Source organism: Salvia splendens, chromosome 19, assembly GCF_004379255.2.
Source record: "Salvia splendens isolate huo1 chromosome 19, SspV2, whole genome shotgun sequence".
Taxonomy (NCBI): domain Eukaryota; kingdom Viridiplantae; phylum Streptophyta; class Magnoliopsida; order Lamiales; family Lamiaceae; genus Salvia; species Salvia splendens.
This window is the reverse complement of record NC_056050.1, coordinates 53,824-125,007: the sequence shown is the minus strand read 5'-3', so window position 1 is coordinate 125,007 and position 71,184 is coordinate 53,824. Positions and strand designations below refer to the sequence as shown.

Here is a 71,184-nt window from a genome sequence, read left to right as displayed (position 1 = left end):
AGCCGTTTGGGAGGTGGTAAGGAAGCGGCAGCGACATTCACGGCGGCCGTCGGCATTTTTCTTCCAGCTGAAAACTAGGAGTACTATAATTTTTATTTATTTTTAATTTTTACAAACCCTTTACTTAATAACTTGAATTCGAAATTACACTCAACTACTATCTAAAGTTCTTATGTTTTGCAAAACAACCTGATACAAATTTTGAAATAATTGAATTTTAGTCCCAAATCCTTCTTCCCGCCAAAGTGCGTATATATAGTTTCATTTTGGTCGCTGATTGCGTCTTCTCTGCTTCGTCGAATGCCAATCTGCCGCAATCATGAATCCTGAGACAGATTACAGAGAATCAACACCTTCGCAACTATCAAATAAAGGTGATTTGCTTTCTATTTACCGTATCGTTTTTGATAATCTGATTCCTGCATAATTTATGTTTTATTTGATTTTGTTCCGTTTTGGATTTTTTTTAATTCTCGCATAGATATTCTTCCAGTGCTAGAAATGCTGGTTTTGTCTTTGGATCTGACGCTTATACACACAATCAGCTTGGATTTCCAAATGTTGCTGCTGTCTGCTGAATTTTCGAAAATGCAGTAGAATTTATTATCAGCGATTGTGAGGAATTTCAAGTTGTTTTGGGTTTAATGGTTAGGTTATGCCTATTTTATGCTCCTTCCAAATATAACTGGATGTAAAATCAAACATTTTTTAACAAAAAAAAATATGAGTACATAGATCTTATAATTATGAATCCAGCGTTTTGAGTTTGTCTTCTGATTGACGGTGATTAGATTTCAATCCGGTGAAGGTTGCAATGGAGTTTGTATCATGAGCACAACATGGAAAGATGAGCAGCATCCATCCTTTATCAGCTTCATATCTTCGTTCCTCACTGAGAATTCTTTTAGACTGAATTTTGTGTCGATTGCTCCAGTACTCTCTTTTTCTCTAGCTCATGGATACCTCCGTATGCACCATGCTTAGGTTTAATGTTGCTTCATTTTCAGGATTTCATCTTCAACTGTGGAGGCGTGTCCGTTGCCTTTATATTTGTGGCCAGCTGGGATTCTGGCTGCACTGAATCCATCTTCAGCAGGTGAATAATGTTCACCTTCCTAATAATCAAGAAAAGAAGATGCAATCTTCTAAATTTGTTATAAAATTAATTCTTATAAGGCTTCGTCTGCTGCTTGATGCAGAATTCAGAAGTTAAAGGAACAGTTTGCCCATTTCTATGTGGTTGTTACCCTCCCAACCAAGGACCAGAATGACTATTTCATACGCTCATATTTCAAGTTAGTTAATTCTCGGCTCATTCCAAACTATTTCAAGCTTTGTTAAGTACGTTCTTGGCTGAGAAATCTGCATTTTGTTTTTCAGACATGGCATGGAGTTTGGTAGGCCGACTTTCATCCCCGTGCAGGATTTGGAGATGGGTTTCGAGAAGATTGTAAAGATAGCACATGCTCGTGGAGGTGAGATCGTTAATTAAGCATCGTTATTCAGGATCTTGAATTGTACATTTATCTAAGGCATGTTCTTGCAGTTTGTAAGAAACATGATGCTATAGCAAAACTGAAAACTGAGGTTCGTTGATCAATCCTTTTTCTTGTTACTGTTAACCGTTAAGAAGTCATGTCATCTGTATTGCATGCTTAAAAAATTGTTCATGTGAATTTAGAGGGAGAAGTCAGTTCAATCCATGGATGTCTACGTCAAAGTGGTTACATCTATCCCTGGGATTGATAGCCATGATGCCATTGCGGTAATAATACAATTTGCTGATGATTTTCCCCTTTTCCATCCTTTGTTTGTTGTGGTATAAAACTGAGTTCTGATCTGCAGCTGAATCAAGCAATTGGTTCCATTGAAGCAATAGCAAAGGCATCAAAGGAGCACATTGTGGAGAACACCGATCTTTCAACTGAAAAGGCTGAAACTATTACCAGGTTTTTCAGAGACCCGAAATATTACCTTGGTATCAAATTAAAATGAAGTGATCATGCTTTAGTTTGTATATCTACCAGCTGAATTGAGGTTTCATGACTGCAATTTCTGCAGCAATACCGTTTTCATTGCGCATAATATCATGTTGTACATGCAAATTCATATTGCTGTCAAGAAAATAATGAACTTTTGCATGGAGAGAATTAGCCAGACATACAACCCCATTCCTCTAGGATACCTCATACTATCTTAGTCATCGTTGAATACACAGTTACTAAGTACTTGCTCTTAAAAGCATCAAACATCACTTCGAAGACTTACTCAACATGATCTGCTTACGAAGTTACAGTAGTTATGCCACTCATTGAGGCCACGAAATCTCATGGGAATAGAGACACAGAAACATGTCCAGGTATCAGAGGCTCGGGCTTGGACAGGGAAGAGATACAAAAAGGCAGGCATAAACTGGTTTAATTATAACCCTTCGTCCATTTCAAGCTCAGCTGTCATTGAACTTACGATGGCGCACCAAGATATGATGCAAGGCGCAATATGTCGCTGAATACTCCACCAGCTGTCACCTCAGCCCCAGCACCAGGGCCACGGACAATCAGCGGCTGCTTCTCGTACCTCTGAGTTGAGAATGCTATTATGTTATCAGATCCAGAAAGTTGGGCAAACGGATGCTCCTTCTTATATCTGCGTAGCTCCACTGTTCCTTTCTGGTTGACAACATCTACTACTCCAACGTATCTCAAGACCTTCAAATATTTCAAGATCATCATGAGTGCATGAACTGGGAGGTGTGGCAGCAGAAGGAGATATATAGTTTCTTATTTCTTTCTTATATCCACCATATCGCTGCAGGGTCACTCATCACCCATAAACATTGGTACCCCTAACTAGGTGTTATTTTATGATTCAAAGTTTTGCATGCTTTCTGAAAATAAAGCTTAAAAGTTCTTACTTCTCCAGTAGCTTCAGCCTCCTGCCTTTGCTTTGCCAAGTCTTGATCATACTTATGGAGCTGCTCCATAAACTCCTCAGCTGAAGCTATATCCTGGCACAAGCCATAAGAAATCGAATCAGAGATATGTACTAGTGATTGAGGAGCCTCATTAATTGAGTTTGTTCATGCCTTCAGTGGGTCCGGTACTAGACTCTGAATGGGAATGTCTGATAATTCCAGCTTCAACCCAGATTCTCGGGCAAGGATTATCACCTGTGCCATTCAAACATTTGACAAGTGCAAAATTATCTCACTGGAGTTGCACTTAGGAAAATGAAACTAGTAGAGGTAAAGAAGGTAGCCCTATGAGGAGAATTTGTTGTCTGAGGTTCTACTATTAGTTTCCAGAAGCTAGGCAAAATTCAATATGCGTTATGATGTAGCAGATATACCTTTCGAGCAACATCTGTCCCAGATAAATCATCTCTTGGATCAGGTTCGGTATAACCTGCATCTTTTGCCTCCTTCACCACTTCACTAAATGCCCTTGCACCCTTGAAGTTGTTAAATATGTAACTTAAAGTCCCACTGCATGACCACATATAAAGTAAAATAAGTCTTTACGATAAGCAGAAGCTTCTCTTGCTAACAAACTGAGAGATGAATGATGCTAAACTGCCTCAAAATAAAGCTACAGAAGGAATGCGTCGAACACTAACCTAAATATGCCTTCAATTCGTAATATTTTATCCCCAGTTTCAAGGAGTCCTTGCAAAGTGCTAATGATTGGTAAACCAGCTCCAACAGTTCCTTCATAAAAGTAATGCGTGTAGGACTGTCGCTGAAGAGTTCTCAGTTTCAAATACTACAAGAGGAATTCAAAAAAAAAAAGACAAAAAGTTGTCATTACAATTAACAATTGTGTATAAAAAATATCATGTGCATACATAGATTAGAAAGATGTTCAGAACAACTTCAGCTACCACAGATGCAGTATTGATCATTAATCCGTACCTGCTCAAGTGGTCCGGAATTGGCTTTCTTATTTGGGGTGACGACATGGATCCCTCGACGCAACCAATCATGGTAATGGCTTGCAATAGATGAGTCTGCAGTGCAATCTACTATGACAGTATTTGGGATAAAATGATTGTTGTGCACATGTCGAACAAACTTCTCCATGTCCGCCTTTTCCCCTTTCTCCTCTAGTTGATCTCTCCATGTCGACAAGTCAACTCCCCTGTAATAATCAAGTGCAAGGTTGTCAAATCCAAAGGCATGTGTACTGGTTATTGTAGTTAAATTCAAAAACTTACATATCACTCAAGAGCATAGTCTTTGATCCGGTTAAACCCAACACACGAAGATCAATGTTAGAATTTTCCTTGAGGACTGCTGCCTACATGGTTAGATGAAATACATAAGTGTATGAAGGAGGCATATCTTCATTGATTTGAAAAGCACAGAGATCAGAAATAAGCCAATAAATCATGCAGATGACAAAACATAGATGGTAAAAGAAACGAATCAGAAAAGAAAAGACTATTGTTACGGATATTGATTGCCAAAAGATTTAAGGGCGATCGTTTGCCAAGTGTACCTGTTCCTTGAGCTGATCGAGCAATGTGCCTCCAATCAATCCTGGTCCAATGATACCCATTGCTATTGTAGTTCTGGATAGATAAAATCTGGAGTGCACAGCTCGTAATGCCTTTACACAATCTTCCCGTTTCACAACTACGGTGACATTATACTCCGAGCAGCCTTGGGCTATAGCACGTATATTGATATTAGCCTGTAGAAGGAAGGACATAATTAAGATTTTACATCTGATTCTCGCCCCCCCCCCCCCCCTAAAAAGAGACGATTTTGCATTTATCTTTATAATTCTTTTCTAGTGATAAGTTACTGTGTTACTCTACCGAAACAGTATTTATAGATAATCCATGGAGAGGTAGGTACATTAAATGTGTACAAGGAAGGTATCATAAACCTTAAGTACTACTCCATAAAATATGATAGTTTTCATACCTTGGCAAGTGCACTGAAAAGTGTGGCACTAACTCCTGGGGTACTTGCCATTTTCTGGCCGACTGCAGCCAAAATGCTACAATTGGGAATTACCGCGATCTGTAAGATGTCCAACATAATCAAGAAATTAAACTTACAAATATTTTGAGAACAAGTATTATAGATAGTTATTGTAGAAGATATATAATGCTTCATATATGCAGCAATTATTAACTACACAACAATAGTGCATGCTTGCTTAAAGGTAAAATAATATTGACGATTCTCAAAATCAAATGTATTACTGATTACGTCAATGTGTATTCGGATCACACAAGTAGCTGTTTGTAACATGAAACATAGAGGCAAGACACGAATGAAGTAGCACTTATAATATTAAATGTGAACTTCTCTACCCACATCCAGTGTAATTCTTTTATTAAAGAGTATAAAATAAAGAATGAACAGATGTAGTAGTTCAATACGCTTATATGTTGGAAGTAGATTCTGACAGATGTAGTTCAATACTCCCTCCATACCACAATAGGAGTCCTATTTGGTTCGGGCACGGGTTTAAAGAAATGCAAAGAAAAGTGGGTTGAATAAGTTAGTGGAATGTGGGTCCCACTTATATATATTAGTTTAATAATAAAATGTGAGTGAGTGAAATAAGTTGGTGGAATGTGATACCTACTTACCATTTATGGTAAAAGTGAAATAGGACTTATTGTGGGACGGACAGATATGGCAAAGTAGGACCCTTATTGCGGGACGGAGGAAGTATCATTTTTCAGATGAGAGGGGACCAGTAATGTGCTTACATCAAACATACTAATTAGTATTTCAATTAATGAGGAAAATCTCCCACCATTGTACAACATCAATGAATGAACTCGATGACCACGAGATTATCTGAAACGATTATGTAATCACGCTACAAAATACTTACATCTTTCTTAAAGCAGACATAACATGGTAGACTTTTCAGGTGGTGAAACTTTTCATATAAGTACCTGAGAAAGACGACCAGCACTCAAGGCCTGGCGAAATCTAGACTCTAATGCTGCAGCTACAGCCTTGACTTCTTTTTCAGGCACAGCAAAACACACGGAATGCTCACTACTGGCCTGTGTCGAAGGATTCATCAGATTCTCAATGAAAGGTTAACATTATGCATGGGGGAAACACGTGAGTAAAACTACCTGGGATATCATAATCACATTTGCTCCTACATCTTTCACAGCACCAAAAATAGCACTAGAAGTACCTGGAACCCCAGCCATTCCAGTTCTGCAGAATATATTTGTGACTAAGAGCTATGTAACAGAGACGGAAGAACGAGCTGAGCATTGACTTGATAGTCCACAATTATCACAATTCTATGAATTGAAAGCTCACCCTTCAACATTTACAAGGGCCAAATTGTCTATTGTTGCAAACCCTTTCACTGCAAACTCCCACCCATCTTCATTTTCAAAATCAGCAGGCCGGCAGATTGATGTACCAGGTGCAGAGAGGTTGAAAATATTTCTTATTACAATTGGAATGTCATATTTCATGACAGGAATAATTGTTCGAGGATGTAAGACATTTGCCCCAAAGTATGACTGCATAGATAAAACTGGTTAATGGCTGATACATTGTTGAAACCTAGGACTCATTACTAGAAAAGTCTTACCATTTCCCATGCCTCCTGATAAGACAATTTGTTCAAAACCACAGCCTCACTAACTGCCACAGACGAAGAGAAAGAGGATATTACTGAAATGACTTCAAAGGCTAGACTTTAACAAATTAAGTATGCAGACAACTGGAACAAACCTTTTCTGGGATCTGCACTGTACACACCATCCACGTCTGTCCAAATCGTGACTTGACGTGCTTGGAACAGGGCACCCATGATAGCAGCAGAAAAGTCACTTCCGTCTCGCTTCAAAGTTGTGGGAATATTCTCAGGTGTACTGGCAATAAACCCAGTCGCAACAATTATGTCAGATGAATTTTGGGAGTACCACTTCTCAAGTCTTCGGCCTGACTCCACGTAATCTGGGTCAACTTGATCAGAACTTGTAGGATTTACTACGAGGACATCTCTAGTGTCCATGCAAGCACATTTTAACCCACTCTACAAAAACCAAGCAAATTTTTTAAAGAAAATTATATTGGTAAGTACAGAAAACTCATAATTAAATGCCTAGAATATATGAATCACCTTTCTGATAACAGAAGACAGTAGTTCTGCTGACCATAACTCGCCATGTCCAGCCACAAAGTCGGAAAAGGATTCAGTTGCGTGACCAGCTGCAGTACATCAAGAATTCTTGTCAATACTCAAATGCAACTCAAACATCAAGGAAAGGTCATGTCAGTAAGTGAAAGCAAACAAATAAGTATGTATGATTGAACTTTAAATTTGTACCACGCATAGATTGACACTGCCACAAAATCAAATCGCTATTTAATTCCTTTTTCTATAGGCAAGAGAATAATTCAGTAACGTTGAATAACTAAAACTGTGGAGTAGTGCATTTTTTTGCATAGGTAGGACAGAGTAATTTTCTTATCAAACCTCATATATCTAAGTGTTGGCCGTTATCTACAAACACACATACCGATATATATTGCACGCAGCATAGCCTTCAGGTTGTTTATGTCCTTATGTAACCGTGCCAAGAATTTGTTCAGATCATCTCCCTTGAGTAGATCAATTGCTGTCGACTTGTGCTTCTCCAGAACAGTATCCAGTGCAGTTACATAGGAATCATCCCGAGCCTGCGCCTTGTGTATAAGATCATACATCATATCCGTCACCTTTGACATTGCAGAAACGACAACCAATTTTCTCTCCGACTCATCCTTAACAACAATGTTAGCAACATTTTGTATTCTTTCAGAAGTTCCAACACAGGTGCCACCAAATTTATGAATGGACCAAGTGTCGCCTTTTGGAAGTTTAACTTGCTCGACAGCTTCGTCCAGTAGAACATCTAGGGATTTAGACACCTTATTAGTACAAGATACATGCTCATGAGTTCTAGTGAACGAAAAATTCTAGGTGAACCTGCACTAGTGACTGAAGCAAACAGGTTAAAATTCGACGAGTCCCTTCCTTGCAACTGAGAATTGCAGCACACTCTGTGACGAAGAGACCCAAATCAGTCTTCAGAAGTTAGTTTAGATAAATTATAACTAAACAAAATCCAGAAAAACAATCACCACAAAACTCCAACCTGGAAACTCAAGAAATAAGTTTCAAGATCATAAAGAATGCAAGTTTCCAGCTTTGAAGTTGAAAATATTGCTAAAAGTATGAAATCTTAGCTTAAGTAAGAAAAGTGACTGCAATTTTGTAGTCATGACAAAACACAGAACCTAAAACTGAAAACCATAAATTTATCAATACCATACATTCATCACCCTGTCAAGGTTATAGCTCCAAAATGCAGATGTGACGCCATTTACAGCAAACCCACATAGAATTGAATCAAGAATTTATTAAAGCTAAAAATTGAATTGTGGGCTCTCAAAAAAAAAGCCAAACATAGCTGCATGCATTGGCATACACATATCACTGCAAAATCAATACATGATGAAACTCAAGAACTGAATCTTTAGTACTTAACTATCAAAAAAAAAATCTTCAATCTTTAGACGCTAAAATCCAAAAAGAAAAGAGCCCCATTGGTTGAGAATCTTATACCTGAAAATGGGGGGTCGATGTAGGAGAGAGGAAGGGTAGATCTTGTTGAGTGTTGTGATGGAATTCTTGGGCATGGAAGAGAGATTTGGTAAGGAATATGATGGAGTGAGGGAAGATGCGAACGCCATTGTTGGTGATTGATTTGCAGAGCTAACTGAGTGTGTGTGTCTGGCGGCTGATTGTTACTGATAAATGTGGTGAGGTGAAAAAGGAAACTCAGCTTAATTTATTCTAATAGTGTTTCTCTCTCCTCTCCTCTCCTCTCCCCTCCCTTTAATTGAAGAAAAAATTATTTTTACTTAGTAAAAAATTATTTTTTACTTAGTAAAAAATAAAATTTACATTTAGCACTTCCTTTATTAGGGCACCCACAACAGTGCTCTTGCTAACAAGCACGATTGTAGGCCCGACACCACTATTCCTGCCTGCTCTTAGACAAGAGCACAACATCCACAGCTGTGCTCTTCTGCAAAGACGAGCACAATTCATTTTAAATAAAAACATTTCCATAACATTAAAAAAATTGAAATAATATTACAAATTACAAATAAAATAAAAAAGACATAATTAAAATCCTAAAAAATAAAAATTACATAATTAAAATCCTAAAAATTAAAAATTACATAATAAAAATACTAAAAATTAAAAATTACATAATTAAAGCTAAAAATATCCCCGTGGAAGACTACTCATCTGGCGGCACTACCCCCAATTATTTTTGGAGGCCCAATATCATGGCCTCGTGCGATCGAAGTTGTGAGGGGGTCATAGTTGACCTATCAGCCATATTGAGTTGGGCCAAAAGGGTCCACAACGAGTTGGTAGGGGGTGGAGGTGGCGCATAGGGAACGGGAAAGGGAGCGGGGTTCGGAGCATCGCCGGATGGAGTCGCGGCGCGACAGGGGTTGGCCGCCGCCTTCTTCCTTCCTTGCGGTCGGAGTTGGGAACCGCTCGGGCCGGCGTCGGGGCTACCCAAGTTAGCTCCGGCGAGTTGGCTAACCACGTCTTCGGAGCCAGAGTCGGATAGGAATATCGACCTTGACCGTTTGGAGAAGCCGCTAGAGGAGGATGTTACGTCTCCCTTGTACTTCGGATGCGACGGCGTCTCCTGCCAAATGTTGAGGTACTTGAACGCCTTGTAGTTCATGGATTGGTAGGTCGACATGGCGGAACTGATGATGTCGACCTCACTCTGGCCGCTTCCCGCCGACTGCTCTTCCTGGAGGTAATACCCTTGGAACTTGTTAATTTCTTCGTTGGCTCGGTAGATGGCGTTGCGCACCATACTCTCGTTGCGCTCGATTGTTCCCTCCGGCCGGTTTTCATTGTACCAGCGACAGATGGGCCACCAAAAGTGATCGCCGGATTGATTCGTGCCAACCTCCGGATCTTCGGAGATTGACAAATACCCCTTGAACAATTGCTCCATCTCCGCCGGCGAGTACGGTGTGTGGACACCGCGAGTAGGAGGAGTCGGAGTTTGGGAAGGGACGGTCGACCTCGCTCTAGGCTCGGGTGTCCAAATGTATCGCCCTTCGGGGGCATCTTGGTCGTCGATTGGGTATGGCCGGTAGCCACCCGGAACGCCCGAACTTTGGGTTTGAGGAGGGGCCGAATATTCCGTTTCCGGACTAGGAAACGGTTGTGAACCGAACCAATCGGAGTTCCAACCGTAGGAGCCCGGAGGGTGATCGCCTTGGCCGGACATTGTTATGTTGTATGTGTGGAAGAAATGAAGATGAGAGAATGTAGATGAGAATGGAAATGATAGAATGTAGATGAGAATGGAAATGAGAGAATTTGGTGTGAATTTTTGGGTGTGAAAGTGGGGTATTTATAGATAAAAATGTGTATTTTTGGGAGGGAAAAAATAAAAAAAATAAAAAGTGGTAGAAAACAGTAAAAACGGATATATTTTTTTTGGGATGTGGAAATTGTTTTTAATCGGGTTTTTTAATTAAAAACCGATTTAAAAAAATATAAATTTCAAAGGCAACGTCATAGCACGCCACGTCACCTACTCGCTAGCACGGACGTGCTCGATGCATCGAGCAGCGCCGTGCCAACGACGCGAGCGCAGCGGCGGACGAGCTCTTCCGTGCCGCTGGCACGGACGGACGGACGTCGTCCGTCCTCCGTTGCAGATGCTCTTATGATTTATAGTCAAGTTTTATTTGGCATATATTTTTAAAATATAAAAGAATATCGATAGAAAAAGTCAAATTAAAAACTATTTTTTATATATATTAAAGACATAATATAATATGAGTAAAATGAATTAATAAATAGAAAGTCCATTTATCATAAAAAAAAAGACATTTAATACTACTATACATTCCAAAATGATATTAGCACTCAAAACGGTATTGAGGTCTAATTATTACCAAAAGATGTGTATATTTTCAATGGAGTAAAATTCTCGAAGATTGTTAGTTTGAGTACTGTGAATTACTGCATACTTAGGAAGCCAGTTGCATTCCTAAGTGTCTCATGTTTACAATGATTTCAATTTACTTTCCTTTTCAAATTATGTCGTTATTTCTTGAGCATCCCCCTGTGGTGTCTAATGGCCACTTAGTGTTGCCTGTAGGAAATGTCTATACTAGCAAAAAAATGTCATATTACTGTGTGCACAAATATAAGAAAACGACAGCACAAATAGTAGTACCACGTAGATAGGCACGTGATTAAATATGTTTTCATTTCATTGAATATTATTTAGACAATACTCCCTCCGTTTCGCCATAGTTGAGTCATTTTACCATTTCGGGAAGTTTCTTTATAGTTGAGTCGTTTCCAAAAAAGGAAATAAATAGCTCATTTAATGGTGATTTATGCATATTTATTAACAACCTTAATTACACTTAGTTAGGGTAATTAAAGCAAGAAAATCAAACGCCCTTTTTTCCTTCTCATTATCCGCATTTGTCATCTCTCTCTACACAGGCTCTCCCTTCTCTCTCCCTAATATGAAACCCTAGATCCAAAATCCGCCGCCCTCATCGTCTCTCATTTCGCCGGCCCCAAAAATGGACCGCTCACACTACCCCGATGGCGATGGCTGGATTAACCTTCGCCTCATCCGTGTTCCAGCCGGCTCGCGCGATAGAGGGCGTATTTCGTCCGCTTCCCGGAGAAGAGGTCGTATTTCGACGAGTTCCCGGGGGAGGTCGTATTTTGAGCAATTCCTGCCGTAGATCTCGATAATCAGCCCGAGATGATGAAGAGTTAATCCACCATTTATTCTCGTTCATCTGTCGTTCCCACATCGGCGAACCCGCCGGAAGCGTAGGTGCCTCTCCCCTGACCGGAGGCCTTGCTGGTGGTGTCGACGGCTCCTCCCCGGCCGGTTACGTAATTGGCGGTGAAGGCAGAGCCTCCCCGACTGGAGGCGTAACTGGCGGTGAAGGCCGTGCCTCCCCGACCGGAGATCTTGCTAGTGGTGAAGGCGACGCCATCTTTGAGGTGACTGACAGCCCAGTAATGTCGGATGAAGAGTTCGTAAGGAGATATGTCATCACCGATTCTAACAAGGAAGCATGGGAGAGAAACAAGGCCGAGGCAGAAAGGGAGGTGAAGGCACTCTTCGGTGAAAATTGCTTGGATCTGTAATATGGGTGAGATCTTTCTGTATGCTTACTTTAGGGTTATGAATTGTCATTTGTGTTTTGATATGTGATCGTTGGTTACATTTGTGTGATCCGTGATATGTACTCTAAGTGAATGGGCTGTCTTTGGTTTATATATCTGTGATGGTGTTGGTGATGTTGTGAATTTGGTTGGTGATGGTGCTGGCGATGCTGTGAATTTGGTTGGTGATGTGCTGTTGATGTTGTGATGTGGTGAATTTGGTTGGTGATGGTGCTGTTGATGTTGTGATGTGGTGAATTTGGTTGGTGATGGTGCTGTTGATGTTGTGATGTGGTGAATTTGGTGTTGTGATGCTGTTGGTGATGAATTGCTTGCACAATTATAGTCTTTTAAAACCACATAATGCATCATTTTTGCACAGTTACAACCTTGTAAAAACACAAAATGCATAATTTTTACCTATTAACTGCCTATTCAAAACACAAAACACTAGCATGATATGTGCATTCATGTATATTCACTAAATGCATCATTCATGCACATAGTCAGCCTATCCAAAAAATATAAAATGCTTCATTTTTGTCCTGAAAACTGTCTATTCAAAGCACAAAACACTAGCATGATATGTGTATTCATGTGTATTCACTAAATGCATCATTCATGCACATATGCATCCTATCCATAAAACACAAAAGCTTCTTCTATACCTTCATAATCCTAAGGACTAATCAATCATCTCCAATCTCTGGTTGCTCCCCTGGTCCCGCAGATAAGCAATTGCTTGCATAGCCAGCTCCACTGGAACTTCTAGATCCATTGGAAGTTGATTTGTCCTCCTTAAATGTGCTTTCCCTATGTGGGGCAGCTTGTAGCTATTATGACCCTGGACTTTCATGATTTCCATAAAACAACCTTGAAGACTTAGGAAGACTTAGGAAAACATTGTCCAATGTTTGTGGCTGTAATTCATTGAATGATAGCACCACTGCATTGACTATAACATCCACATTTTTGCATGCAGTCTGAGTTTGCAGTGACTATATTGCTCTGAACCAACCTAAATCATTGACATTAGTGTCAGGTAAGTTAGGTGGTTGTTGCACAAGTGATATTGAGAAACCACTTTGTTGTGCAGCTTCTTTGAAAGCTGGATCATTGTCTTTGATGTGTGGTCTTGCGTTGTCTTGTTGTATCTTGAGAACTTTAGTTGCCCCATCTGGCCACTTGGCTATGATGGGAGGCAATATCTGTTCCCAACAAGGTGCCTTGCATTAAATCATCATTTGCACAACATTACAAAGCTTCATTACCAGTGTATCATGAGTAGGCAGGTACACTGGTATGTAATGGTTAATGTGCATAAATAAATTGCATTAAAGAGATGCAAACATTACCTTATTGATCAAGCAATCCCTGGTCACATCTTTTGTGATACTCTCTATGGGTTTTGTCTCCAAAGTGTCTGCCTTTCTATTTTTACTTGACCTTTTGGCTGGAACTTGTTTGGTAAATGGAAAAATTCCAATTTTTCCATCAAGCAAGACTTCACCATTAACACCAAACAATGGCCTACAAACTGCACACATGAACATTATCTTTGATATGAACTACTTATTTTTACATGTTCTATGAGGTTCTTCCTCTCCTGGAGCAAGATAGAATCTTTGAGCTCATTTCGTCATGTAAAACCACTTTTCATCAATATGTATGGTGTTGTACAAGTTCCTGAACTTGATCTTGTTCAAGATCCTGTTTAGTTCTAAAGATTCAACTGTGAATCTCAGTCGCAACAGCGTGTTCGCAGCTGTTAGGTTGGGCTTAATGGCTGATGTGTGTGGCCTAATTAGGCCAGCCTTAGCCCACCTCCAAACAGTTGCTTTTGAGCAACCTAAATTGGCTGCCACACTTAAGAGGTTGCATCTTTTTGAAAAAATGCATACTCTTGAGTACCTCAACATCCAGATGCAACCTTTTGGGGTAAGACCTCACTTTTTTTAGGCTTACCAATTGCATTGATTCTCCTCTTCGTTGTTGTTTCTTTGCAGCATTCCACCACCGTGTACAGGTTTGCCGGGAGTTTTTGAATTTGACCTGCGCCGCCTTAAGTGTGCCACGAGGAGGAACACTTCCCATGCACCTTCCAATGATGAATTGAACCACTTGGTTCTTGAATTCTGATGAGTACTTTTGATGCCCAAGGCCTTTCAGAATGGTAGAGAGAGCATTTACTCCATTTGGTGGTTGAGCTCTTTAATGTGTAATGGCAGTGGTTGATAAATTTGTTGGTAGCAGTGGAGTATTAATAGGGGGAGTGGAAAGTGGCGCCAGCTTTAATTAGATCAAATGTGTAGTGGCGCCAGAATTTTGGGAATTGTTTTGTAAAGTTTCTGTACTGAATTTTGAATCGTGACAGCAGCCAATTTGAGTTAATAAAAGAACACATTTCATTCTACTCTACTGTTTGAACACTCGGATCTATCTCTCTATTTTTGCACAGAATTTAAATGTTGAATTTGGATAATTAACAAATGACTAAATAATTTATAAAAAGAAATTTTATTTTCAAGTTCAAATAATAATTCAAATCAAAATTAAAATTCAAATTTAGAAAGTCCACCTACTTCATCTACTTTATTATCTATCCACTTAATTCACTAAACATCTCTTTCTTAGACTCCGTGCTTAAAAGTTCCGCCTGAACTATAGCAAAACGGTGGGAGTATCATTTTTAAATTTATGTTGTCCTATGATTCCTATTGTAATTTCTATCAATATTACAAGTCAATTAGGAGCTACTTGGTCTAGTGGAATGAAATGACATTCTTATTTCCATTCCATTTCTTTATTTGTTATTTTTTAGAAATCATTGTTCTATTCCCTATGAGAATAGTCATTCATTCCATTACATCATACTAAGAAGCCACTTATATGTTATTTATAACTTTATGTAAAGAGAAAGAGGGGATTAATAAAATGGGATTTAAACAATTGGGTATTGGCTCCATATGATTTTGTATTCATGAAAATCTAAGAGCATGAGCAATGGTGCTTTTGCTCAAGACCTTGTTCAACATTATTCATGAGCTTTATTCCATTTATATTAACTAAGGCACCAAACTTACAACAATTCATTTATTCCATCACTATTCATAGTTCTCACTATTTTATACTATCTCCGTCTTTGATAAATAGAAACTTTTGAAACGACACGGGTTTTAATACACAATTGATCAAAATAAGAACGAAGAATTGGTAAAGTAAGTGAGAGGGGTGGAGAAAAATTAGTAAAGTAAGAGAGATGAAGAGAAAAGGTAGTGGAGATAGAGTTAGTGGATTGTGGGATCCACTTCCTAAAATAGAAAGTTTATATTTTTAAGGGACGACCCAATGTGAAAATACTTCATCTCTCCCTTAAATTTTGTCACATTTTGACTGGGCACGGGTTTTCAGAAATGTGATGGAAAGTTAATTGAAAAAATTAGTGGAATATGGATCCTACTTTTATATACTAATTTTATAATATAATAATGTGAGTGAGAATAAATTAGTGGAATATGAGATCCACTGCAAAAAATGATCATAAGTAAAATTGCATAAAATTATCTCATGCTGAATAGGAAATGCTCCATTTTGGGTGAGACAAAGGGAGTACTATAATATAGGAGAGAGAATAAAGTAAAAGAGATAATAGAGAGTTAAGAACGAGAGAAAATATAAGTAAGTGAGATTAGATTACTTATTTTTAGCAAAAAAAAATTTAAGTAACGTGGAACAATCCAAAATGGATTATGACTCAAGTAACTTGGAATATAAAAGATTAGATAACACAGATAAAATAAATAGATCATACCAAAAGCATCTTTATTTGTATGATTTAAAGCGGTGAATAGAACTTAGTGAAAATTGTCATGGCTATTGTAACAAGTGGTGTTGTTGAGCCCCAAACCATTGTCTCACGTTGGCTGCCGAAACCGACCCCTTCGTCAAGAAAGAGTATGCGTTTCTCATAAAAAGATGAAGCGCAATATGAGGTTGCCAACCGATGGGGATATGGAGGGTGCTGGGGATGATGTCGACGAGTGAGTCGAGTGGCATGTAGAAGGGTGTAGAAGGTTTTTTTTTTAATTTTAATGAAGTACTCTCTATGTCCTAAGTTACTTGAGTCATATTCCATTTAGGGTTGTCCTAAGTTACTTGAGTCATATTCCATTTAGGGTTGTCCTAAGTTACTTGAATCATAACAAAACACCTAATTACACATACTTTATATTTTCTTTTACTTTAGTCTCTCTTCGTTTTGTTACTTTATTCTCTCCTATATTTTATATTTATTTTATTTAACTAACTAAACACAACTTTCTTAAATCTTTGTTTGAAAAGAAACGCCTCAAGTAATGTGGGATGGATGAAGTATGTTTTAGTGTTTTCTAGTATGTTTTTATTCCAATTGATTTTATTTTTATTGTTTTAATAGTATTTGATAAGCATCAATAATAAAAATGAATTAAATTGGAGGATTGTTGAGAGAGCTATTGGAAGGTAGGCCGATGAGATAAGATGATGATGTGAGAAATTTTTAGGAGCAATTTTTGGGAGGGTTCTCCTTCTCCCTATCGTGAATGCTCAAAAACCAGCAATCCGAACTACCCCACAAAATTCCGACGTGGCATTGGATTCTATTTGTCATTTTGTTTTCGACGCCAAGTAGAATAGAAAAATCAAGTCTTCTTCTTCCTCCCTCAACAGCCATAGTGATACGAGCATCATATTTAGTGTTGAAGTTAGTGATTAGTAGCATTGTCATTTTTTCCTTTTCTCTCTCTCTGAAATCGGCCAGGAACCTTGTTGCTACTTATACCTCGGTATCCATCTTTCAATGCTTGCTTCCAATTATATAGCCTGTGATGTAAACATGTCCTATGTACAGGTTTGCGAAGTATATGCTTTTCATCAATGATGTATTTGTCAAAAAGAAGAGAAAAACGGCTAGTACCAAGTACCCATGACTTGGTAATTGTTATTACAATAAATGAGTGAACTTTCCTAGATACATTTAATTAGTGATAGTTCCTAGAGTGATGGAGGTATTTCCTAGAGTTGTAATTCCCCTATAAAAGGGAGTATGTGTAACCTATTGAAATACAACAGAAAATACAATTTAAGCTATTCTTCTATCTTTGCCACCATGTTCTACCTTCAATACAATGCCTCTCTCGATTACCATCGTTAAGATGGTATCAGAGCAGGTTGCAACAGTGTGGGACTCAGAAAATTCTCATCATCGTCCCGGATATACCTTTCCCGGCCCCAACCTGCAAAATCAGAAAAATAGCCATGTCAGAATCTGACTCAGAAGCTACAAACACCAACCAATCACTGATGAATTTCTCAGGGGAGTTCGCTGCTCAATTGGCCGAATTCCTTAGGCAAATCAATATACCACCAAAAGCTAAAAAACAACCCCTTCCACCCTCAAATCAACCAGAATCATTGGGGGAGATACATCTTCAAACCAAATTGAATGGCGACAATTATTCCCTCTGGACAACCCTGATGGAACACGCAATTGGAGGGAAGGGTCTGTCGTCTCACGTCGATGGAGTTACAGATCCTCCTCCAACTAGTGATCCCGGTTTTTCGAAATGGAAGCAGAGAGATCATTGTTGCTTCAACTAGATTATAAACAACATCGAAGCCAATCTTGTCAATGAAGTATCACAATACGCAACGGCCCGAGACCTATGGGAGGGTCTGGCCATTACATACGGAAGTGAACCGATCCGTTCCAAGTTTCGGATCTGCACAGGCAAGCATACAACATGAAGCAGCGGAATATGAGCCTTGAAAATTTATGGAATAAGTTCCAGAAGCTCTGGATTTCCATCGACGAAATGGATCCAAACCCGATGGATACTCCGTCAACTATTCAGAAATACAACAGCAACACTCAAAGGCATAGAGTATATCAGTTTCTATGGGCTTTGGATGAAAGATACGATACATTAAAGAGAGAGATCTTAAACAAAGATCCACTGCCCACTGTACAGAGTGCTTACGGATTGGTGAGACGCGAATCGGCTAATGAGCGGGTCTACAAACCCTCTGGAGATTCACAGGGAGCCGGAATAGGTGCCGGATTAGCAGCAATCAACCGGAGCCCCGACCACCACCGCCACCAAAATTCTCTGCAACTCCGACTGACAAGAGCAAAATGACGTGCAACCACTGTGGTGGGAAGAAGCACACGGCGGGTACATGCTTCCACCTCCACGGATTTCCCGATTGGTGGGAAGACATGAAGAAAAATACACAGAACCGGAATCGGAGCAGAGGAGGCAGAGCAACGGCGGCGGTGACCGTTGGGGACCGATCTACCAACACCGAGAACTCGGCGGGCAACGTCGATCAGTCCAGCATGGCGGGGAACGGCGGCGGGCAGCTCCCCGGTCCCGGTCGCCATGGTTTTGTCACGGCAGAGAACGACGATGAGAAGAAGAAAGCCGTCGCATCGGTCTCGGTCGCCAGGGTCTGGTCGGAAGGTAACTCGGCGTCAACGGTCACCGGCACCGACGAAACGTTGGCAGAGAGGGAGGCAGAATTGAGGGTTGGAGAGGAGAAAGGGGTGGAGGCGGTGAGGAGAATTAGGGTTAATTTCATATCCCCAATTTTCCTAAATTCAAAATCCCCCCCCCAGATTTTTCCTAAATTCGAAATCCCCCCAGAACTCTTCTAAACCCCCAGGGCCCGCGTTTTTAATCCTACCCGAAATCACCCCAATACTTCCACAACATCCCAATTTAACCCCAATACCACCACAACATCCCAAATTCACCCCAACACTTCCAAAAATCCTAATAATGCCCAAAGAATTCCAAAAATTTCCCCGACAAATCAGAAGGTCTGTTCTTTCAACCTAATATCCCGTGTCACAACTCTTTTAAAGCCTTAGCCTTTACCTCATCCACCATAGTCGAACAAAAAGAGAACAAATGGATTTTTGACTGTGGGGCTACTGACACGATCTCCTTCGATCCAAATGACTTCTCCACCATATCTAAACCGACTAAAACCTATGTCCAAACTACCGGGGGGGGAGGATTTAGCTCGAGTCGAGGGGGCCGACACTATCAATATTTCTCCCACTCTTCGGCTCTCTAACTGCCTCTTTGTCCCAACTTTCTCACACAAATTATTATCCGTCAGTCATGTGACAAATGAGTTAAACTGTAAATTACTAATGCAACCTCGTTTTTGCGTGTTACAGGATACCAAGACGGGGACGATAGTTGGGCGTGGCATTGAACGAAGCGGACTGTACTATGTGGATGAGATAGCTCAATAAAGTGCGGCGTTACTAACCCGTGAAACAGCTACAACAAAGGCTTGGCTTTTACATCGTCGGTTAAGGCACCCTTCTATAGGATATCTAAAATTAATGTTCCCTACGATGCTCTCTAGTGTGCACTCTCTTGATTGTGAAACTTGTCATTTGGCCAAGAGCCATCGTCATTCTTTTAAACTGAATAATACTCGAGTGTCTACCCCGTTTTCTTTGATTCACTCTGACGTTTGGGGTCCTGCACCAATCAATGGGGGTCAGGGTCTCCGTTATTTTCTCCTGTTTATCGATGACTTTTCTCGTATGACCTGGGTCTACTTCTTAAAAAAGAAGACTGAGGTTTTTAAAAAATTCACCCAATTCTACAGCATGGTCCAAACCCAGTATAAACAAAATATCCAAGTCTTACGATCCGATAATGGGGGGGGGAATATATAAATGCCAACATGAAAACCTTCTTTCTTGACAAATGGCTTATCCACCAAACTTCTTGTGCATACACACCTGAACAGAATGGGGTAGCAGAACGGAAAAATAGGTATATCCTAGAGATCACCAGGGCTCTCCTCATCGAGTCAAAAATCCCCACATCTTTTTGGCCAGAAGCTCTAGCCACCTCTGTGTACCTTATGAACCGTCTTCCAGCAGGTATCCTCAACTTCGAAACTCCCATCGATACATTTATCAACCATGAAGCCATACAGAAACCAACCTATCTCACCCTTGATCCGAAAGTCTTTGGTTGTACAGTCTTTGTCCACATCCCAAAACATGACCGTACCAAATTCTCTCCTTGTGCCGTTAAATGTGTTTTTCTCGGGTATGGGGTCAATCAGAAAGGTTGCCGGTGCTATGACCCTATAAATAAGCACATGTATACTACCATGAACTGTGATTTTGTTGAGGGTGAGCACTACTACAGCCAATCTAGAGGTCAGGGGGAGAGTTAACCACATAGGCCAATTAGCGACCCACTAAATTGGTTATACATCCCAAAGGACACAATCCATCAGCCGGAACCTATACCAGGGGAAACCGAGCAAGGGTGAGATGAGTCAAGGCAAGGGGGAGATGAGTCAAGGGAAGATAGACCCATCCTTGGCACAGAAATTGATCCAATCAAGGAAACAAGCCATGAGCTGTCAAAATCCACTAGTCAGGCCGCAGAGTTTGGAGACATCACCCAACCATCAACTCCGTCTTCGCATCCTGAGGTAAACGATTTTTCTGAACTCAACACAGTTCCTTTAGAAATCACTAACACTGACAGTGGAGGCCAAGAAGAGGACAATGAGAAGCAGTATGAACAACCACACAGAAGTACTAGGGGAATCCCTCCCAAAAGATACTCTTCAGATTGGAAAGGAAGGAAAATAAAATATTCAATAGCAAACATAGCTCGAAGACACCTCACAGAGATGGCCCGAGCATTTGAGGCTGCCCTGTATGAAGAAGAAGAAGAAGAAGAAGAAGAAGAAGAAGAAGAAGAAATTCATCAATCTTTCCAAGAAGCTGTTAAGCACAAACATTGGAGAGAAGCCATGAAGAAGGGAATTGATGCCCTGATCAAGAATGGAACGTGGAAAAAATGTAATCTACCAGAAGGGAAGAAACTAGTCGGATGTATGTGGGTGTTCACCATCAAAAGGCATGCAGATGGATCAATTGAGAGATATAAGGCGTGATTGGTGGCCAAAGGATATACTCAAGTGTGTGGAATTGATTACGACGAGACTTTCTCCCCAGTTGCTAAACTTGACACGATCCGGGAATTATTGTCAGTTGCAGCATGTAAGGATTGGTCGCTACATCAATTTGATGTGACTAATGCATTCATCCATGGAGAATTAGGTGAAGACAAGGAGGTCTATATGGCAGTTCCACCTGGATTTGAGACCGAATTTGGTTTCGGGCAAGTGTGCAGATTGAAGAAAACTCTATACGGCTTGAAGCTGTCCCCAAGAATCTGGTTTGGAAGATTTTTCCAAGCAATGGTCAAACATGAGTTCAAACAGAGTCTTTCTGATCATACACTTTTCACAAAAATGAGAGGAGATAAGATAACTTGTCTTATCATCTATGTCGATGATATGATCATCACAGGGAATGACACAGAAGAAATCAACAACCTCAAGACCAATCTGTTTAAAAAATTTGACATGAAAGATCTCGGCCCTCTAAAATACTTCTTAGGAATAGAAGTGCTCAGATCGAATCATGGAATATTCTTAAGACAGAGAATATATGTCCTCGACCTGTTGGCAGAAACTGGCCTCTTAGACTGCAAGCCTGCTGACACACCAATGATACCGAATCATGGGCTAAAAATTGTTGAGGGAGCTGAACCTGCAGATCGAGAGAAATATCAAAGGTTAGTTGGGAAATTACTCTAACTGTCACACACCAGGCCAGACATTGCATACGCAGTAGGAATTGTCAGCCAGTTCATGCACCAACCGCAAGAAGAACACATGAACGCAATGATATTTTTTTAAGTATTGATAATAATATTGGACATAATAGTTTATGTCCAATATTATTTATGTATTTATAAACTATTATGTCCAATAATATTCTATAATAAATTTATGTATTTATGATCAAAGCAAATTATTCTATTTCTTTAGTTATTTATGTATATATTTATAAAATATCAATACTTAATATTGGACATAATAGTTTATGTAATAATAACAAATATTATTACATAAACTATTATTCATTAGTTATTTATCATTAATGATTTGCTTATGTTTATAAATTTAGGTATATGTTAACTAATAAATAATATTATACACATTAAAAAAATAATTTTTATACAAATTGTATAAACCTAACCATAATTATTATACAAATAAATATTTTCTATATACAAATCATATTTCTCAATAATTCATTATTTTTATCAATCAAGAAAAATAGAAGACAAAAGAAAGTTTTGTATCCCACATTGGAAAAAGATGAATGAATGTTCTAAACATGTAGTTATAAAAGAAAATACTTCAACATATTTTGTCCTACATCAAAAGAGAAACATAAAACATTCAAGGAAGTCTCTATAAAAGAGAAACATCCAAGAATGATTTTGTACCACATCGAAAGTGGAACATAAAACATTCAAGGATGTCTCTATAAAAAAGAAACAACCAAGAATGATTTTGTCCCATATCGAAAGTGGAACATAAAACATTCAATGATGTTTCTATAAAAGAGAAACAACCAAGAATGAGTTTGTCCCACATCGAAAGTGGAACATAAAACATTCAAGGATGTCTCTATAAAAGTGAAACAACCAAGAATGAGTTTGTCCCACATCGAAAGTGGAACATAAAACATTCAAGGATGTCTCTATAAAAGAGAAACAACCAAGAATGAGTTTGTCCCACATCGAAAGTGGAACATAAAACATTCAAGGATGTCTCTATAAAAGAGAAACAACCAAGAATGGTTTCTTAAATTCGCAAGCCCATCAAATATATATGGGCTATTACGAATTTATTGTATTCATTTGTTTGTAAAAATTGATTTTAAATATAAAAATCAATTTTTATAAATAAAAAATATTTTTTTTTAAATTTCGGTTGAACCGCCGGTTCATGAATCGGAACCGGCGGTTCAGTCAAAAAACCGGCGGTTTTGAACCGCCTGGTGAACCGGCGATTTTTTGAACCGGAACCGGAACCGCCAGGAGGTAGGCGGGCCGGTTCAGGTTCAAGCGTTTCTTGAACCGTGAACCGCCGGTTCATGAACCGGAACCGGCGGTTCGTGACCCTTGTGCATGCCTACTATACAACTTAGTAGGAGTATTACTTGTAGCAATTGACTCGACCGGCATCATTAAAATAGTCGAAAATGGTGTCAACTACTTGGATTATAGCTATGTTTCTCTTGTTAGAAGCTCAATTTAGCCTAGGCCGCATGGTTCCTTCAAATCTTGGTTTTCTTGTACAAGGATCGCCGTTTCTCTTCAATGGTTTCAACTCTTACTGGATGATGAAGGTCGCCTCCGACCCCGACAACCACCACAAGGTCACCGATGCCTTCCGGGAAGCCTCCACTGCTGGGCTCACTGTCTGCCGGACTTGGGCTTTCGGAGATGGAGGCGATCCCGCCCTCCAAATATCGCCCGGGGTTTACGACGAACGTGTCTTTCAGGTACAATTACATCTCATATTTCACTATTCACACATAGTTAACATATATATCCGGATAGGGGAGTGATCAATTGATAACTCTTCATTTAATTGCTAACTACAACTAATTTAAGACCATAGGATTTTAGAAATCTTGTGGTCTAAAATTTGACATGTGTAATTTTTGTTTTTATTAATTAAATCGAAAAAAATAAAAAAAAACTATCAAATTAGGGTTTTGGATGAAAATGTCAATATAGTGTTTCGAAAATATCAATGCAATGCTTTGAGAATGTCAACACAATGCTATGAGAATGTTAACACATTGCTTATATTGACATTCTACATGTATTATATTGACATATTTTATATACTATGTTGACATTTGTTGCAGGAAGAAAAAATTGAAAATTTTCAAAAAAAATTTAAATTTTGACATTGGAACATATGCAAGTGAGATCTCGTTAGAATCCTTATGAAATTATCTTTAATTTGATATATGTTGTGCGAAAACATAATTTAAATCGAGAAAGTTATATGCGTTTTAATGTTATTGGATATTTTTCAAAAGTTAGTTATAACTAATTTGTTGTAAATTGACCTTAATACCCTTATTGACGTTTTTTGTTGATCGTATTGACATTCTGAGAGTGATGATCTAGGCCTTTGATTTGAATATCTAATGACTATTATTTAATTATAGTTAACAATTAAGTATTGAGTTAACAATATAACACTCCCCTATGCGGATATGACATAAAGGAAGAGGTCAAAGGACTTAATTTTCTACCAATATTTTTTATTTTTATTTTTTAATTTTGAATCTCCAAATTTATTCAAATTCTATGCAAAAACCTTCATCCATTCTCTCAATCATTTAAAAAGTGGAGTATATATATTTTCGTATGTAATTTAGAAAACACACTCTAGTTTGCACCAATGTTTTTTATCTAAGTGTGAGACTTACGAGTACTTTTTTATGTGCGTGTAGGGATTAGATTTTGTGATTTTTGAAGCTAGGAAGTATGGAGTACGTCTCATTTTGAGTTTTGTGAATAATTTTGATGATTTTGGAGGTAAAGCACAGTATGTTGTGTTGGAATTTTGATTTAAGATGTCCGGTCAATGAAGTTTGACCAATAATAAATATGACGAGACATTTAATTTTGGAGAATTAAATGATATAGCGTCAATCTACGTTCCGCGTGGATGACCGTAGTATATTCACTTTCTCAAATTCGATTCTCGGTGAGTGAGAAATAGTGGATTAAAGTTGGTCACATTGTAGCTTTTGATAAAGCTAGGAGTTGAAAGTGTAGGGAGTAATTAACTAGTGTTAATTATCTTACATAGGAGATGAGACACATCTTTAAATGTGTATTTATTAAGTGACTAATTACACTTAGTAATTATCGTGGACTAAGATGGGTGAAAGAGCCCACACGCGCGCCGAGCCCGCGCCCGTGCCCGTGCCCTTGGTCTTGGACTTGGACTTGGACTTGGACTTGAACTTTGATTTTGGCAATTGGTCTTTGGGTGGTCTTTGGGCTTGGTTCTTGGGCTTGTCCCTGGATCCAGACTTAATGTTTTGGACCACCTAAGTTTTGGGCAGCAGCCTGATCAACTTGACATGCTGCGCCTTGATCAGCAGTTTGATCAACCCGGCCTGCTGCGCCTTGAGCGATGGCTTCAGTAGCCAGATCAACTCGACTTATTGCGCCTTGAGCAATGGCTTGATCAGTATCTTGATCAAGTCGAAGTCCACATGTGACGGTTGAACTAGGGCGTGTACAACGTCTAGATTCAACGTCGACCACTCCAGCTTTCAAACTCGTAACGGCCGGCGGTTACAGCCCCGCCATAATGAGCCATGATGACAACCATCAATGCTGAGTTGACCCCCGCAGTGGACCAAGCCTATAAATAGGCTAGTCATTCCTTGCATTAGACATAGAGCACATATAGAACAACATACTCACAAGCATCATACTATCTGCATAGTCTTTCTTTCCGAAAGCTCTGCCCTCTCTTCCATCCAGTTCGCCGGAGCTCTATTGATTGCGGTGCTGCTTCACCAGAGACGTAGCCGTTTTATCTTTGGGGACGACACGCCAAATTGAGAGCACTACCGGGGCGTATCTCGTCTTGCGGAAAGAGGACTCCTCGACTCGGCTAAGTTTTATTTCCAGTTTACAGTTTCGATTTCATTGTAATTTTCAGTTTTTAGTTCTTCCTTCTTGGGTTGTATTACGCCCGGTTTTGTGTATCTCTTGTAGTTCCAGTCACCGGAAAGCATCATCCCCAACATGTTGAATGGGCAAAAAAGGCAGGAGCAAACGTTAGCGGAGATGATGATTTTTACACAAATCCACTCATCAAAGATTACCACAAGAACCATGTAAAGGTAATACTATATGTAGGTTTGTTTAATTAAATTATAGTAGCATTGATATTTGATAGTACTACATATTTGCAGAGAGTGGTGACGAGATTGAACGTTTTTACTGGAGTTTCTTACAGAGACGAGGCAATGATCATGGCATGGGAACTCATGAACGAGCCTCGTTGCCAAACTGACTACTCTGGAGCAACACTCAACGTGAGTTCTCCTACACCAAATGAGATACTCAACTCAATATTTTAAAAACCAGATCGCTAAGGCTAAGCAAACCAACAAAACTATTTGATTCATAATTCAACCCGTTTAACCATTGGTTGAGCTGAATTGCTAGAGCAAATATATATAATTATATAAAGTTTAGTGAATGATAAATTATGATTAAATAGTAATACTATATATAATAAACACATTAATTTAGCTAATGATACAATACATAGAAATATTTAAATTAGTCAATTACTTTATACACAAATCAGTTAGTCACATGATTTATTTTATTAATTTTGAATTTTTGATTTAATTACTATCTTTAATAATTAATTTATGCATATAAATTTATAATACACAAGAGATAAAAAAAATATTAAATGATGAAATAGGTAAAAAAATAGATAAAAAATATGTGTCTAGTGAAAGTTACGAGAAACGGTTTCTTAATATCAAACACAAAATTAATAGCTAATGTAGATAATAAATTTCAATGTTTTATAATAAGAATAATTAAAGCTCTGCCTCTGAATATGTTACGAGAGGTTGTTGGTGAACGGATAAAATCCTAACTAAAACCATTTTCGAGACACCGGTTGGTTCACGATCAAACTCTCGATTTTTCGGTTCAAGATGACTCAACTATTCAGAGGTTTTATCGTGGTCGAATTGATAGAACCAGTATATAGGCCGGATCCTGTTTTTTAAACACTATCCATTGTGGAGCAGCCGACAAAACCCTAGCTAATAAATTTGTTAATGTTGAATTGGGATGGGTTCAAGAAATGGCAAGTTTTGTGAAATCTATTGACAAGAATCACTTGTTGGAGCTAGGAATGGAAGGTTTCTATGGAGATAGCATCCCACAAAGAAAACAAGTCAATCCTGGCTACGAATTCGGGACCGATTTCATTAGTAACAATCTTGTCAAGGAGATCGACTTCGCCACCATCCATGCATATCCTGATGTCTGGTTCGTCATGAAATATTATGCTATATGCTCGTTGTTAATTAAGTAGGGTTAATTTCTGACGACATACAATTTTGGTGTAGGTTGCCTGGAAAAAGTGAGGATGAACAGAAGGAATTCATGGAGAGATGGATGTGGAATCATTGGGAAGATGCAAGGTACATATTAAAGAAGCCATTAGTGATTGCTGAATTTGGAAGGAGGAGCAAAGATGGTTTGGTTGAGAGAGACTTGTACATAGGGAGTATCTATAGAGATGTATTTAGATATGCAACAAGTGGAGGTACAATGAGTGTGGTGGGACGTAAGCGAGCGCGGATTTCGGATCAAGCTATATGGAAGATAACTGAACCGGATGGATCAGTTAGCAAATGTCGTTGCCACTTGATCAAGTCGTTCACGCTCTCGCTAGCCAACCAATGTAATTTATATAACTCCCAATTTTGCACTACTTTAACAGTAAAGCGGCAAGTTCGGGGTCGATCCCACATAGAAGCGAGTGTATCGAGTGTGTGCGTAGTGAATAGGGTTCGGCTGCTGCCACACTTTAATTTTGGGAGTTTTAACTGCTGAGTTTACACTAGGCACAAAGTAAACTATCTACTGGATCAAGTAAACGACCGGCTGAAAATAAGAACTCAACTAACTAAGCATGCTACGGAAAACATGAAACACCTTGCTATTCAACATGATTAAAAACTGGATCGAAGAGTAAAAAGCTAAACTGAACTGGAAAACAGTAAACGCGAGAACGAAAACAAAACAACTCGATTTTATACTAAGAACTCAGACAGCGAACATGCAGAATTAAATTAAGCTAACACTTCGGAGAATACGAAAGCATGTAAAACCGAGAGGTCCTCGGCGGGAAACTTGAGATAACGCCGATAGATATCGAGAATTCTGTAGCGCTTCCTTTGGTCGCTCTTTCTAACTAAAAACTTCTCTATCTAAGCTATCTCTGGAACTGAGCTAAACTAAAACTAAACTAAAGAAAAGAACTATAAAAAAAGCTCTTCTAGCTATGGTGGCACATCCTCTATTTATAGGCACTTCACGCAATCTCCAGTTGGATAACGATCTTGGCAGAGGATATTCGCTCACGTTGTGAGCGAGCGACTCATCGATTGCTACGTGCTTTCCTTCTAGAATGACGACGTTTTTTAGTAACCGATTGATGACCCAGCTCCATCCTTGCGTCTCATGTATCAGCACGTGTCCTCTTCTAGAACGTCGTCCTTGATAACAGAATGATGCTCACCATCCAGCTCATTATCCTCACGTGTCCTTCTTCTGGAAGCCAGTGGTCCCCTCCTTAACTGCTTGATTACTCCCCTTGATCAACTCCCCCGATTTTTGGCCTTTTTCGCCTGTTGTACTTGCTTGATCAGTTTGACCTTGTTGCCTTGGTCAAACGGCATTCCTGCACAATTAACACTTGCTTTTGCGCGATAAACCGATCAAGTAGTGTACTTTTCACCCCTAAACCGATGCATGAAATAGGCCTTATCAGAGTGGAAGCTTGATATGGCAAGTGATGGCACAAGGATGGATGATTATCATGATGGGTATGAGATCATCTTATCACAGAGCCCATCAACGTCTGGGATCATTTCTAGACAATCTCATGCCATGAACGCATTAATGTCTCAATTCTTCACCAGGGATAATATTATCAGATTAGCATGAAGGTTATATATTTGAAATCTTATTTTGTAGTAGTAACTTTAAAGTTTGAGATAGAGGTTCATTAATTTAGAGTAATGTTATATAATTTGTAGGTTAGGTTATATAGTAATTGGAATTTGTGGTCAAACGTCAACTTCCCAATATTATAGATTCAATTAATCGAAGCCAACAATAACAAATGTGAAATGAGATCGAACAAGAAATATACAAGATTTGCGTGGTTAAGCAATGAGCCTACGTCCAGAAGTGAGTTAGGGATATCTTAATAATGAACAACCAAGATTACAAACACTAATTAGTACACCAAGAACACACTTTAACTCTCGTGCCGCCTTGAGACTTAACTAATTGCAACGTTCGATAGCAACTCCAACAGACAACTAGCGTGAGCTTCATATACACACGGCTCGGCTTACTTCTTGCATATAGCAACATGCATAACACTCAAATGACTTACATTTTGTACTAGTCACTTAATACTACACACAACACAATTGTATGGAGTAGTAGTATATAACTTTTTTAAAAAAAAATTTATACCCCCAAAATTTATTTGGGTTATCGAAATTACAAATTACATAAAAATCAAAGCTTAATTAATCAAATGTTCATTCTTTTTTGCTTTTATTTCATAAGGATCAAAACAATTACTCTAGCTTTAATTTATGTGGTGAACAAGGCAACAATTTATTATCAAGTATGGAGTAAAATGAAGTGGTATAAAAAGTTATAGTGTACTAAATGTTCGGGTATGGTGCTCACAAGAATTGGTATTCATACCCATATCATTCTATCCAAAGGAGACGAAGCATATAACCTTACAAATTGCAATAAAATTGAAATATTATTCAAATTGAAAATATTAAGTAGTGATCCAAAAGAAAACACGTGACTAACCCTATCCGGCATATATTTTCAGAGTTGAGCAAAGAAAATTAGTTTCATTTTGGAGTAGAAAATCAAGTGCATCAAGATTTACGTTACTTCTTGCTTTAACCAAAATATAGTTGATTATCCAAAGATATGAAGAGCCCCTACGCAAACATATTGTATACTTTATAGATAATGTTTGTTTACATTTTGAAATAATAGTTGTGGTGTCCTTATATATATATGTATGAATAAATTAAGTTTTAATTAAACATGTTCATTAATCATTATTATTGGTATGATACCCAAATGGCCAATTGCATTGCATGAAAAGATGCAAAGATGTGTTTCTAGAAAAAAATGGATGTAATAAAATACATTTTTTTGCTTTAATCTGCAGTTAAGTATCCATGATATATATTAATCTAATATTATCATCGTTATTGTTATAAACACACACAAACACACATGTATCTGAAAATATTGCAACATTTAATTAAGCTGCTTGCTTAATTTCTAATACATCTGCAACTAATATTGATCTAATACTAATTACTTTTCAAATAATCAAGTAATCCTTAAAAAGCCTACATTGTTGCGATTACTTGGACTATATCTATTTTTATGTATATATTTCCTCCTCAAAATGTTGCTTGATATATAGTCCATGTGTCTAATCCATCACTGATTTAATTACATGGGGAATTAGGACCATAATGCCTAATTATTTCATGGGATCCACGACTTTAATATAATCAATAATTATTGTTGCTCTTTTACTGTAAAAGATTTGTTCGATCACTTGAAAATTTATGTAGGAACAATAATTTATGAAAATGATCGATGATAAGAGCATTTTTTAATTCACTCTTAAAATCCAAGTTGGTTTATTTTTATTTTTATAATTAACAAGAATATTGATCTAAATTCTGTTAGAAGATACCGAAGATTTGGGCAGAAGATTGGGAGAATAATTTGCTATGATTTGATTGTAATTTGTTACCTAAGGTAGATGGGATCCCTATAATCAAGGATTACCATATAGGAATATATTCTATGCCTACAAATATTGTATCAAACGTTGTAATTATCATTCAGTAAATAAACCAAAAATCTTCTCCCTGTTATTTCTTCATGGCATCAGAGCAGAGTAAAATCTGGCTCAGAAAAGCTTCATCATAGCCAAAAACATACCAATCTCGGCCAAAAAGGCTGAATTCGATCCATAGCCAACCAAAAGCAATACCAATCCATAGCAATTCCCTACACACAAAAATGTCAGATTCAGACTCAGAGGGAGACAACAAACCCAAAGTCAAGACATCACAGATGAAAACAAGCAAACATGTTACTGTTGCATTCAAATTGAATGGAAAGAACTATCCTTTGTGGGCTCGACTAATGAAAGTCGCGATAGGAAGCCGAGGAGGATATTCTCATATCAGAGATCTCCCCCCAGGACCGGAGGATCCCGGAGTGGGAGGAAACGGATCTTGTCGTGTTCTCGTGGATCATCGACAACGTCGAAACCGACATAATAGCCGACTTCGCTCACCACCAAACAGCGAAGGCGATATGGGACAATCTCGCCGTGACGTTCGAAGGCAAGAAAGACTCGTATCTCATATACGATCTGGAGGACAAAGCTATTGCGCTCCGCCAAGGAAATCTGGATCTCGAGACCTACTACCGACGAATCCACGGATTGTGGATCAATGTGGATCGATGTCGAAAACAGCCGGTCGATTGCTGCGACAAGGGGGTCAAGCAATTCCGGGAATTCTCGAACACCACCAGATTATTCAAATTCCTCACCGGGCTCAATCCGGAATATGACACGATTCGCAGGGACATCCTAAAAGAGGAGCCCTATCCCTCAGTCGAAGAGGCCTACGGGAGAGTCCAGAGGGAGGCGGCTCGATTGAAAATCATGCCACCGGCGTCCTCCAAAGCCTCCGAAGACCACGGCGTTGGTAGCGCCGATGCATCATCGGGAGAAATCGGGTGTGGGTTCGGAGCACAGAAAGACCGTCCAACCAACCGAGGCCCACCGAGACCGCCACCTACCGGTTCCAGTCACCAAGCCGGAGGAAGGATCGACAAATCCAAACTTTGGTGTTCTCATTGCGGGAAGAACAAGCACACAAGGGATACGTGCTTTCTCAGGGTGGGATTCCCGGAGTGGTGGGACGAGAAGCAGAAAGCCCGAGCCCAGATGAAGCTCGCTGCCTTCGGAGTTAGTGAGATGGGGCTGAGACAGGGGAACCCGCAAAATCAGCCCAGAGAAGGACCGACAGAAGGCCCAAATCAAGGAACCCAGGGAGAATACGCCGGCGACAATGGCGGTGGCGGCGGAAACGGTGGGGTTCGGGTCGGAAACTTTGTAGAGAGGACGGGAGCACAAAAATGGAATGGGGGCGCCGCTTCAGGAGGTATCGGGTTTGGTCTTAGACCAAACCCTAGATTTTCTGATTTATTGCAATTGAGTTCCCCAGAAATAGATAACATGCAATTAAGTCCTACCCATATTCATAATCCCAAATGCGAACCCCCAGATTTAGAGAATTGCAGAATAACCCCCAGAAGTCTTAAAAAATCCGAATTTTACTCCTCTAGCATGCATATTCCCACGCATAATAAGTTTTCACCATTAATACATATTTCCGCTGCTCTCTCTGTACGAAATGCCAATAATGTTGATAGGAAGGGATGGATTTTTGATTGTGGTGCCACAGACACTATGACTCCAGAGAGATCTGATTTTAGCAATTTTGAGGAGGTTACTAAAACCTACATTAGGACAGCCAATGGGGAATTAATTACAGTAGCGGGGGCGGGAACCATAAAAATTTCCCCTACTCTTCGATTGTCAAATTGTTTATTTGTTCCTAGCCTGTCTCAATGACTCATGTCAGTAAGCCATGTAACAAGGGAACTGAATTGTACCTTACTAATGCATCCAAATTTCTGCATTCTACAGGATATTCGGACGAGGAGGATCATTGGGCGTGGCACTGAGAATCAAGGACTCTACTACGTGGATGGGGTAGCTCAACATGGCAGTACGATGCTGGCTCACGGATCCACGAGAAAGGAGGCTTGGCTATGGCACAGAAGACTAGGACATCCGTCTCATGGTTACTTTAAACTTTTGTTCCCAAATTTTTCTTTACCTAAGGATTTTTCTTGTGAAACTTGCGTTTTGGCCAAGAGCCACAGACAGTCTTTTAAACCTACAGATACTCGTATGAAATTTATGTTTGATTTAGTGCATACTGATGTGTGGGGACCTGCACCTGTGATTGGGGGTAGTGGATTTAGGTATTTTGTGACTTTCATTGATGACTGCACGAAAATGACCTGGATCTATTTTTTAAAACATAAATCCGAAGTGGTTGACAAATTCATCCTATTTTTACATATGATACACACCCAATTCCACACAACCATTAAAATCCTTCGTTCAGATAATGGGAGGGAGTTCGTTAATAACAATATGTCTGAATTCTTAACAAAAAGGGGTCTCCTTCACCAAACCTCCTGTGCCTATACACCCGAACAAAATGGGGTCGCTGAAAGAAAAAGCCGAACCATCCTTGAAATGACCCGTGCCCTTATGATCGAATCCCATATCCTAAAAAATCTTTGGCCCGAAGCTGTTGCAACCTCCGTCTACCTATTGAACAGACTACCCACTAAGATCCTAAACACCAAAACACCCCTCGATGTCCTTTCCCAACAAGCCCAAATACCAGAATCTCTCAGCATGCCACCTAAGGTGTTTGGATGTACTGTTTACGTTCACATTCCCAAACATAAGAGAACGAAATTTTCCCCATGCGCAACTAAATGTGTCTTCGTGGGGTACGGGGTTAATCAAAAAGGGTACCGATGCTATGATCCAAACACTAGGAAGATCATCACTACCATCAATTGTGACTTCCTAGAAACCGAATTCTTTTACGCACACCACCTTAGCAGTCAGGGGGAGAGAACTGACAGTGACCCTAAAAGTACTCATGAGGACTGTCTAAGATGGTCTGTACCACTTCCAAGCCTCTCAATTGAGGATCCACCCGAGACAGTTGTCACTTCCGCCGAGCAGGCCTCTCCAGAGTCTCCTCAACCGCGCTCATCCGATCTTCCTCAACCGATATCCGAGGTATGTCCGGAACCAATCTCAGAGGAAAATACTGCAGTTGATACTAACAATGCAGACACAGAGGAGAATGCCATAGACGGTGATACGGGTAGATATATTCTTCCTCCACGGAGTAATCGAGGTGTTCCTCCAAAGAGATACTCTCCGGAGAAGATCGGCAAGAAAAGCATATATGGAGTGGCAAACTTTGTTCAAGGCAACTTAAGTAAGATGGCCCGAGCATTTGAGGCAGCTTTGTATGAAGACGAAGAGATCCCACAAAGTGCCGAAGAAGCAATGAAAAGCAAACATTGGAGAGAAGCTATGCACACTGAAATGAGAGCATTGATGAGAAATGAGACTTGGGTGAAAGGAAAGCTACCCGAAGGAGTAAAGGCTGTGGGGTGTAGATGGGTGTTCACGATCAAACGAAGGCCAGATGGATCGATTGATCGATATAAGGCTCGACTAGTGGCTAAGGGATATACCCAAACCTATGGAGTCTATTATGCCGAGACTTTCTCCCCAGTGGCAAAAATTAATACCGTACGAGTGCTATTCTCAATTGCGGCCAACAGAGACTGGCCCCTCCACCAGTTTGATGTCACAAATGCTTTCCTACACGGTGAGCTGCCAAAACCAGTGTTTATGGTCCCTCCTCCAGGGTTCACTGAAGAGTTTCGAAATGGAGAAGTATGCCAGTTGAAAAGAACGTTGTATGGACTAAAGCAGTCCCCGAGGGCGTGGTTCGGCAGATTTACAGAGGTGATGAAAAAATATGGGTACAAGCAGAGCAACTCGGATCATACACTGTTTCTCAAGAAGAAGGATGGAAGAATTACGTGTCTCATCAAGTACATCTTGGGCATTGAAGTCCTAAGGTCGAACCGGGGAATCTTCATAAACCAAAAAAAGTACGTGCTCGATTTACTTGCGGAAGTTGGAATGATAGACTGCAAGCCAGTCGACACCCCAATGGTGCAGAATCATGGATTGCAAATCCGTGAGGGAGGGAAACTCACCGACAGGGGGAGATATCAACGTTTGGTAGGTAAACTGATCTATCTTTCACACACTCGTCCAGACATAGCATATGCTGTGGGTGTGGTCAGCCAGTTTATGCACTCACCGCAGGAGGATCATTGGGAAGCAGCCATAAGAATTGTCAGGTACTTGAAAGGAACGACAGACCATGTAGTGCTATTTGAGAAGCACGGTCACTTGGAGGTACATGGGTTTACTGATGCAGATTGGGCAGGGAACCCGAATGATAGAAAATCAACTGTCGGGTACTTCACCTTTGTATGGGGGAATCTTGTCACTTGGCGAAGCAAGAAACAGAAGGTGGTCGCTTTATCAAGTGCAGAAGCGGAGTTTCGTGGCATAAAAAGTGGCCTCACAGAAGTATTGTGGTTAAAGAGACTCATGACAGAACTTGGTCTCTACTCATCACAGCCTTGCAGGTTGTTTTGTGACAACAAAGCTGCAATCAGTATTTCAGAAAACCCAATCCAGCATGATAGAACTAAGCATGTGGAAGTAGACCGACACTTTATAAAAGATAACATCGAAGCCAAAATTGTCGAACTGCCATTTGTCAAGTCCGAGGACCAGTTGGCTGACATATTGACAAAGGCCGTGAATGTAAAGATATTCAGAGAAGTATTAGGCAAGTTAAGTGTTGGAAATCCCCTCACTTAACTTGAGGGGGAGTGTTAGAAGATACCGAAGATTTGGGCAGAAGATTGGGAGAATAATTTGCTATGATTTGATTGTAATTTGTTACCTAAGGTAGATGGGATCCCTATAATCAAGGATTACCATATAGGAATATATTCTATGCCTACAAATATTGTATCAAACGTTGTAATTAGACACGAACCTTAAACATGTCTATTGCTGCAATCTGCACTGAAGACTTATCTATTGTTTTTTATTCTATTTTTTCAAAATAGACGTTCCCCCTAAACTATTTACTACCATACATCATTTCTACTTTTTCCTCTTTTTTGTCGATTAGAGAGTAATTAAAGAGTTCAGAACTTGTGTTCGTGAAGTAAGATATTTAAATTAAGGGCCTAGATCATTAGTTTTTTACCATCAATACGATAAAAAAATGTTAATAAGGGTATTAAGGTCAATTTACAATAAATTAGTTGTAAATAACTTTTGAAAAATATCTCATAACTTTAAAACGCATATAACTTTCTCGATTTAAATTATTTTTTCGCACAACATATATCAAATTAAAGATAATTTCATAAGGATTCTAACGAGATCTCACTTGCATATTTTCCGATGTCAAAATTTGAAAAAAAAATCATAAATTTCGTTAATAGCTTTATATCAATACACGTCACATAATATGTCAATACAATACTTGTACAATGTCAATATGAAATTTTATTGACATTATCATGTCTTTGTGTTGATGTATTTCATACACTGTATTGGCATTGTGTTTCTAAACCCTAAATTTGATAGTTGTTATTATTTTTTTAATATTAAAAAATGAAAAACGAAATTAATGTAGACCACAAGATTTATAAAATCCTATGATCTTAAATTAGTTATAGTTAGCGATTAAATAATGAGTTAGCAATTGATCAATCCCCAACACCTATATATATATTAAAAATGAATTAATATTTTATACTACAACTTTATAATAGAAGAATAGGGGCGATGTTTTCAACAAAGGCAAATCAAAGTCTTAGTCTCAAAGATGGCTGAAAATATGATTTTATTTCATTATCCCAAGAAGTCTTTATTGCTAGCATCATTTGTAAAGTGTGTTTATACATGTATATATAGTGAGTGTAATTAAGGCATCCTACCCAACACGTCTTGGTCTCTTGGACTCACACTGATTGGTTGAAATATTAAATACTACTATAAACTTTGAAAATATAAGATTTTGGTTTGGGTGCTTAAACTCCCCCTAAATTTAAAATTCTGCTATTTGCTAATCCAAATATTCTTTTTTTGTAACTTAATTATTATACTACACTTTGCAAGGGCGTTATTTAGGCGGTTTTCCAGTTAAGTGTTTCATTCTTTTTAATGAGTAATTTTATTTTTTGTCTGGTGTGCCCCAATCAAACCGGCCCACCACCATAATTAGTAGTAGGAGTACTATTCTTTTTTATTTCTTTCTTCAACAAAGTGATTTAATACAAAAAAACAAAGGAATTACACTCGAACAATAATACCCATTAGCGAAAAAATTACCCAATAAAGTTTAAAATGAGTCCCATCATTTGTCTATCATCATTATTAAATCCTTTCCGTAAGTAGATGGGACTCATCCTATAATTACTTCAAATCTTGCTCTTTAATCTCTTGATAGTTTAGTGATTACAAAAAAAAAGAGATTGTGATGAGTTAATTTGGTCAAAAAAAGCAATGATTTTCGTAGAATGAAAGAATTGCGCAAGAATTAGGTGATTGAGTTGATTCAACCCAAGCAGCAGTTAGAGCGGATGAAAAAGCCTTAATTTGCGTTGTTAATTCCGGCGCCAATCCAAATGTGACGCCAACAAAAAGGGTTATATTTAATGGTGCAAATCAATACATTCCCCCCATATGTACATAGTAGTATAAACAAAATGTCTATATAAAGCCATGCATGTCCCCAATCAAATTAAGCCATATAGGTAGAGCCTTTGTACTAGGAGAATTATCTTCAAGTACAATGGCAATGGCTCTTTCCCAATTCCTACTTTTTGTCATCTTGTTCAACATCTGTCTCCTGTGCGTCCAATGCAACCCTAATTACCGAGATGCCCTCGCCAAATCCATCATCTTCTTCCAAGGCCAGAGGTCAGGCCGCCTCCCGCCTCAAGAAATCAGCTGGAGACGCAGCTCTGGACTCTCCGACGGCAGCCTCGCTGGTGTAAGTGCAATTTTCAAATACTCCTATATTTTGTTAAAAACACTAGTACTACAAATACAATACAATTGCAGGTGGACTTAACCGGAGGATACTACGATGCGGGCGACAACGTGAAGTTCAACCTTCCGATGGCGTACACGACGACAATGTTGTCATGGAGCGTGATTGAATACGGGAAGAAGCTGGGCCCACAGGTGGCGGAGGCACGGGCAGCCATCCGGTGGGCCACGGACTATCTTCTCAAGTGCGCCCGTGCGACGCCGGGGCGACTCTATGTGGGCGTTGGAGACCCCAATGCCGACCACAAATGCTGGGAGAGGCCGGAGGATATGGACACGGTGAGAACCGTGTACTATGTCTCGGCCGGAAACCCGGGGTCGGACGTGGCCGGTGAAACGGCAGCGGCGCTGGCGGCGGCTTCCATTGTGTTCAAGAAAGTGGATCCCAGGTACTCGAGGCTGCTGCTGGCGACTGCTAAAAATGTGATGCAATTTGCAATGCAGCATAGGGGCTCATATAGTGACTCTCTTGGCTCTGTTGTCTGCCCTTTCTATTGCTCTTATTCAGGCTACACGGTATTTTTCTGTTCTACAGAAAGAGGAAATAAATATATGTGATGGAGTACAATTAATTAAGATCTATACCATATATATTATGTTAATTGTTGTAGGATGAGTTGCTTTGGGGAGCTGGCTGGCTGTTCAGAGCGACCAACCAGATGTATTACCTTAATTTTTTGAAATCAGTTGGCGGGAACGACGGCACCGACACTTTTAGCTGGGACAACAAGTATGCCGGTGCTCGTGTGCTCCTAGCCAGGGTCAGATTAATTAATTAATTAATTAAATTGGAATGGTAGTATATCATCAAGATTTGGTTGATTTTAATTAATCAATGTAAATTACTATTTTGCAGAGGAGTTTAGTCAACAATGATGAGACGTTTGGGGCATATAGACAACAAGCGGAGGATTTCCTATGCAGAATTCTGCCTAATTCCCCTTCCTCCACCACACAGTACACCAAAGGTTGGCCGCCCTCAAAACTTATCTTCTTCTCTCTCAGTAGTAAGTAATTCAATTTTATTAATTGATTTATATATAGGAGGTTTGATGTACAAGATGGGGTCAAGTAATCTACAATATGTAACATCCATAACTTTCTTGCTCACAACTTACTCTAAATACATGGCTACGGCCAAGCACTCCTTCTCTTGTGGGAATCTCCTCGTCACTTCTCGGACTCTGCGAAGTCTAGCCAAGAGACAGGTGAAATTAATGTCGAATTGCACTTATTACTCTCCATGTATACATAACATAAATGATGTTGAATGCATATATATGTATATATTGTAGGTGGACTATATACTAGGAGATAATCCGATGAGGATGTCTTACATGGTGGGCTACGGCCCCAATTATCCAAAGAGGATTCACCACAGAGGATCTTCACTGCCCTCCGTGGCCGCTCACCCCCAGAGGTTGGGCTGTGAGGCTGGATTTCAGCCCTACTTCTACGGTTCGACCCCAAATCCCAATACGCTCATAGGCGCCGTCGTTGGTGGGCCCAACCAAAATGATTTCTTCCCGGATGAAAGAGGAGATTATAGTCATTCTGAGCCTACTACTTATATCAATGCTGCATTAGTTGGGCCCTTGGCATTCTTTGCTGGGAGGTCTTGATCTCATCATACTCCTATATTATTGTGTCACAACTTGCGAGTGTACATATGAATTGCCATGTATGTTCGGGAAGTTAGGCATTTGTCACCAGATGTGATGATCACCTAAACACATTTAGGTGCAGTTACAGTGTATTGCAGATCATTACACAAAGCTCTCTTGATTTGGTTTAAATTTGAATGGCTGAATTGATTAATATGATCAATCGATTAAGAAATATTTTCGCCCAGTCCACCAATTAACTGTTGTACTTTTTGTATTGCATGCTCTTAAAATTACTCACAAAATATATGTACGAGGAAGATGAAATGATCCATCAAAATTTTTGGAAACTCGACTACACGTGGGAGCTTTAATTATTTTCAGAATTCCAGCAATTAATTTTCCAGTTTTTTTTTGTTGATTTTCAAAGCACAATCATATTTTCTAAACAAAATCATTTGTTGTGCCACGGTTTATTAGAGCATCCGCAATAGGACGGGTGTCCCGGCGGACACCTAAAAAACACATATTGCCACGTCATAAGGACATCCCTCAATATTGCCACATCATAAGGACATCCCACTGCACAATAGCGGACATCCCCAAGGACATCCCGGCGGACATGAACAATAACAAAAATTCACAAATTCACAAATATACAATTTACGGAATTAAAATTTCAACACGACTACGGGAAAAAACATCCATTTTATTTAAAAAAAAAACATACATAATTAAAAAAAATACATAGTTCATAAAAAAAATACATCCCAAAGCTTTGACACACGCGGCCCCCGTCTCACTCCTCGTCGTCCTCTTGGCCAGTCCCGGCGTCACTCCCGAGCAGGGGTGGGAGCCCCAAATCACGCCGCATACTGTCGATGACCTCCTTCAGCATCTCCTTGTATAAGGGTCAGTCGCCTCGCACCACTTTTCTATGGTGTCTATCATGCTTTGCTGCTGCTGCATGCGCGCGAGGTGGGCGAGTTTGGGATTGGCCTGGCTAGGAGCTTTTGATTGGACCTCGTGGGATCCGCTAACGCTTCCCCTGGCCATCCGCATCGCGGTCTTTTGCCCAACCGGGCGACGGCGGCGGGAAAACGATGGAGGGGTCGGGATCTCTGCGGCGCTGTCCGGGAGGTCGTGGGAACCGGCACTGCTGTTGTACTCGCCGGAGGAGCTGAGCTTTTTCCGCTTCGGCCTGCCAGCTTCAATACCCGCACAAAACTTGGCAGAATCCTGCAGCACAACATAGGCATCCCAATATTTGAAGACGTCGAACTTCTTCGACTTGTCGGGGTACTGCTGCATGGACAAAGTCTTCACATCCTTCATGGACATGCCGCTGGTTGCCGTGCGGACGTTGTTTACGTAGATGCCGACAAATCGGCTGATGGCCCTCCTCAACCGCTCCCACTGTTTTCGGCATTGCTCTCCATCAGGGACGGAACTAGACTTTCAAATAAGCCGATGCTGAAATCTTTAAAAAAACAAAAAAAGTAATAATATTAAAAATTTCAATTCAAATATAACGTCTTTACCATACGAAGTTTTCCTAAAGACGTGACCTTTCGGTTGGCAAGGTCCCTTAGTGACGTATTCTCTCCGAACGTGATCCCTTATTTGAACATCATAACTAGCAATAGGACTCTGTAGCCACGGCCAGGTCACTAACTATGTTTTCTGGATTAACTTCAACATTGATTATTTCTTGATTCAAAATCACACTCGGGTCACTAACTATGTTTTCCGGATTAGCTTCAACACTTGCAACACTAATTCCATCCTGGTTCACAGTCGGATTCGGGGTTGCAATACTCGAACTAGAAGTTGAATCATTCCTTGATTTTTTAAAATATCTATGCATAACTGTAATCAAGAATAAACAAGATTTATTAGATAATATGTATTCGTATATTAATAAAATTTTAAATCACTGCAATGTGTAATCTACTACTTGTATAAGAAATAAGAAACTACATTAAGAAAATATTTATATCAAATTCATGCCACAACTACATATTTTTATATATCAAATTGTAATAATTCAAAAACTTTTATTATCTCAATTCTCAAAAGTTAATTAGGTTTTTCCTATTCAAGCAACACCACGGATAAAATCATAAACAAATAATTTCAAATTTCATACCATTAATTCAAAATAAAAAGTTAAATCACAATCAAAGAATCAAACCTTTAATTTTTCTGCAAGTACAGGCTGAATAGTGTATTATGCATAGATTTTAGTAGGAGACCTTAGATATGATTTTGCGGCTCCTGACCTGTAATTTGCGGTGCGCCTCTGATAAGATTTTAGTAGGAGAAGATTAATTATATTATAAATTTGGGCTTCAATGTTCAAGTAAGGCTATTTTAGTTTTTCTATTATTATCATATATTAAAGGCCCAAGTCTCATAGTCCAATACAATATAATTAATGACCCACTTAGAAGCACAATTTCATCAATGTCGTCTTCTCCAAATTGGGGATCTGCTCTCTTCCAGTTTTGACGTCGCAGACTCGCAGAAATTCAGGCCATCCGAAGCCGGGGCGAAAATCCAGCGGGGCACGGCTGCATAGGGGGGGTATGGGTCCGGTTCCGGCCAAGCCCCCGCTGGTGCGGTGGCTTGGCCGCCGGTGTCTCCGTCCCTGCTCTCCATTGTGAGGCTTCTTACCTGATGGGCAGAATTTGATGTAGTTCTGGCTAATGCGCTACCACATTCTGTCGATAGTCTGGTGAGCCCCGATGTAGGGATCCTCGACTATACTAACCCAGGCCTTTGCCAGCGCGACGCACTCCGCCTCGCTCCAGACGGTCCTCCTTCCCTTGTCGGCCTCCTCCTCCTCTCCCTCGTCCCCCGCACGTGAGGACTCACTAGGGCTCTTGCCCTTGCCCTTGCACTTCCCTTTACCCTTCTTCTTCGACTTCCCTACTGCCGGTGGTATCTTAGTGGGAGACTCCCTGACCGGAGATATCTCCAACTCCTCAAAAGAGAAAGTCTCAATGCCGGTGAACTGAGTCTCCAGAGGAGTACTCTGGGAATCGCTAGACAATAAATCCATGTAGGGCGATACACATTGTCCCCAAGTGATTGGGGGACCCCCACTCTGCTACCCCCGCAGCGGCAGACATGCCCTGCATCATACCGGGCATTATCATCCCGCTCATCCCTGACATCATTTCCCCCATTCCGGTCATCATTCCGGGCATCATTCCCCCCATCATCCCGGGCGCCATCCCCGACATCCCTTCACTCACCCCGGGCATTTGGGGCACCATCCCACCCATCCCTGCACACCAAGAGTACATATTATAGTACCCGAGCATCCCAGCAATTCCCCCGGCGTTTCCCCCACCTCCAACGGGAAACGTCGACGTTTGTGACTCGCTCGTGGCGGGAGAATCACTGTCGTGCTCCATTTATCTTCAAAAGAAATGAAAGTAGGGAGAGAGAAACTCGTTAATACAAGTGGGGCGAATGAAATGAAGTTCAACGAGCCGTATATATAGATTTTTAAAAAAAATCGGAAATTGGGACGCTCGTCGTGTCACCGCAATAGCGTACGTCACGACAGACGTCCGCTCATACCCGCGAACGACCACTCGTCTGCCGCCGACGTCCGCGTCCGCCTCAAACGCTGCAATAACGGACGTCCGCCGGGAAATCCGCTATTGCGGATGCTCTTAATTCGATGGTTGTTAACCCATTGTACCGAACCAAAATTAAAAAGAGTGAACTGTAAAACTAATACCTAGAAAATGAGGTTTACGCCTTTTTTAATTAATACCCAACATTTTCAAAATCACATTTTCAATCAAGTTTCATAAATCTCAAATTCAGTCTCGCTTGAGGGGTGGGTGTATTTGTTCATTTAGTTATTTGAGGAGCACACCAAACTTGTGATTTTTGAGTATTGTACTTCCGGCGTGATTTTTTAAAGACCAAACATCTTTGTGGTATTATTAAATCTTTGTATATTCTTTCAAAGTAAATTATTTAAATCTTTGTAGTGTTATCTAATAAATTCCTTAATTCTTTTGTAGTTTATTTAAATTATTGCATTATAATTGTGAAATTATTAGTATGCGTACTTATTATTTAAAAAATATTGAATTGTTTTTTGAAGTAGTAGTTACTACAGTATAATTTTTCCAAAACAGATGAAAATAATATTTTATATTAGTTAATTTTTCAGGTCGTAGATTTAGGGTTTGTGAACTTCACGCAAAGAATTTAAGTTTTAATCGCCATTGCTGAAGAAGAAAGGAAGGAATTAAAGATGAGGCCGATACTGATGAAAGGGCACGAGAGGCCTCTCACGTTTCTCAAGTACAATCGTGACGGCGTTTTGCTCTTCTCCTGCGCCAAGGACCACGATCCCACCGTCTGGTTCGCCGACAACGGAGAGCGCCTCGGCACTTACCGCGGTCACAATGGCGCTGTTTGGACCTGCGACATCTCCAGTATTTACCCGATTTCTGGACTTTGATAAGCGTAATTCGAGGCACCTCGAAAATGAAAGGAGTTTAGGAGTGTTGATTAATAGGAGTATTCGCTATAGATTTGCTTGATTTGAATTCCTGCCTGCCAGAGAAATATGCAACTTTGAGATTTTATTTGTTTTTTTATGGTTGGATTTCTTTTGGGCTTGTTTTAGCTCTAAGTATGTAAAATTTCTTGAAAGCAGACTTTTTAGATCGGCAAAGAGATGGAGTAATTTTTTATGGCGTTTTCTTTCCCACGAGCTAAAATATTGTCATTTGCTATAGCGTATTCATAACCTCATGATGATGCTATTCAAAGTAATGAGTTAGCTTGTGTGCTTGGATGGATGGGTGAATTGGGCCCTGTTTTAGCTCTAATGTAGTCGAATGAAGGATCTTACAGTGATTTTGGATAAAAGAGATGTGATTTTTATGCTGATTGCTGCCTTTTCTTTCAAGTTTTGGGTTGCCAAGTTAGTGGCCTGATGGTATGATGATTTTGATGGATCGCTTTTGTTGTTTAGGGGATTCCATAAGGCTTATAACTGGAAGTGCTGATCAGACTGCAAAGTTATGGGATGTCAGAACAGGAGCTCCGCTATTCACCTTCAATTTTGATTCACCAACGAGGTCTGTTGATTTTGCCGTTGGTGATAAGCTTGCAGTCATAACAACAGATCCTTTCATGGGATTGCCCTCTGCTATTCACATCAAACGCATAGCTATAGATCCAGAAGACCGTAAGTTCTTCTTTTTAATCAATGAGCTAGATTTAATCTTACTGTTGACGTAAGAGGATGTCTCTTATGGTCTGAGCATGGTTGCCAATACTTTTTGATGAGTTTAAGATCCTATCTATTAAACTTTTACTAAGGTCAAGAAGTAACCTATGAACTGCCTCCTTTATATTTCGGTGCCTGATGAGGTTATCATTAAGGCTTCTGATTTTTTAGAAGAGTAGTAAACCAATGATTATTTGACGACTTAAATGTTATGTTAGTGTTTCCAAAACTATGTGGCATTATATTTGTTACACAAATCACGTTATTGGTCAGATCATTATTTATTGTGGGTTGGTATTGCAGAGAGTGGTGAATCCGTTCTCACTCTTAAGGGGCCACAGGGAAGAATAAATAGAGCAGTTTGGGGACCTCTAAATAGGACCATTGTAAGTGGTGGTGAAGATTCAGTAATTCGTGTGTGGGATTCCGAGGTTAGTATTTTAATTGAAAAGGATACTAGTACTTATTTTGTTTTTCAGTTCTTAATGCATTTATTTTGTTTTTCTAGCATGTTGCAAAAAATATTACTCCACCTTCTTTCCAAGAAAATATCTAATTCTTCTTTTGTTGTTTTGTGAATTAATAACAGACAGGAAAGTTGCTGAATGAGTCTGACAAGGACGAAGGCCATAAAAAAACTATTACATCACTTGCAAAGGCAGTTGATGGTTCCCATCTTCTCTCGGGTTCATTGGATAAGTCGGCAAAGGTGGTTCATGTTCATATTATTTGCTTTTAATATGTCTATAGGTCTTGCTGTCATCTTGTATTGACTGATCTTATCCCATCATTCAGCTTTGGGATTCGAGAACATTAAAACTTGTCAAAACCTACGTGACAGAACGGCCTGTAAATGCAGTTGCAATGTCTCCACTTCTTGATCATGTAAGAATCCAAAGAAGGCCCAGCAAAAAACAGATATCTATTTGATTTTTGTTTTGTCTCTCGCATTTTTATCATTTTCTTACTCCCAGCTCATCTATTTAGACTTTATGCTTTTCGATATTAGTTTGAAGCTTTTAGAATCCTATATATACTGGTTTCCGGAACATACTTATTGCTTGGAGAAAGAGCATCAAATTTTGCTTGAATGTTATTATGTACATTCTGTATTTTACACGCACAATGTTTTTGTGAACTTAGAAAATGTTGTGTTGATCTTCCATGTGTTAGTAAGACAGATATTTGTTTTCTGGATGATGTTGATTTGACTTTTGTGGCATTTATAGATTGTGCTTGGAGGTGGTCAGGATGCATCATCTGTTACCACAACTGATCATCGTGCTGGAAAGTTTGAAGCCAAATTCTATGACAAGGTTAACTCATGTTGCTATAAGTTCACAATCAAGATGATATTGTGATGTAAACTTAACAAAAGTAAAGAGCTCTTAAATGGTTTTCTGGTCTCTTTCTTATCTGCAGATCCTTACTGAAGAAATAGGAGGTGTAAAGGGCCATTTTGGACCTATCAATGCCTTGGCGTTCAATCCGGATGGCAGGAGGTGAGATTTTTGTCGTTGTTCCTTCACGTCTCAGGGACAATGATCTGAACAATTCTTTTTTTTTTCATTTTACTACTACTCTTCTCAGCTATCGCGATAAGTTATTTTTTTTAGTTTTTAGTTTTCTTTTAAAAGTGATGCACCCTGCATTCCAACTAAGTTGGGTCAACTTGTTTTGGACACAGGGATTAAGAAGAAATTGTGTTAAATGAGTTAAATGATAATAAAATAAAGTAGGAGAGAGGAAAAAAAGTAGGAGAGATAAGAGAGAGTAAAGTAGGTGATGGACTAAAGTAAGAGTGATTATATGTTTTGTTTTTTTGTCCAAAAAGGAAATGACTCAACTTTGTTGGAACGTCTCGAAGGAGGACAGAGGGAGTATTTTTTAGTTTGAATCTAATAATTTTCTCTTTTTTATGTCCATAGTTTCTCGAGCGGAGGGGAGGATGGCTATGTTAGGTTGCACCATTTTGATCAAGATTACTTCAACATCAAGATCTGAACATGAAGAGTTCCGCCCTTGCTAGTTTCATCTACACATTTGATTACTACTCGGTGTATGATGAAATTTTGGAATATTGTTGACATCAAATGCTTTTACTGAGGGATAGACATGTTCGAGATTATCACGATTTTTGTCCATTTTTCTATTAATACTATTTATAGGTCATTAATTTTGTAAATATGAAAATGATACTATATGGCATACTACGTTTGCATACAAAACTTGAAAGACAAGCTCAAACTATGTCAATGTCTTTTAGATCGAGCCATCAATTTTTAAAGGTACTCAGAAACCACGTTTGAATTTCTCAATTTTGTTCTAATACTCCATTATCTAACAAAACAATGCCTTTGAGATGTCTCTGGGTAGTGAGGTAATCAAAATGGCACTGAAGTTGTAACTTGTGAAGAATTTATGAGCAACTATCTAAGATGATCGAATTGTTTTCTAAATAAAAAAAAATAGAGCGGTTGTACCAGTTATCACAAGTTAGTGGAGGTGTAGTCATACAAGGTAAATGAAGCAACTGCAACGTTAGAAGCTAACTCGCACACTATTGTTGTGTACCATGGCTCGTATAAAAGGTTTCACAGATGCGTCCCTCTGCATCAGCAAGGAAAGCTTAGGGTATATTTGTTACTCCTTGTTTTTGTGTGCAGAGAAAACAAACCAGCCATGGACAGAAAAGGCATTCAAACAATTGTGGGGCTGATGACGCTGGTGGTTGCATTGCTCAATGTTCCTCCGATGATGGCTCACTTGCCCCCAGAGCCTGCATCGACCATTGCATGAAAGAGTGCAGATCAAGCGGCATTGGTGTTGCAGCCTGCATGAAATACTGCCCGGTGCATTCTCCCTCCGACACCTCCACCAAAGAGCATTACTGTAACCTTGGATGTATGCTCGACCAATGTGCCAAGTTCACTGGTGGTAAGCACCTTCTCTCCATTTCTCTAGTTTTGGATTCTTGCATCGTATGAACTGTCATTTGTTGTTGCAGATGAGAAGAGGATGACCGACTGTGTCTTCAAATGCCGAAAATTCCACTGCAAGATCAGTGCCAAGATTGTAGAGTGATTGCTCTGTGATGATTGCTGAAATAGTCTGCAGCCACATAGACATTATTAGTATACCTTTGTGATTCTCTGTGATGTTTTTTGTTTCAAATAATGGCTGTAATAAACCTTCTTCAATGCATTTTTGCCGCTTTGTTTGTAGCCAAAATCTCTGCAGGAACCAGCAAAAAGCATAGCAATTTCCTCACAACAATATTCTAGTCACATCATAGCTAATGAAGTGTAAAAATTAACATCATATGAACTGAAATTTGACCAAGAAACTAAGAGATGCTCGGTCAAATCAAAAAGTGAAAAATTATTGTCACCAATAGCCGTTGCAAGAGCAAGTTCTGTCTCTAAAATGATTAGCAGCTCTGAAAACAATTGCTTGCCGTGAAGTTTTGATGCTATTGAAGTTATGGCAGTCCAAACAAATGCGTTTGTTCTTCATTATCTTAATAATGTTGCAGCTTGAATCGCCACCATTCAACAACGAGAAAACTAGCACTAGCTTTTCGCTGTGAAGATACCGATGCTCCTCCTTATGCTCTTCTTCTATACATCAATCAAGACAGAACTTTTCTCTGGAACATAGCCTAGCTGAATGCAATTGCAAACACTTCAAGACAGAAGATATCAATATTACTACTTATTAAGAGTGTAGTGTGATCAAAACCAAGTCCATCTGAAAGCATTTTCACAAACAAAACCATAGCTTCGTGGCCCTGCTCGTGCATCCCAAGTCCTTTAATTATAAGTAACGAAATTTCTCGAGCACGCTTCCACTCCAGACTTTTCCAGTAGAATGCAATCAGAGCATTAGCTACATAAATCCAAGCATCAAATCGATTTTTTAGGCAAACCCGTGAACTTGCAAGGCATGATAGTGATCACAAACACAAAGCAAGCTCGCGTAGGCGAATGATAGAACCTTGTTCTATCGGGATTGAGCACACACGTTTGTAACTAGAATAAAAGAAAGATAAACCATAGTTGAAGTGCTATGGGGTGATTTCCGCCAGAACCGGGAATGAGAATAAGTAATTAACTTTATTTCTCAATGAATGAAAATACGATAGAATTCTAAACCCTAGAATTTCTTGCTAATTAAGAAACATAATTAAAATAAATGATTACAAAAGATATGGAAAATAAATAAAGATAAGTAACTAAAATAAAAAATACGCTAAAATATTGGAGATGATCTTCGGCAAGATTTGCTAGATCGAGGACCCTATCAACTCCCCCGCCGTTGAAAACCACCTTGTCCTCAAGGTGGGAATGAGTATTAAATGAGAATTAAAATCCAAGCTGTCTGTGGCATGAACTCATATATCACCATCTTCTCATTTCTCTTAACACCATATTCCAACGATTGAACTAGATTATTATGCTGAAGTTAGAAAACCACAACCACTGCATTCTTGAACCCTTGAGCTCCTTGTCCAAATGTGTCTAATGGACTTTCTGATTCATGATTCGGTACCATTGCCATGCAACACCAAGTGATGAAGATCATAACATTGCTTAAAACCTTCACATATGTTATGCAAGAAAGATTCCCCCAACATCTGCTCCGGAACTCCTAAACATTAGGTCCGCCTACATTATATTGCAACTGATTTCATCATCTGACAGCCAAACCTATTTAAACAAGAGCACTTCTCCAAAGCTCGAGTATAAAGCTCCCAAACTTTAACAACGTAATCTGGAATAATATCCTCACTTTGTTAAAAAATGCTACACACCTAATAAAATCCTTCCCATGCTCATCCTTATGAAGCTTATATTCCCTTCTTTCCTCCAAATAAATCGTGTAGTAAGACAGATCACATCGCCGACAAACAACACTCGAAAACTCTAAGGAAGCAACTCGAAAGACGAGGAAGGGTGCGGTGGTTGAGAAGGTGGCAATCTCCAACGCCTACGGCTGCTAGATTATCAGCCCAAATGCTCGCGTGGAGGGATCGAACGGCCATCAGCGGCAATTGCTGCCAATTGATACATTGGAACTTCTTGTGGCAGAATAACTTTTCCATGTTGTCCCGATTTAACGAAAATAGAATAACCGTCATCAGTCATGTCCTTGTAGGTTCCAACCTTTGGCCATTTTATAGATTGTTTTGGCAAAAGGTGAGTGAATTCAATCTCACTCACAATCTGATAGAGTTGTGCAGAATCCTTCGAATCCGGTACAGGATGAAGAATGAACTGACTCATAATAATAGGAGGCAGGAAGCCGGACAATGCATCAGGCCATGCTAGATATGCTGTCTGCCCTAGCAGAATATAACCACTAGCAGACCCACCCAAAAAATCCAAGGATACAGTTGTCTGGTTGTGCGCCGTTACAGTGTCGAAAAGGCCCCGAGGTTCTACAGAGTGGAGAATCGAGAATGGAACCGCCACCGCTGCACTATCATCATGCCCAAAGTCTTTGAGCGGATTAGCTCTTGGCTCTATTTTAATGGGGAGTCGGCTGCTCAGGGAGGGCATCATTGTACCTATGATAGGATTTCTTCTCAAAAGCAGTGCGTTGTCTCAGGGAGGTATATCGCGAGCATCACCGTATAGATCTATGAGAGTCGTTGCGTCGACGAAAACCCCTTGAATATGGCGTGCCTCAACCTGCAAATTTCCGCCATCCATCTCGCAATTTGGGAGTTGCAAATCAGCATCCACACTCCGATCAGTATACGACTTTGGAGTACCAATACAATGGAATGGATCAACATCATTTATTACATCCATATCAAATTCAATTCCATTAGCAAATATCTTGTTCGGTTCCAGATTCATGTTCAAACTCACATTGCTAATAATTGACTTGTAACTACTCTCATTAGCAAATATATCGGTAGAGGCCACATTCAACCGTTGAGTACCAAATTGACTGTCAATAATTACCTGTGAAACCTCCTCGTCTGATTCCGAAGCAAATTGATTGTCTCCTAATTGCTTTTCATCGTCTACTTCCTCAGTAAACTCCGGAGCAAAATGGTAGCAAACTGCCAATAGAAAATCGTCCCACCCTTTGCCTTTATTGTTTTCCTCCCAGTACGTCATCCACTCCGATGTCGGATGATCAAACAAGAATTGGGTCAGGTATAAACTATCATGGAGCGGCATGTACTGATTATTGTAGTAGCGTTGGATTTTATGAATCCAATCCTAAGCATTGTCGCCGTCAAAGCGAGGGGGATCGACGCGAAGGCGCGGTAAGGGCTCGGCCTTGAAGTCCAGCGGCGGCTGTGTGATCGACGGAGGAAGTGTCCAACACCGCGGAGGCTCTGCGACTGGCTGCTGGTCCGGCGGCCGAGTATGCCACGGCGGATTTGGAGGTGAGCGCTCGTCAAGGCTGTCCGGAGGCTCCTCGGTCAGTGTATGATGTCTGAAATTGGCTAGAAATTCGCCGTGAGCAGCTACTAGACGGCGTAAGTCCATGAGTATCTCAGTGATATCACAGAGAGCGTGTTGTTGTGATTCCATAGTTCGTCAAGTATCTTGAGAAAGTGGATTGGTTTTTTTTAGAGAGATTTTGGGGAAGATTGTGGCGTGAGATTTGAGGGAATTTGAGAGGTGGAATGGGATGGAGGAAGAGTAAAAAATGAAAGCACCAATTTGATAGAACCTTGTTCCATCGGGATTGAGCACGTACGCTTGTAACAAGAATAAAATAAAGATAAACTCTAGTTGAGGTGCTAGGGCGATTTCCTATAAAATCGGGAATGAGAATAAGTAATTAACTTTATTTCTTAATGAATGAAAATGCGATAGAATTCTATTATATAGAATTCTAAACCCTAACACATGTCTTGCTAATTAAGAAACGTAATTAAAATAAAAGATTACAAAAGATATGGAAAATAAATAAAAATAAGTAACTAAAATAAAAGATTCGCTAAAATATTAGAGATGATATTCGGCGAGATTTGCTAGATCAAGGACCCTATCAGCGAAGTCGTTGGATCTGTGATGGGGTAGAATTTGAGAGAAGAGATGGAAGCATTGCTCCAATTTTAGAGCGACCATGTGGTGGGAAAGATGTAACCCGGGTGGCCGTTGATGACATTGTAATCGGAGCAAGCGATTTTAGAGCAGTATTCATAACATCATCGCTCAGAAACTAGAGCAATGAAAAAAAGATCGAGGCCCAATTAAAATAGTCTAAGAGCATCTCCAATGGAGGCTAGCGGACAGGCTAGCCGATTCCCGGTGCTGGCCGGTCTGCTAGCCGAACCATTGTAGGCGGCGAGTGGAAAAACGGCAAAAATTTCGGCGAGCTCATGCCGATTTTTGAGCGCTGGCCGATCGGCTGGCCGCCATTGTAGGCAGGCGATCGGCGAGCGATCGGCCAGCACTTTTTTTTTTCGAAACACTATATATACGCGATTTGCACGTCATTTTCATTCGCACCGCTTGTTTTAACGAGTTTTCTCTCTCACTTAATTTCTGTACAAGAGCAATAAAGCAAAATGGAGAACAACAACGAGTCTACTCCAGTGATGAGCGGGTCTCAAACTCCCACGGTACCCATGGGAGGTGGATGGGGTCCGATGGCCGGGTACTACAACATGTACCCTCGGCAGCAGATGATGCCCGGGATGGCAGCCGGGGGTAGTATGCCGGGATGGCAGGGGATGCAGGGCGGGCAGGGGGCACAGGGGATGCAACCCGGGATGCAGATGATGCCGGGGTGGCAGCCGGGGATGCACCCCGGGATGCAGGGGACGCTGGGGGGCACAATGTCTATCGCCCCAGTCTTGATTTTTTGACTGCTTCTTCGAACACATCGACCCCATCGGAGACGCAGTTCACTGGGTGTGAGACTTTCTCCTTAGAGGAGTTGGGGATAGATCTCGAGGATGCGGACACTCCCGTTCAAACGGGGGAGTAGGGCGGGGTCGGGGCGCACCAAAGAAGAAAAAGGGCAAGGGGAAGGGCAAAAGGTTGGTCGGTGAGTCGTCGCAGCCGGCTGATGATGACAGCCTGGCACTGAGGAAGTGGACGGATGCGGAGAACGTCGCGCTGTCCAAGGCTTGGGTGAGAGTTTGCGATGATCCCCTCCATTCGAACAATCAGAGGATCGTCAACTTGTGGGCTAAAATATCAGCAGCCTACAAGGAATTTTGCCCGGAGGGGAGGCCACACAGCGGGGAGGAGTGTCGGAAGGGGTGGACCGAATCAGGGCTGCGGTCTCCCGATTTTCGGGCTTGTACACCAACGCCCTCCGCATGCAAACCAGTGGCCAAACTGACGAGGACTGCAGGAGGATAGCGGAGAAAACCTTCCCCTTGCCCGGGCTTTATAAGGAGTTCTCCTACTGGAACTGCTATGAGGTGCTGATGGACTCCGAGAAGTTTCGGGCAGGTGTCGATGCTGGCTGGCCGAAGAAGCAGCGACTGAACTATACCGATGATTACAGCGGCAGCAGCGGCGGTTCCCACGACCTCCCCGAGGATGTTCAGGAGTTCCCGTCCCCTCCATCTTTTACTCGCCACACTCGCCCGGTTGGTCAAAGGCGGGCGCAACGGGTAGGGAGGGAGGTCGCCCAGGGGTCCCAGGAGGTCCAGTCGGCATCCCCCCTGTTGGCAAGTCGCCAACTGAGCTCGCCTTCTTCGCGTGTCAACAAACGCGGGCACAGATGATGCACAAGATTATAGCTGAATAGAGGGTGGCAACTAACCCCGTGGAGAAGAGGTTTCTTCACTCAATGCTCGAGAGTATGCGGGTCGATTTGGATGCCGCCCCGGCACAGTTGGGAATCTCAGACGCGGGCTCAGATGCCGCAGATTTGGGGGTCCGGGATAGCGGCGACAACGGCGGCGACGACCACGAGGAGTGAGGCGAAGGCGGGGGTCGTGTGTGGAAGAAGGGGTTTTTTTTAAAATTAATGTAATTTTTTTTAATTGATGTACTTTTTTTAATTTTACTGAATTTTTCCGTATCTGTGTCGTAAATTTAATTCCGTATTTTGTGTGATTGTTAATTATTTGTTTTAATAATTTTGTTTATTGTGGCTAGCCTATTGCTAGGCTATTGTTTGTCCAGTTGCTTGTCCTGATGATGTGGTAGGAGGAGTTTGTGGCTAGTCTATGGCTGACCTATTACCACTGTGGATGTTGGGCCGAATATTAATAGGCTTCCTTGGGTCCAGCTCAGCATCAGTCACGACCCCAATAGAATGAAACGACGTCATTTGACCATATTCTTGTCCTAGTTATTTAACAGTAACTAATTTCTTTCGCACCAAAATTTTCGCACACTGAAAATTCATCTGTGTCGGCCACTAAATTTTAAATTTTGTAGTCAGATTGAGAGAAGGAAAAAAATGGTGAAAATGTTTGTTTAAAAATGACTTATACTAGTCCTTTGTTCGAGAATAATCTCTCGGGATAATGAATACAAAATGTTTTATCTTTGTTTCAATTTAGTATAAATAGTATTAAGATAACATATTTCATACAGAAAGTTACATTAGTGTTTTAAGTTAATACATTCCTTTAAATATTTTAAACACCGTTAGTTAGTTTATAATTTGTCCAACTTATCATTATAATAAAAGAATAATTAAAGATTTAATACAATTAATCACTCTAAAATATAACAAATATCAATTCTTCCAACAATTAATCGGGGTTTAAAAAAATTCTGTCTCTCAATAACTCTATTTTTGTTTATTGTATTCTTTATAGAACACAATATAAAATAAGCTCATATTTCATCTCTACAAAATGGCTAATTTGAGCTTCCAACCGTTAATAAGTCAATATTTAATTTTAACAAAAAAAAGATTCAATATGTTTTTTGTTGTATTCTCCATTGTTACATGAGAAAGTTTCGACAATAAAATAATTCGCTAATTTGATGGAGTGGTGATTTTTTTCTGTGTTTTTCATTTTTATGAGTAATAAAAATATTCGTGTTTGAAATAATTAATGAAAAGTTTTAATTTAAAACTTTTGTACAAATTTGAAACATTGATGAAACTTTTTGTATGTATGATGTAATTGGAAGTAACGGTGTTAGTAGAGACTTGACGGAATGTATTATTTTGGAACATTAAGTAAATTTTTTGTATGAAATATGTAAACTTAATAATTTTTGTACTAAATTGAAATAAAGTTAAAACATTTTGTAGGAAACATGTACCCCAGAATAATCGCTTTCCCGAGTAATCGCTTGCCCGTTTCATAAGAGCATCTCCAATAGAGATAGGTCAGTCATAGCCTAGCTACAAACTCCTCCTGCCACATCATCAGCACTAAAAACTCCTCCTGCCACATCATCAAGACAAGCAACTGGACAAGGATTAGCCCAGCCATAGCCTAGCTACAATAAACAAAATTATAAAAAACAAATAATTAACAATCACACAAAATACGGAATTCAACTTACGATACAGATACGGGAAAATGTAATAATTTTATTTAAATTAAAAAAAGGTACATTAAAAAAAATAACATAATTAAAAAAAACTAACGCCGTGTAGTGTAGTCCTCCGCGCCCATAACTCTTCAATTAAATCCTTTTGGAGTCGAATATGAGCTTCCACTTGGCGCATGTCGGAATGTGCTTGAAGGCGACCGGCTTCATCGTGAGGTACCCCACTTCGTACGTTGGGGGCGGCCACGTCGTGGCTTGGTCCGGCTTCATTATCGTTGTTGGCCCAACTAGTCAGTTGTACACCTTTATCTTCGACAGTCATGTTGTGCATGATAATACAGACGTACATTATATCAGCAATGCAGTCGACATGCCACAAACGCGTTGGACCCCTAATTGCCGCCCATCGAGACCGGAGCACACCAAATGCGCGCTCCACGTCCTTGCGCGCCGACTCCTGCCGTTTCGCAAAGTAGGCCTTCCTCTCATCTGAAGCGCATCTGATCGTCTTCACAAAGACGGGCCATCTAGGGTATATCCCATCCACCAAGTAGTAGCCCATATCATGCCGGTTGCCGTTGGCGACAAAACTGATGGCCTGACCGACGCCCTGGCACTGCTCGTTGAAAAGCGGCGACGAGTTGAGGACGTTGAGGTCGTTGTTCGACCCGGCTACCCCAAAATATGTATGCCAAATCCACAGCCGGTAATCAGATACGACCTCGAGGATCATCGTGGGATTCTTTCCCTTGTAGCCGGTCGTGTAGAACCCTTTCCAGGCAGCGGGGCAGTTTTTCCACTCCCAATGCATACAATCTATGCTTCCTAACATACTCGGGAACCCATGTTTCTCCCCGTGCATCTGCATCAGCTCCTGGCAGTCTTCGGGGGTAGGGCTTCGAAGGTACTGATCACGGAATATTTCAACCACGCCCTGGCAGAAATACTTCATACATTCAAGGGCAGTCGTCTCGCCGATGTGGAGGTACTCGTCCCACATGTCTGCCGCGCCTCCGTAGGCCAACTGCCTGATTGCCGCAGTGCACTTTTGAATAGGTGTGTGACCGGGTCTGCCAGTCGCATCGTGCCTGAAGCGGAAACACATATATCGACGCTCCAACGCGTCAACAATACGCATAAACAGGGCCCTGCTCATCCTAAAACGCCGCCTGAAAAGGTTGGCATTAAACCGCGGCTCCGGTGCGAAGTAGACTTCATATAGCCGCTGATGTGCAGCTACGTGATCCCGCTCAATCACTGCTCGGCGGTGGACAACGGGTCGAGGTACCGCCGGCTGCAAGGCCCTTTGTATCAGCCGATTTAGTTATTAGTTATTACTATAAAAAGTTAGTATTTATCACACACCTATCCAATAGTACTCTAAAATTCAAAATAAAGATACTCATTTTTGGGATTACACAATAATAAATCCATATAATAAATCCAAATCAATTTTAAATTTTATGAGTAAAAAGTAATTGCATAGAGAAGAGTATTATTTAAGTTTGAGTTAAGTGTAAATAGCTGGAGTTTAAATCAATTACGGTGAATAGCAGAAAAAGATACTCCCTCTATCCTTGAAAAGTACTATGAAGATTTGGTTTAACACGGATTTTAATGCATAATTGCAGCAAAAAATACTCTGTCGCCTTGGCGGCCCCCACACTCCGGCCTGACATCATGTGAGGGTGTTAGATCAGGGTACGCAGTAGCCCGTTAAAGGGGGATTTTAATGCATAATTGATAAAATAAGAAAGGGATAGAGAAAAAATAATTAAAATATTGTTAGTGGAGAATGAGTCTCAATTCATTAGAGAGTAGAGAGTTTCCAAAATTAGAAACTTCATACTTTTCAGGAACAGACTAAAAAGAAAAGTACTCCGTTCATATCCTTCGTTCCCTGTTAATTGAGTTATTTATCTATTTTAAAAAAGTTCCAACACAATTGAGTTAATTTTATAATTAAGTTATTTTTCTATTTCATATCTCTTACTTTATTCATCGTGCACTTAACACACTATTTTTAAACTCTGTATAAGAAAGGTAGTTCTTTTTCATAGACAGATGATTATTAGTTTTCAGTTACTATCCATAAATTTGTAGCTAATGTTAATTCATCATACTACTAGTTAATTTCAAGCAAATAGTGCCCCTACAACGGATGATATATGGCGTCATTAATATCACTAAATTATGCATTTAATAAATGAAATATGAGGGCGAACACTATAAAAGGAAAAGCCTAATAGCAGTCTGAACCCTTTCATCTCTGGGCTGAAAAGAATCGTAATCCGAAGCTCGAGGCAGCAATCGCTTTCAGATTGAAGTAGAAGAAAATGTTCAAGAAGGCAGTGGATGCCAAATCGCAGCAGCGGCTGTCGGGGGCCGACCGCAAAAAACTCAAACGCACTGTGAGAGAGCGATTTCCCGCTGTCTCCGATGCGGATATCGATCTTCTGCTTCCGCCCAAGGTCTTTCCTTTCCAACTTTTAATTCTATGTTTTTTTGTTTTCTGCCCTTCTTTCCAAGTTTCTCACCTCACTTCACCCGTTGATAATAGTTTTATACGTATATGTATTTTTTGTGCTATAGTACTATATAAGAGTCTCTCGTGAACTCTTTATTTTATGTTTGTATTCTGATTAGTTGGGAGTCTCATTGGTGAAGAAACAACCTTTTTAGGTATATATGATATCCTTGTTTTTGACATGATTAATTATTTTCTCAGGCAGAGATTGCGGTAGCAAAGTATCCCAACCGAATTCTTGTATATGGCCTAGAAGGTGACTGTCCCTTGTTTTTTGATGCCGATGGACGTGGCTCAGAAATATTCCCTACGGGTATTGAGAAGCTAATATCATACATGGATTGTGTTGTATACTTGTATATGCGCATAACTGCAGTTAGAGTTGTTTATCTCTGTTTTCCTATACTTGTGAACTAGTGTTACTGATTTTACTCATGTATTTGGCCGCAGTTTATGCTTTGTGGAAGGTTCCAGATCTTTTGCCTGCTTTCATGCTCAAAGGGGGTGAGGTTTCTAGATATGTGCTTGGTGGGGCTGACTTGATGTTTCCTGGCATATATATTCCCCCTGAAGGTCTTCCATCATTTTCTGCTGGTGAGCCATGGGCTGTCAAAGTTCCTGGAAATCCAGCTGCTATAGCTGTAAGTAATACAATGATGTATTTGGCCATATTAAAGTGCTTAATGTTTCTTTTCTAATATTCTAATACATCATGCATTTCCTATACTCAGGTAGGCAGTACTACCATGAATAGCACAGAGGCATTGAAGGCTGGCTTGCGTGGGAAGGCATTAAAAATATGTCATTACTACCGTGATACACTTTGGTAATAGCACCCTGGAATTACCTTTAATCGGTAGAACTTTCCATTAAATATAAATATATTGAGTGTGTTGCCTTTATAATAGTTACTCTCGTTCTTTTTCTTTGTTTGTGCATTTGGTGATTTCCTCCAGGGAGTTGGCTGAAAATTGTTGTATTCCAAATGCTGGATTTTTGGAAGATGTTGTGTTTGAAGACCCTGCTTTATATTCTGCTAGCCCGGCTTCTGAGTCATTTGAAGATAATTCCTCAGCTGGCCATATGACTGCTATGACCCATGAGAGTACAGAAGACGCTAGTCGGGCTGATGGAGCCGCTCCTATTTCTGATTCTGCTCCCGGTACTGATCACAATGTGGTCAATGAAGTTGGTGAACAAGTAAACAGTGCAATGGCAGATTTACAGGTAGCGGAAAATGCATCAGGCAGTGATTCTAATGTGGATGGCCAGCATCCATTGTCTGTTGAGGATGTAGATTCGCTATTGGACAAGTGCCTCTTGCAAGCCTTACATACAACCATCAAAGATAAAGATCTTCCTATGCTAGGAAGTATATTATGGTAAGGGGGAGAGAGATCCGTTTGTAGTTGTTTATAGTTGGAAGTAACTTAAATGAACGGGTTAAACATTTCATTCAATATTTTACCTGGAGATGTCCTTTGTGATATCTTGTCTAAGTGTTTCTGTTGCCTGCTTTTCATGCTCAATGTGTGATGTTTCATACTGGTCTTACTTATTTGTGCCGTTACAGGTCGAGTCATGTGCTACCATGCAGGCCTTCAGGTGTTACTTTGGACATCAAGAAGTCTTCTTACAAGAAGTTGTCCAAGTGGCTACAGTCGAAATCTACTGGTGGATTGGTCAGTCTTAGCCTATTTGCCTTTACTCTGTTAGTGTGTTGATGTTACTATTTCCTTGTGTTGATGCTACTAGGATTTGATTGCTTAAGAATGCATATTATGTATTTTGCATGGCAGATTTCTGTGAAAGAGGATAAGCATAAAAAAGAGGCAACTCTAGTCTCAGTTAACCGCAAGCACTTGGAATACACATCTTTCAAGCCAGAGAAAAAGAAAGTTGATAACAACGAACAATCTGCAAAAAACGTCAGTGGTGAAGGACAGTCAGAGAAAACTCTTGATGTTGTCGAGCTTTATAAGGCAAGCACACATGTGAACCCTATACTTGCTGCTGTTGGAGCAGCAACTGGGAAACTGTATACTGCTTCAGAAACTTCTCAAATTGTCTTTACTTACATAGAGAAGGAAAATCTCGTGAAACAAACAAACAAGGCCATTGTAGTTTTAGATGCAACTTTGTGTGATGCTTTGTTTAAGGGTGCTATCAAGAAGGGTACAACATATCCAACTGAAATTCATAAAAAAGATGTGGGACAAACCTTTATCAACCGAATGCAAGCTCATATTGGAGTGACAAGGGGAAATGATACGGTTGTGAGGAAAGGTGCACTGAAACCTATCCAGATAATTACAGAACGAAGACAAGGGAACAAAAAGGTTACCAAACTGTCTGGTCTGGAGTCCTTTTTGATAGATGCAGAGGCATTGGCTTCAGAGCTTCAGAAGAAGTTTGCTTGTAGTACAACAGTTTCAGAACTCCCCGGTATGGCTAGTACTAGCATGTCATATTCTCTCTGTGCTTGTTAGAATAAGAATTTTATTCTCTTACTTGTTACATGATGTGCTCAATATCTCATTTTGCTTCTTCAAATTTACATGCCCTTACACTCTTATCATGTGAGGGTGCTTGAGAAGATCTCATTTCCATCAGTGCTTTCATATTCTCTTCGTTCTTGTTCAAATTAGATTTTCATTTTGTGTAAAGAGGCCCTTTTGCTCTTTTGTTGAAATCTAATCAATTTTTAAATACAAATAGGTAAAAAGGGGCTCGAGGTTTTGGTCCAAGGTGGTGTCATTGATGATCTCGGAAGACTTCTTGTTGAACAATATGGCGTCCAAAAAAGATACATCGAGGTTCTTGACAAGACAAGAAGATAAGTACTAAGGTAAGTTCTTGTTTTTTTGTGGTTGGGCAGTTGAGGTTAAGCTCACTAGGCATTGTGACATTTCTCTTTAAATTGTAAGCTCATTACACGTTAAATTTTCTCTTAGCTGAGATGTGTTCACATTTTACTCCTTCAGGTGTAGTGGCATGTCCTTCAAGGCTTGAAGGAGCAGTGGTGATGTGATGGCATTTCTTGTATCAGATGACTTCTCTGTTATTTCAATAAGCACTTGTAGTCAGGATCCTATGTCTTGAATTTCAGAATGCAATATAGTACAGTACAAAACAGTTTTGTGTACAGTCACTAGAATTGTTGTTCTCAAGTCCAATTTTATTTGGTGGACATCGTAAAGGTGTTGTATTTTTGATCTTCTTATGAATACATTTATCAGTTGTGACAATAAATCTGAATCAGAATTCAGATGTTAATTCCTCGATCTCTCTTGCCTCTAACATACATTTGGAAGACCGGGCAAGGTTTAGGGTTTTTTTTATTTTTAAGGAGGATCAACGATGGTTCCCCATCTACCCCCAAAATGACTCGGACCCCGATCTAACGGTTAGAGGTGAAGCGTCTTACCATCGAACTGCGCTTCGTTGTCCCCTTGGGAACAAAAGAGTCAACTTGCTAGGCCCAAAGATGGGTAATGGCTAGTCAACTGTCACCCCCAAGGTTGGGTACAGACGAGTCAACTTGCCAGGCCCAAAGATGGGTAATGGCTAGTCAACTATCACCCCCAAGGGAAATTAATCCCAAGTTGCGCCTCCCAGGGGTCGAACTCGTGACCTCCAGGATGGACGCGGTATCCAGCGCCCTTTACCGCTAGGCCAAGGGGCTTGGATGGTTTAGGGTTTAGGGTTTCAGTTTTTTTTTTTAATTTTAAAAATTAACTCCTATATAAGAGAGGAAATTACAAATAAACTCCTATACTATAGATAGGAGAAAATTACAACTGATCTCAAGAGGGCTCGAACTCGGCACCTCATGCAATAATGTCTAAACTCTTTGCCGCTAGGACAAAGGCTCTGGACGGTTTAGGGGTTTTTTTTTTCAAACACCATCACGGCGGGGGGTTAGGCAGACCCCCAACCTGTCTATATCAAAACCAACATAGTATCATACATAGGCCAAGCCCAAAAGTGACTTGACCCAGCAAACAGAAGCATACCAAACTACTAACAAAAAACCTAGGATATCCCCACAGACCGGGTACTATCCATCTAAATGACGAAAGAGAAAACATAATAACAGCATGGGTGATGACCAAGTAATGACCAAGCCCAATGGAAATACAAAGGTGATAAATCGAAAACCAAAACCAAGTGTAGTAACAGTCATCCATCTCGATATCTGAATCTGAAGTTCGGATAGCCCAACTGGTCCATCCTCACAAGTGACTTCAAGTACCGAGGCGCTGTATATGCATCATAGTAAGTGATGGCAGGGGTCTGGACCCCCTTACCTGCAAGAAAATCTGCTGCCCGGTTACCCTCTCGGTGTATGTGAGAGAACCGAGCCTGCATCTGTGAGAGCAAGATGCGAATGCGAGCCATGTGATGTCTCACGTCGGCCGCTCCCCCGCGTCCTGAAGTGAACACTGTGACCACTACTGCTGCGTCCATCTCGACCCAAACCTGTGATGAGAACTCCATAGCCATCGTCAACCCGTGAAGAAGAGCTAAAAGCTCCGCCTCGAAGGCCGACGCAGCTACAAGGGGCGTGCAAAAGGCCCTCAAGAGAGAACCGTCTGAGCCACGAACCACTTCCCCACCACCAGCCTGTGCCGTCGAGGTAGAGAAGGCCCCATCTGTGTTCAGCTTCACCCAAGGATCATCGGGTGGATGCCAAAGCACACTCAAGGACCTCAGAACTCGCCGGGAGGAGGAACTGAAGGCATGAAGTCGACAGTCGGGGTGCAACCGCGCCAATGAAGGGGGACTAGCACACCCGCCGCCACAAGAATCCGCAAATGCCGAATCACCTGCCAAATAACATGGGAAGGACGAAAAGAAATGCCGCGGTGCTTGCACCTATTCCTCTCCGTCCAAATGAACCACTATAACAAGCAAGGAATGATAAAACTGATGTGCAAGGTGGGAGCCCTGTGAGAGGACCTTGATAAGGCTAATATCATGCATAGGTCTAGGGGAAAAATTCGTGAATTTACAGGGTCTAACACTTGTTTTAAGCCAGGTGTGTAGAAGGAATCCGCCAGGTCCAGGAAGAGAAGGCGGTAATCACACGCCCGAGGAAACTGGCGGATAAGTGAACAATGTGCGGAAAATTGCTTGACGGAGGAAACCTCGGAGTTGAAGGGTAGAATAGAGATTTCTACGAAGACTCTAGAAGGTTATGTCCGCGTCTATAAAAGGGAGAAGCATGCACGCTGGAGGGATCTTCTGGGTTGGAGGCCTGTAGCTTAGTTCACTTTTCACACACTTGGGTTCTTTTCGTGGGGAAATTCAGGGTCGCACTTGGGTTCACATCTAGCTTTCTCACATTTTCGATTTGGCTGTAACACCGTCCTTCTGTGGGGCGAAGAAACAATTTAATTTCCGCTTTCATACTTTGCTGATTTCGCCGAGCTTCGCTGTTCGAAGCTCGGACCTCTGTTTGTTTTTGCCGAATATTTTCTTATTCTAATGCAAGTTTGATTTTCTGTTACGTCTGTAATGTTGATTTTTGGAATTTTGGAGTTGGATTGTTCGAGTTGGATGCGTTTCGCAGTTGTTTTCTGAATTTATGCAGGTTTGTGGTTGGATTTGGGTGATCGGAGTATATTTGTGGATGAATCGGAAGGTTGAGTTCGCTGGTGTTGTGGAGTTGTTTGTGATTGTTTGAATTCGAAGTTGATCGGAGCAGATCTGTGAAAACCGGAGTTATGGAGTTGATTTTGTCTGTTGTTGGGTTCAGATCGCTTGGATCTGGAGTGGATTAAGCATCCGACGTGAATCTGAGCAAGCTTGATTTAATTTTATGCCTAGTTTACGTGTTTTCATTTCATTTCGCCTAGTTTACGTAGATCTGATGTATTTCCGGTTCATAGCAAGTTTCCAGCATTCAAATCTTTATATTCTGTTCGAATCTGGAAGTATACTCTGTTTTCTCCATTTGCGTGCTTGAATCGGTTAGGAAATTGCATGTCGTTGTTAGTTGGAGCATGAGTTTGTTATTTGCAGCTTTAGCCGTACTTGCTATATTTGGAGTCATGGTCCCCGCTGTTTTATTCTCCCTGTCTAGCCTTAATTAGTTAGTCGTTTACTCAATCTAGGAAGTAAAATGTGTCTCTCAGTACTGAAGTCTGATTCTATTACATTTTCTATGTCCTAGGTCTAGCATTTACATTTCGTGCCTAGGTCTAGAGGTAGTTAAAATTCTCAACCCTTTTGCGTGGCAGCAGCCGCTTGTTTCCAGAGTCTCTAAGCACTACTTCACGAATCCATCTTCGTGGGATCGACCCCGCTTCTCTATACTAATTTATAGTATTCGGGTTGAGGGATTTAAATTTTTTAAGGGGGGTCGAGTGTGTCCAACGACAAAAACACTTTGTGTTCTCTTGAGTTCCTGGACCTGGTGATCCAGTGGATTTAAGGAGCATGGCGTCTTGACCGAGCACTTGCATTAGTTTTCTCTGTGCACACTTGACTTACTGTCGTTGGCGAACAACAAAAGAGATCCTTTCAGACCTCCACCAAAAACCTAATCTAAGTGCAATATCAGTGCACGTGTGAATGTGTGTGCCAATATAGGGGAACCAGCCATCGAAGTAGTCCCAAACAGATCCCGCCAACGGACTCGACACAAACAAATGCTGAAAAGACTCAACTGAAAATGAAGAGACACAACACAGACACTTGGATGCGAGAGAGATACCGCGGGTCTGAACGCAACACTCAACAGGGACCCTCTGGAGTATGAGGCGCCAGATGAAGATAGAAATGGTCGGGGTCAGCCCAGCATTCCAAACCATGCGAAGTCCGAAATGTCTAGGGGACCGTGTCCGGATGAGCTCCCAAGCTGAGGCCGTCGAGAACTCGCCATCGCCAGTCAGGCTCCATCGCATCACATCCCGCCTGCCCACCTCAATCGGAAGATAGGAGTGAGCTTTCCACAGCTCAGTAGATATATCCAAACTATGAAAATCAATTCTCTAATCTAGACTATATTGAGACTTTTACATTATTTATCTTTTACTTATAACCATTTACTTCCCACTTTCATAATTTACTATATTACTCTTTTACTCGTCAACACATATTAATTTCCGTATCACCTTCCACATATTGTCATTTCTTAAGATATCATATATCATCATTCTTTTCTTGTATTACCACACATCACTTTATTACAACATCTATACGTTCACCGTGTTTTCCAGATAATATCTCATATCAATACTATCACATTGCACCATAATTCTTCATATACTTACTTACAAAATACATGTTTCCATATAATTCCTTAATTTATTCAATTAGCTAATTATTATTTATTCACACTTATTCTTATCTTATAAGCATATTACTTCCCATAATCTGTCATAAGTTCTATTTCCATATCCAAAGTCATTCAGTCATTTATAACTTTATGTCACATTCTTATCCACACACCAACGCAGACAAATCGCAAACGTTAACCCATTTCAAACACATATAACGATCACCAAAGTACTCATTTACCGAAATACATATAATCAGAAATAATATACAACCTATATCATAAACAATTTCATATCCATATACATATGCCTCTCTATTCCTTTTTATTATTCTGTGACGGATCAGGCCTAGTATCTGCCCGGGATTTCCAATAGGATTGACCCGAAGGTCCCAATATGATTGACCCGTAGGTCCCAATATGATTTGACCCGAAGGTCCCACTATGATTTGACCCGAAGGTCCCAATATGATTGACCCGAAGATCCCAATATGATTGACCCGTAGGTCCCAATATGATTTGACCCGAAGGTCCCACTGTGATTTGACCCGAAGGTCCCAATATGTCCACTGTGATTTCAGATCCAGGGCAAGACCGTCACAGATCCTCTTTAGTCGAATGATTCATATAATTCCAATATCATATGCAAAACATATCAATTTCATCAATCACATATCCATATCTTATCCTACCAAATAATTCGAATATAACATATAAAACATATCTGTTGCACCAATCACATTTCCATATCGTATTCCACCATCAATATAAAATAACGCATAACCATATTTAGTTCACACCATATAACCCAAATATTCACCACAATCAACATATAGCAATCAACCACATAATATATGTAAAATTAAAAGTGTGATTCATACACACTTTAACACATATTATCACATTTCACACCATATTATTTCTATCATCGTCATATAATTATATTTATACCATTTCTTTGTAGAACTTTCATATGAGGTTTATAAATATCATAATAATTCCATTTGTGTCTTCTAAAGACATATATACAATTATCACATAGAATAACACATTATTATACATTTAGGTCACATAATTCAAACCAGAGAAGTAAAGTTCATAGTAAGGATATCCTACCTCTTAGGCTTATGAACATAAGCATATTTCACCTTGATATTTCTCTACCTTTTAGGTTCACTCCTTTGTCTCCAAAACGCACTAGGTTCCTTCACCTCATTAGATGAATATTCTAGCCAGACGGGTGTGGGTGACTCATCTTCCCGCTCTTTGGTTCTTAATCCACTAATCATTTAACTATCCTTCAAATTTTCCTTGTTTCTTCCCTTCGATTCTTTCTCCTTTTTTCCCTTAAAAGCTCTCTAACCCTTCCCCTCTATATGTTTTTCGCTATCTTCACCCTCTACCCCCTTTCCATGAGATATTATAAGATAGGCTTTTATTTCTCTTTCCTCGCTTAGCCGACTTATGAGATTTACGGAGATAACTACACGTAGCATTTATACTACTCTTTTACATTTTCCATGCATACTTTATTAAATAAAACTGCCAGAATTTGTGAACAGTAATGTACTATATAATTAATATGCTAAATAATTTACACCAATCTCATACACATGCATAATATTCTTACGCCATTATATATATATACAAGATATCACATTATATATGTCACTATACATTACCATGTGTTCATATTTAAATATTATAACTTTATTTAACTTTATCTATAATTTGGACAGCTACGTATATTACAAGTACTATATACACTTCCAACTTTATCTTTAAAACTAAAAAAAAATATTCATATCAAATATATATTATTTTAATTTACTATTAACTCACAATATATGAAAAGTTAACTTCTACATATGCACTTGATACCTCTATAATATCTTTTATTTACAAATGACTAAAAAAATTTATAAAATAATGTAAGTTCGGGTTAGGGATGTTACATAATGAGACCATGAACCTGACCCCTAATGTCCGTGAGACGATGCCATATAGGACTATCATGCACAGAGTAAGGAGAAATGAAAGCACGACCAGCATGAAAACAATACTTGCGCATGGTGAACTGCGCCCATAAAGAATCCTGCGCTAGAAATCTCCACCAGAGCTTGATGCTGAAAGCTTTGACTAGCTCACGAAAACGACGGATGCCAAGGCCTCCCTCATACAACGGCAAGCAAATCTTCTTCTTCCAGCTAACCCAGTGAATCTTCCTCTGCTCCCCGACCTTGCCCCAAAAGAACCTGGCCAAGATCTGCTCCAAGTCCCTAATCCAGTACTCAAACGGCTTTAGAACCTGGAAGATGTGAAGGGGGATAGTGACAAGGGTGCTCTTGATCAAAGCAAGACGACCTCCAAGAGAGAGATGTCTGTGGGACCAGCTGTGAATCCGGTCCACCATCTTCTGTCGGATATCTAAAAGGTAGTCGGCCTTCAGCCCTCCCTTATAGATAGGCACTCCTAGGTAAGTGAACGGGAGGAATCCCTGCTGGAATCCACTCACCTCTGCCACCTCGGCCGCCCAAGAGTCGAACTTCTGAAAGAGATAGAAGTGACTCTTTCCCTTGTTCACCATCTGACCCGACACTGCAGAATAGTGCTCAAGACAATGAACCAGTCTCTCCACGGACTGTCTGTGCGCCCTAACAAAGATGACAATGTCATCGGCATAAGACAGATAGGGTATGACCGGCGCGCGTCGAGCACATCTGTACGCCATATCAGGATGTGTCTCTACCAGCCTGTCCAAGCTCCTCAACAGATAGTCTGCTGCGAGCACAAACAAAGACGGCGATAACGGATCTCCCTGGCGAAGTCCCCGCGTCGAGTGGAAGAAACCTGCCGAAGCCCCGTTCACCAGCACGAAGAGATACATCGCCTGACCATACTCACCCACCCCGGCGGGAAACCCATCCTCTCAAGCACCATGAGAAGAAAAGGCCACTGCACTCGATCATAGGCCTTCGCCATATCTAGCTTGAGGGCCAGATTAGGGGAGTTAGCCTTCTGAATGAGCGACATGCTGATATCATGAATCAATTCCTGAGCCAGGAGCACATTATCACTAAGCAAGCGACCCTTGACAAAATCGCTCTGGTTCGGAGCCAATACCAGAGGCGCCAAACGCGATGTCAAGATGTTGGTGATGATCTTGTTGGTCAAATTGCAAAGGCTAATCGGCCTGTACTCCGCCCAGGTCGCCGGGCTTGCCTTCTTCGGCAAGAGTATGATGGTCGTGGCTGTGAAGCTGCGGGGCATAGGGGCTCCTAAAAAGAAGTCCTCCACTGCTGCCACCACCTCTGCTCCGATGATGTCCCAACAATGCTGGAAGAACAGTGACGAGAAACCATCCGGTCCTGAGGCGCTGTCCCCACTGATGCCAAAGACCACCACTCTCACCTCATCTGAGTCGGGGACTGCACAGAGGCCCTCGCAGTCCACTGACTCTGGGAGACTGCTCAAGAGATCAAGGTCCGGCTGCTCCAACTGCTCAACGTCTGTCGTGAGCAGTTGCTACAAGAAACCAACCGCCGACTCTCTGATGTCGTCCTCTGACGTGAGAGTCTATCCTCCTGCCTGAATGGCGTGAATCCGGGACTTCACCCGCTTCTGTCGCCCACCCATGGAAGAATTTGGAATTCCTTTCGCCTTCTGCCGCCCGCCGAATGGCAGCCTTCTGCTTCCAGAAATCCTCCTCCATCCTAGTGCAGAGGACATAGAGAGCGGTGCATCGGCTGAGCTCACTATTATGGGCTCCCGTGGGATCCCCGTCGTAAGCCGCCTGCGCAACGGTAACTGTCTCCTCAGCCTCCCTCAGCCTCTCGAAGATGTTCCCAAAGACCTCTCTGTTCCATCCTTTGAGAAATCTCTTCACTCTGCTGAGTTTGAACTGAAGATTGAGCATGCCGAAGAAGCCCGTGTCCGCCGCCCACACTCTGGCGATCTCATCCCTGAAAGTGTGATGTCGTACCCACGTGTTCTGAAACCTAAAGGAAGGCCTCGGAATCTGGGTAGTGAGCTGGCATCGCACGAGCAAAGGGGCATGATCTGAAGAGATCCTAGGCAAATGAGTCACCCTAGTAGCTGCAAAGACTGTCGTCCAGTGCTCCCCTAGAAGGACTCTGTCCAATCTCTCCCAGAGCCCACTCCTCGTCCAAGTGAACGGTGGGCCATCAAAGCCTGGGTCCAGGAGCTGGCAGTCTGCGACGGCGTCAGCAAAGTCCATCATCTCTCCGTGCCTGTCTGTCGTGCTGCTCTGTCTCTCTTCCTCCAACAAGAAGATGTTGAAGTCGCCTCCAACAAGCCAGGGTGCCCCGTCAGTCGCTAAGGAGATGTCCCGGAGCTTATTCCACAAATCGTATCTCTCCTCCCTCGAGCACTTAGCGTACACTACAGAGAGAAAGATTGGACTAGGAAATATAGCAGCAATAACTCGGACATGAAGGACCTGCTCGGAGTCGTCAATCACATCGACCTGCCAATCCATGTGAGAGAAGATCCAAATCTTGCCGTTTGTGTTCGAACACCTAAACTGCAACCCAAAGCGCCTACTAAAGAAAGAAGGCCGGGGATCTGTCTGAGGCTCAAGCACTGCGGCAAACAACACACTATACATATCGATCATATTCTTGAAAGTGCCTTGGGTAGTAGCGTTCGCTATCCCCTGGGCATTCCAAATCATGAAATGGCTAGACATTGGAAACTCAGCGAGCTCCTGAGGCCGACAGCCTCCCCCTCTTCTGTGAACCCTCTGCGGGAGGGGAAGTGGATCATATGTACTGAATCGCTGGCTCCGTGAAGTGAATCTTCCTGGGGAAGAAGTCAGTCATCGACGAATCCTCGGGCTCATCAACATCAGGCGCATCCTCATCTGAAAAGGGATCCTGTAGGGCCCCAAACATGTTGTTGTCATGCACCACCATGGCGAGTGGGCCGAACCCAAGGCCAAGTCTGAGAGAAGGTGAGAGCGATCTAGAGCCCCGCTCACTCGCTGACGAGGACTCATCCGCCTCAATGTCATGCTCTCCCTCACCGTCTGACACTGTCCTCGCTGCGATAGAGGCTGCTCGTCTCTCCGCTCGGCGCTTCTCTTGCCACCTCTTCCATATATTATCCATGTAATTTGATAGTGATATAACTTTATAATATAAAAGGGTTAATATAGTAAGAAAATCATACTATTATTTAATAAAAAAATCGGTTTAAACTGTAAGGGCAAATTGTATATACAATGTTTGTTAATATATCTTTACTCTTATATATAGCTAGTATAATAACTTACTCCATATAATAATTGTTGAAAAGTAAATTGCTGAAAATAAAAGACATTAAGCTTTATCAATTAGACTTGAATGATTCTCTCTTAACGGTTACCCAATCTTTTATAGGTTGTAATTCTAATTATATATAAAAAATATTCTAATTCCCCAAGTATTTTCTTTGATTTGATTTTCCATAATCTTGAATTGAATTATCTCTTGATTTCTTGTTCTCCAATCCAATTAATTGATGTTTACATTCCAACAATCAATCGTTGATAAAAAATAGTAAAAAATAATAAGCAATTAAAGAAATATTAAAGAGATTATACTCAGAAATCCAGTTGAATTTGGGAGTATCGAAATACATAGTAATTAGAATAGTGAAATAGTCCATAAAATGATAGTGCATAAATCATAGGTAGATAGTGTTAATGCAAGCGAGCCCCCTGGGCCTGGGTATCTGAGAGGGATAGATAGTAGATGGAAGATAGTTTGGTATCCATCCATCCACATAATTAAATATGCCAACCAATATCATGGCATAATAATCGACGAATCGAAATATATAGAATCAAATCGAATCGAATCGAATCGGGTGTGTCCAAGTCCGCCGACAAACATTGCCAATCCAATGAAGCCTCCATTTTCGTGAGTGTTGGCATAGACATCGAAACTAAGGGGTTTTGTGTGGGTAGTCGTTAATGAAAGACCCGACACCTTCCAAGGCATGACGTATCACCAGATACTCGAGGTTACAGAATCCAGTGTGGACAACCGTTTGTTCCCGCCTCCTCCTCATCTTCTTCGTCATCATCTTCCACAGAAAGGAGGGAGATTGGAGGTCCCTCCCAGCACTCAAAGTTTAAGCAGAAGA

General features: G+C 40.6%; 6 protein-coding genes and 3 pseudogenes across 6 annotated transcripts in view; 6 read left to right on the top strand and 3 right to left on the bottom strand.

The window, feature by feature from the left end:
• Positions 1-56, bottom strand: part of LOC121780057 — a 2,345-nt gene extending 2,289 nt beyond the window's left edge. The window contains exon 1 of the mRNA XM_042177583.1: positions 1-56. This exon is cut by the window's left edge and continues 27 nt beyond it. Within this exon, the coding sequence (XP_042033517.1) occupies positions 1-56 (56 nt within the window).
• The window catches only part of LOC121779891, a 2,171-nt pseudogene extending 142 nt beyond the window's left edge, over positions 1-2,029 (top strand).
• A 121-nt stretch (positions 2,030-2,150) lies between these two features.
• Positions 2,151-8,829, bottom strand: LOC121779889 (bifunctional aspartokinase/homoserine dehydrogenase 1, chloroplastic-like). The gene is made up of 18 exons (XM_042177344.1): positions 8,607-8,829; positions 7,968-8,041; positions 7,519-7,893; positions 7,119-7,207; positions 6,728-7,031; positions 6,585-6,637; positions 6,305-6,513; positions 6,109-6,196; positions 5,920-6,033; positions 4,928-5,026; positions 4,497-4,691; positions 4,213-4,295; positions 3,911-4,136; positions 3,616-3,761; positions 3,349-3,484; positions 3,086-3,169; positions 2,915-3,007; positions 2,151-2,708 (listed from the first exon to the last, which is right to left on the bottom strand). Exons 1-18 carry the CDS (start codon positions 8,732-8,734, stop codon positions 2,463-2,465), a joined length of 2,742 nt encoding a protein of 913 aa, XP_042033278.1. The 5' UTR covers positions 8,735-8,829; the 3' UTR covers positions 2,151-2,462.
• A 4,092-nt stretch (positions 8,830-12,921) lies between these two features.
• Positions 12,922-13,789, bottom strand: LOC121780055. The gene is made up of 3 exons (XM_042177581.1): positions 13,592-13,789; positions 13,255-13,444; positions 12,922-13,109 (listed from the first exon to the last, which is right to left on the bottom strand). The coding sequence occupies exons 1-3, from the start codon at positions 13,787-13,789 to the stop codon at positions 12,922-12,924; spliced, it is 576 nt and encodes a 191-aa protein (XP_042033515.1).
• Positions 13,790-23,388: 9,599 nt separating this feature from the next.
• Positions 23,389-28,936, top strand: LOC121780053 (annotated as a pseudogene).
• An 8,591-nt stretch (positions 28,937-37,527) lies between these two features.
• On the top strand, positions 37,528-39,719 carry LOC121780195 (endoglucanase 9-like). Its single transcript, XM_042177717.1, has 6 exons — positions 37,528-37,842; positions 37,914-38,417; positions 38,513-38,662; positions 38,758-38,869; positions 38,946-39,109; positions 39,197-39,719. The coding sequence occupies exons 1-6, from the start codon at positions 37,576-37,578 to the stop codon at positions 39,521-39,523; spliced, it is 1,524 nt and encodes a 507-aa protein (XP_042033651.1). The 5' UTR covers positions 37,528-37,575; the 3' UTR covers positions 39,524-39,719.
• A 3,980-nt stretch (positions 39,720-43,699) lies between these two features.
• On the top strand, positions 43,700-47,024 carry LOC121780164 (eukaryotic translation initiation factor 3 subunit I-like). Its single transcript, XM_042177680.1, has 8 exons — positions 43,700-43,971; positions 44,517-44,732; positions 45,078-45,205; positions 45,364-45,483; positions 45,570-45,659; positions 46,004-46,090; positions 46,197-46,276; positions 46,703-47,024. Exons 1-8 carry the CDS (start codon positions 43,788-43,790, stop codon positions 46,776-46,778), a joined length of 981 nt encoding a protein of 326 aa, XP_042033614.1. The 5' UTR covers positions 43,700-43,787; the 3' UTR covers positions 46,779-47,024.
• Positions 47,025-47,354: 330 nt separating this feature from the next.
• Positions 47,355-47,998, top strand: LOC121779420 (annotated as a pseudogene).
• Positions 47,999-57,467: 9,469 nt separating this feature from the next.
• Positions 57,468-61,004, top strand: LOC121780033 (eukaryotic translation initiation factor 2D-like). Its single transcript, XM_042177552.1, has 9 exons — positions 57,468-57,696; positions 57,954-58,065; positions 58,203-58,393; positions 58,484-58,578; positions 58,709-59,134; positions 59,326-59,434; positions 59,552-60,197; positions 60,471-60,600; positions 60,737-61,004. The coding sequence occupies exons 1-8, from the start codon at positions 57,562-57,564 to the stop codon at positions 60,590-60,592; spliced, it is 1,836 nt and encodes a 611-aa protein (XP_042033486.1). The 5' UTR covers positions 57,468-57,561; the 3' UTR covers positions 60,593-60,600; positions 60,737-61,004.
• The last annotated feature ends 10,180 nt before the right edge of the window (positions 61,005-71,184 follow it).

Coding starts and splice junctions, on each gene's coding strand:
- LOC121779889 (XM_042177344.1), bottom strand. CDS start 8,734: ATGGCGTTCGCATCTTCCCTCACTCCATCATATTCCTTACCAAATCTC. Junction 6,197..6,304: donor GCCCTTGTAAATGTTGAAGG/GTGAGCTTTCAA, acceptor TATATTCTGCAG/AACTGGAATGGCTGGGGTTC. Junction 4,296..4,496: donor TCGATCAGCTCAAGGAACAG/GTACACTTGGCA, acceptor CTAACCATGTAG/GCAGCAGTCCTCAAGGAAAA.
- LOC121780195 (XM_042177717.1), top strand. CDS start 37,576: ATGTCCCCAATCAAATTAAGCCATATAGGTAGAGCCTTTGTACTAGGA. Junction 38,418..38,512: donor GCTCTTATTCAGGCTACACG/GTATTTTTCTGT, acceptor TAATTGTTGTAG/GATGAGTTGCTTTGGGGAGC. Junction 39,110..39,196: donor GAAGTCTAGCCAAGAGACAG/GTGAAATTAATG, acceptor TATATATTGTAG/GTGGACTATATACTAGGAGA.
- LOC121780164 (XM_042177680.1), top strand. CDS start 43,788: ATGAGGCCGATACTGATGAAAGGGCACGAGAGGCCTCTCACGTTTCTC. Junction 43,972..44,516: donor TTGGACCTGCGACATCTCCA/GTATTTACCCGA, acceptor TTTGTTGTTTAG/GGGATTCCATAAGGCTTATA. Junction 46,091..46,196: donor AAGCCAAATTCTATGACAAG/GTTAACTCATGT, acceptor TCTTATCTGCAG/ATCCTTACTGAAGAAATAGG.
- LOC121780055 (XM_042177581.1), bottom strand. CDS start 13,789: ATGTTCATGTGTGCAGTTTGTAGGCCATTGTTTGGTGTTAATGGTGAA. Junction 13,445..13,591: donor GGGATTGCTTGATCAATAAG/GTAATGTTTGCA, acceptor TGTTGGGAACAG/ATATTGCCTCCCATCATAGC. Junction 13,110..13,254: donor CACTAATGTCAATGATTTAG/GTTGGTTCAGAG, acceptor TAAGTCTTCAAG/GTTGTTTTATGGAAATCATG.
- LOC121780033 (XM_042177552.1), top strand. CDS start 57,562: ATGTTCAAGAAGGCAGTGGATGCCAAATCGCAGCAGCGGCTGTCGGGG. Junction 58,066..58,202: donor CTCAGAAATATTCCCTACGG/GTATTGAGAAGC, acceptor ATTTGGCCGCAG/TTTATGCTTTGTGGAAGGTT. Junction 58,394..58,483: donor GAAATCCAGCTGCTATAGCT/GTAAGTAATACA, acceptor TCCTATACTCAG/GTAGGCAGTACTACCATGAA.